Below are 71,016 nucleotides of genomic sequence, written 5' to 3'. Positions count from 1 at the left end.
TTGCTGTCACATAAAGAATCCCTCAGTGAACTTGTTGTACAAAGTAGTAACACTGGTCTTTCAAATTCTGAAAGTGTCACTCAACAACAGTGCCGACAACCCTGAGTAGGCCTGATTACAAATTAATTGGCTCTAACTCGTTGTAGTTATAGAAACCGCTTCAGATTTGTTCTTGTTACGAACTATCTTGAATATTTAGTAACTTTAGTAAGTATCAGTTAGTAAGTAGTGTAAGTACCTAAGTTGGCAAAGATGTTATTTATTTAGTAAATCTTATACGGTTATAGATTAAAATTCAGCTTTGAAGTTGTATTCGAGGAATTAACTTTTCCTCTTTTATTTTGTAATCTTTAGGTACTTACCTAGAAAGCTACGTAAATTTCCACATCCGCTTTATATCTTGATTTAATTGCCGATCTAGATATCTTAGTTTAATAAAAAAAATGCAAATAAATATTGATTTTCAATTCATATTTATTTTCAATGATACATTTGAAAGTTATTAATAATATATGTATGATAAACTATTTCGTAAAAAGGAACCTTATTTATCAGAAAGACTATAATAAGGCAGAAAGTTTCACGAGCGGACACACAAAGAGCAGCGGTACATCTGGTTACAGTGGAGATCCTTGGGAGAGACATTTGACCAGTACGAGTGCCACCGCGTAGTAGGCATTTATACCTAAATACGACCTTATTTTGTATGTATTTTGATGTCTTTTGATGTCTATAGAAAAATTTATATTACAATAAATTTAAGGTTCGCGCAAAACTTTCTAGCTTTCTACATAATTTTATGTAGAATGTTTGGTTGCGACCGTGACCATGGATGTCTCTTGTTTTTCATTTCCCTTTACCTTGATAAAAAAAACTCGTTCACTTATAATATGACCATACCGGGATTATTCATATATTCCCTCTACCCTTGTCAGAGTCTGGTTTACATAATAATGCGAGGGCTGCACACAATACCGAAATTAGGACAGAAGCTCTTATATATCGTTGGAATAAGGACTAAAATCCCTGAGGACGGTGGGGCTTTGTGCGGCTAACGACGTTCCAATGTACCCAAGGAACCCAAAGGTTTTAGCGGTGACCTGATCAAATTTCTAGGCTCAAATGTCATACAAACATCATTGGGACTTACAAGTTTGAAAGATAGGTATTGTAATTTTTGTCAAGCACATTTTTTTAAAACACAGTTATTTACGATTATGTGGTATTTGTATAATAAAATTCCTATTTGGGAGCTTTTCTGACATGCGTATTTTCCGGCACAGCCTTACATTAATCTAAACGCACCTCTGAAATCTACAAATATACTCAATCACTGGCCTGAAATGTACTAATACCTGTTAATTATTTAGCAACAGGCCATCTCCCGACCGGGTTCTGGGATATCTTACAGCGAATTTAATACAGGCTTTCGTCCAGGAGATCTTCGATAAAGAGTGTATAGATTTTTTCCCCAAAAACGTTAATTCCGCGTAGCAAATTTTCCATTCGCATATTTTTCTACCCGAATTTCTACCCATACCCTTTTTTGTTATTCGCTTATATCTCTATTATCAAATATGACCTACTGACATTTATCACAACATTTTTATTTCTTAGGTTAATATTTTCTCATAATTAATACTTTCCAAGTCGTCTTATTCGCACTCTTTTTATTTCTTAGGCGATAATATTACAATGGTCCCACCGCACTGTTTCTTTTAAAAAAAACATTTAGTTAATAACTTAGCTAGATGGAGCCCCGCTAAGCGGGGCTCCTATTTCTGGGCGGTTTGCCCTTCGGGCATCTGAAGCTACCTTTTTTCCCCAAAGTGTAATGTTTTCATGGACGTCACACTAAATTAATAGGTTAGGTAAGCTAAGTTGTAACTAAATATTTATTGAAAAGAAACAGTGCGGTGGGACCACATGGTAATATTATTGCCTAAAAAATAAAAATAATGCAAAAAAAACGACTTGGAAAGTATTAATTATAAGAAAATGATATCGTAAGAAATAAAAATGTTGCGATAATTTGAGAATAGAGAAACAAGCGAATGACAAAAAAACGGTATGGGTAGAAATTCGGGTGGGAAAAAATGCGAATGGATAATTTGCTACGCGGAATTAACGATTTTGGGGAAAAGATCTATACACTCCAATTGACTCAAAAAACATCTCTCAATGCAGTCTTTCATCACTACACCTTATAAAACAAAGTCCCCCGCCGCGTCTGTCTATTTGAGTGTTTGTATGTTTGTTTGCGATAAACTCAAAAACTACTGAACGGATTTTAATGCGGTTTTCACCTATCAATAGAGTGATTCTGAAGGTTTAGGTGTATAATTTGTTAACACGTGCGATGCCGGGGCGGGTCGCTAGTTCGATATAAAGTCAAAAGGAAAATCATAACCTAAAATCCACATCACCATAAGCTGTATCTCTTTCAGCCAATGGTGCGTACATATTCGCGTTATCTTCGCACTCGAAAAATTATCTAATGGCGCGAAAAGGATGGACAGATTTCGCTTTGTTGCGGTTTTGACGATGTTTTGAATCTTTTGTGTTGTTGTTTGAAAAATTTTTTTATCAAAATTATTAAATCTAAATATTGTATTCGGTTACCGCGGCCCATATATGTTTCTAGTTGATAATAGATAGGTATGTTATCCATATGGTAGTTTTTATCTTCATCTCACCGCGACGAAGTCGCGAGCAATAGCTAATATAAGTAGGGTAATTGCCTCAGTTTACCGTCCGGTGTCAGTTTCCGTCCACTTAACGGATTAGCAAATAATACATTTCATTTATAATTTGCTACTTGTGAAATATAATTTTTATGTAGATAGATAAATTGTTTATATATTAAGGATTGCAACAAGTCCAAATTTGTGTAGCAATGAAGGTTTATATTCAAATTTCGTCAAGTGGACGAAAACTAGAGCCGGACGAAAACTAGCGCAATGACCCTATAACTTTAAAATGTCTTCTTCTCTTAGACTAAAACATTGCAAAAGTCCACAAAGCACCACAACCTCCTGCCATCTTCGCAAATATTGCCCAACTCATTACCCACTTCACGGGTTAAGTAGTGCAATAAATTGTGCCTGTCGCCCGAAAATTCTAAATTTAGCTACATCTGGCCCAGATGATATTAGTTAGGTCCTTTCATTAATTTCTAGAGATGAGCAGAACCCTGGAAACTACTTTGTATTTATGGCATTGTAGGTACTATTAGTTTTATTTTTTATATTAAAGGAAAAAATTATAGAATTATCGCTTTAGGCAAGATTCGAACTGCGACCTTTCGGAACATTTTTATTCATCTATGATTACTGAACTACCCTACAGTGATATAATTTTTAGGGTTCCGTATCAAAAGGGTAAAAACGGGTCCGTCTGTCTGTCTGTCCGTCTGTCTATCACCAGGCTGTATCTCAGGAACCGTGATAGCTAGGCAGTTGAAATTTTCACAGATGATATATTTCTGTTACCGCTATGACAACAAATATACTAAAAACAGAATATGATAAATATTTAAGTGTAATTTCATACAACAAAGGTTTTTTTTTTTGCCGTTTTTTGCGGAATGGTACGGAACCCTTCGTGCGCGAGTCCGACTCGAACTTCGCCGGTTTTATTATATTGGCAACTATTCTTATTATATTACAAACTAACCAGGCCCATATTTCACAAACGTGACAGGTCCGACAATTGTCGACATCACTGTTACTGACGTCACAGGCCTCCATAGGCTACGGTAACCGCCGCTTACCATCAGACGGGTGGTGTGGTTGTTTGCCACCAACATGTTAATTAAAAAAAAACTCCACTAATATCGCCAGTTATCTTATCTTATCTTATTGTTTTCGGGGGCCCTTGCGGATACACTTCGACCCATAGGTATCTTTTGTGCAGTTACCCCCTAGAAGAGATCCGTCAACTACTCAAGAGCTTTTCCCACCATATCCATGTGTCGGATGATGGAGCTCATGGGTAGCGTTTTAAAGTCCTTTGGTTCCAGGTATCCTGCTCCAAAGTCCTTCATTCTTTGTCTGGCGAGGGCGTGACATTCACACATTAAGTGTCTTACTGTCTCTTCCTCTTCGCCACACATACGACAATCGGTGTTGTCAGAGTGTCCCATCTTGGCCAGAAATCCTTTGACCCCGTAATGGCCAGTAAACACCCCCGTTATGATTTGGAGTTGTCTTTTGCTAAGACAACAATATCGCCAGTTAATAAGTACTTATTTTGCGAAGCTATTAATGACAATTGTCACAAGAAATACGACAATTGTCACGAAATTTCGACACAGAACTCATTTGCTGTCAAGAATTACCGAAAGTTCTTTAAAATCTTGTGACAATTGTCATCATTATCATCATAAACATCGCAAGAGAAATACCTGTTTTTTGCCGATATAATAAAGTTTTTTTAAATAATACAATGATGGTGACAAACAGGAATACGGCCCGCCCGATGGTAAGCGATAACCGTAGCCCATGGATGCCTGTGACGTCAGCAACAATGAGACTTATCGAATTGTCGCACCTGTCACGTTGGTGAAATAGGGGCCAGGGAATGATCTTAGTCTCGTTGGATTTAATTTAAATTATTAATGAACGTTTTTAGAAAGTACTAAAATCTGACCTTTCCTACTGACAAGTGACAATGACAATAGCCGCCATTGATAAATACCAACATGCATGTACGAACGCGCACACTATACTTAAACAAAGGAATTTCGCAATCCTAGTACAAAGCTACCTTCACTTCAAACTTCAATATCCAATATCCGATATTGCAGTAAAATTTCCCCGAATCCAAATAAACAACTTTTCGTGCGACATATTCGATTTTATAATTCAAATTCGATGTCAAACTTCCAACGCGCAATTGCCAGTGTGCTCCGAACTTTTAAAAAACGTTTAACATTCGACGTTTAAAATTCGAGAGTTAAATAAAACGCTCCTCCCTAGTTCGAACTTGTACATAGACAATTCAGAGGGAGACGTCAGGACTTTTGTTTTAATTAAAATTAATAAGTCAGTCGTCCGAGGACTCAACATAATTTGGAAAGATGGCGCTCGGAAAGGGCGGCCTATATTTTGCGTTCTACCTCTTTTCATTACAATGCTTTATTAACTGCTGTTGCTACAGCTTTGCAAAAAAGAGTAAAAATTAAAAAGTGGCAACACTGTAGTGTCGTCCCTTTCAAACCAATTAAAGGCCGTAACACACTATCGCACCGCACCTCGGCCTTGGTGCGTCGCACCCATAAGTGAGAGCGAGAAAGAGATATCTCTTCCTCGCTCTTACTTATGGGTGCGACGCATCAAGGTCGCGGTGCGGTGTGATAGTGTGTTACCACTATTATATAAGAAAACGGGACGACACTAAAGTGTTGCCACTTTTTAATTTCTACTCTTTTTAGCGAAGCTGTAAGTTTTCGGCGATTGCTGGTATTTTAATATAATATTTTAAAAAAGGTTCACGATATCATTCACCTTTTTAGATATGGCATAGATATTTTTCTTTGACCTGTCTGTCATGACATGTGTCAATGTTATTAAAATGTGAAAATGTATATAGATTGCAATGCCGTATTAAAATAATTAGTTATTAATTTGTTATTGGAAAAGAAGTGAGTGAAGAAGAAATAAACTTTAAATGACGCCGTGTCTTTGTTTAGGTACAGAGCAACACATGAAGTTATTCGTTTATTCTAATTTATATCAACAAAAGTTAAATCATATTATTTACAAAGAAAAATATGTAATATTTATACATCGTGCGTAGAGATTACAATTAAAGGTTGTAGCTCACAGTTGAAAACAAGGTCATAATTCCAAATATAATTTTTTTGTTTATGTGTAACCATAAACACCCATTTTTAGCGAAAACGCTTGTCCCTAATTAATACTAGTTTTCCGTATCGTCTCAATGAAAATGCGTTTACACTTTCACTAGTTAAAACTAGTTTACCGTAAGGCCTCGGTGATAACTAGTTGTAACTAGATTTTTTATGTCAAACTCAACTAGTTTTCACTAAATTGTTCACCAATTGCCCAGACATAATATATAATTTTGATTCGTTAATATAAATATTAAAAACATCTCTGGACAGCTAGATAGCGAATATAGTCTCAACAATGAGCAAAAATTATGGTAACTATCAAATACCGAAAATCGTTATCCTCCTGGCGGCTTAGCACGGTCGCGTTTTTATCCCTTGTCACCATGCCTGTCACGTTCTAACAAGTATGAAAGTGCGAAAGGGACGCGCATAGTGATAGTCGATAAAAATGGAACCGTGCTGAGCCCGCTGTACGGATATGATGGTCGTTTTCTACGTGACAGCGTGATAATACGGTGTCCGTCACTTTCAATCCCGCGGTGTTAAAAAGTGACAGTTATTTTATCACGTGGATAAAACCATCCGTAAGTATACGCGTAGGTATACGCCGGCTGATCGAATTTTCTATATTTATACGGAAATTGAAATATGTAATCAAAACAAAGTTCTTGGGGAACTAATTCTTCCGCTGTCAGACCCTACCTCGATCATCGAGCACGAACTCTTACATGCAAAGGTTTCTCTCGTAGATACCTACCACCCCTTACCTATATCACGTAACCACAGACATGAAAACCAATTTTCTATTGATATTCTATATATTCTTGAATTTATTGATTAAGTACAGGCTGTCCTAAAAATACGTTGACAACATTTTTACTGCGATGTAATTGTTGATAATTTTAACAAACGTTTGTGTCAGTCAAAACTCATTTATTATATAATAATATTAAGTGTTATAAAATGAATATAAAACTAAAATTATAAATATCCTATCAAAATTTTGCGCCCTTTGTTAGGGTGCCCATCACGCTCACGCTGGATTGCTATGGCCAATCTTTGCGCGAGAAAGCTGCCTGCGTGAGGGTCACCTGTGGCCTTCCTTAGTTTGCGTTTGCTAACTATCAAAGCTAAATGGGTATATAAACGTATTGTTGTGTCTGTGTCTGTCTGGTCGTCCGTCCAGGTCGGCTGTTTGTCGTGAACTGGTCGGATTTTGTCTTCTTGTTGTCATGTCTAATTTTGAATTTAAATGTCTGTAGTTCCAAAGTTTTAAATAAGGTCACTGTGGCGAAGTCCGGCATACTTTTTTTTTTGTATTTGGAGTGATCTAGTTCCGTTAATTATTCACCTATGTTACTGCTTGTAATCGCATACGATGAAGAGTTTAATAATTAATAGTTTAGCCTTAGTGACAGATCATTTCAAGCACAAATTAAGCAAAAACAATGGCATTTTTTAAAATTCGGCGAGTAGACGGACTTCCCGTGGAGTTTAAGGGAAGTCCGTCTAGTTATGATATCAGCCAATCTATGGGTGCGTATATGTTAGTAGTCAAATTCCTAAAAAGAACGGATCAAGACAATGAAAAGTGTATTTTAAACTTGTTAATATACGGTTCAGATTCGAAATAAACACCATTTTTCTAAAACAAGACTACCAAAATGGGGTGGTAAACCTTTTTTGGTAAATAGTTAAACATAATTATTTTTTTGATTTCCGAAATAAAAGATCAATAGTAATTTTCAAATGAATTTTAATCGTTTCTTTTAATTTACTGAGATCAAAATTTAATAAAGTAACATCATGCGCAAAGTTAGGAGGATTTTTTGATACCTTATCAAATCGTTATAATATTAAAGTCGCAAAAACAGTTGGTAATCTCTGATTTAACGAAAATCCGGCATATGACGGACTTGCCTTCAACATAATAGACGGACTTTCCAACTTAGTCAAATTTTAATATGATAAATTGTGGAACGTATAATTACAAAACTAAGCGAATTTCTGATATTTTAAAAAAAGAATAAAGACAACTGGTTCTTATGCTACCTACGTAGTTACTTTCTGATGCACAATCTTTTCAAAAACTATTTTTAACAATTTTTTTTCGAACGGCTGTCGCGGCGAGTTCAAAACACGAAATTACTTGTTGAGGTGGATTGCTCTGAAGTTGGTTGTCACAGCGCCATCTGTTTTACAGTGACGGAACTAGCGCGAAAAACTGGTTAATCGACTGGACTCCATACGCCTTCAAATTCAAAAGTTATAACGTGTTGACGGACTTGCCTTGTAGACGGACTTGCCCACAGTGACCTTAATTATGTCTGTCAGCCAGTCAGTCAGTCGGTCTGGCGACTTTGAGAATGACGTGACTAGTCGGCTGCACGTCAGTGTGAGTGACGACAGCGGCGGCTGATGAGAGCTTCGAATCGGGCATCGTAGACTTCGGTTCGGCGGGCTTCGACTCGGCGTGCAGCGTCGTGTGGCACTTATCGTGTCTATACCGTGGTTGTCTTCGCACATGACGCACTTCTTAGTTGACTTACTGTTCTGTTTGTTTACTGTGAATACGGCGGGTCGGCTGGTCGTAGGTTGCTTCGTCGTTAGCGCGAGCTTGTTGCGTGGTGATACGGCGTGGCGCGCCGCCGCGCCGCGGGCTCTATCGCACGGCTCGGCTCCTCTACGGGCTTCTTTCTTTTCTTCTATAGTCTAGTTTTTCAAGGTTGAAGGACCATGTTGTGTCTGTGTCTGTCTGGTCGTCCGTCCAGGTCGGCTGTCTGTCGTGAACTGGTCGGATTTTGTCTTCTTGTTGTCATGTCTAATTTTGAATTTAAATGTCTGTAGTTCCAAAGTTCCAAATAATTATGTCAGTCAGCCAGTCAGTCAGTCGGTCTATGTCAGGTCGCCACGCGGGTCGAAAGCCACGACACGTATTATCATCCAAATATACAAATATTATTTGAAGATAAAACGTTTTATTTTTGTTTAATCATTGTAATTTTAATTTTTAATTATATTTTGTATAAGGTGTGTAGTAACAAGAATATTCTTAAAATCTACGTAGATACATATGTCTGTGCATGTACATATATAAATGATGTCTATATATGTTGATTACCACGTTTACACGATCGTAAGTAGGCCGCCGATGTTCCGCCTAATTTGTCGTGTGTCGCTCAGTGACATACGGACAGACTGACTAATTGACAAGGGACGGGCTGCCATCTCAATATCACCGACATTGGTTAGGTTCTTAATTTAGTGACCTTACGGTCCGGTTTCCTCACGATGTATTCCTTCACTGAAAAGCTAATGATAAATATCGAATGATGTTTCGTACGTAAGTTATAAAACTTGTAGCTTTTAACTTGAACTGGTGTAGCATGGGTAGTGTAGCTATATTTGACGTTCATAAGCGCATTGTAATATGCCTACTTGAATAAACTATTTTTTAACTTTTATCTTTTAACACTTATTTTGATACGAGCCGGGGTTTGAACCCGCGACCTCCGGGTTGCAAGTCGCACGATCTTACCGCTAGGCCGCCAGAGCGCATACAGGTCACCAGCGCTAAAGAAACACAATTGAATAAAAACAATTAACTAGGTACCTATTTAAAATTAATCTTCATTTATCATCTCCATCAATAAGTCCAAATATCACGTCAAAAGCTTCTGACCTATTCGAGTACCTTCATCAGACCTATCCAGCCGTGTAGCGCGCCCTTTAATTGCTCGCTGTCATCTTGTGATTAAAGGATTAAGACGCGGAGCGTGAAAGATCGGGCCGGGGAATTTAATGCCAGGCGATATCGATTAATAATTCTTGTAACCGGTTCCGGTAATTTAAGATATCGTAACGCTGTAAATGTGATGCCGATGCTGATTGCACATATTTGTTACGGTTTTGATACCTTGTTGTTTCCCCAGGCAAGGGTCGGCAACGCGCATGTAATCTCTGGTGTTGCAGGCATCCGTAGGCTACGATTACTACTACCAACAGGCGGGTCGTATGCTTGTTTGCCACCGACGTGGTGTAAAAAAAGTAGGTATCTCACGCTTTCGCTGCATTTTTCGTGCATCAAGTCGAAGGGACCTAAGCCCTAGCAGGCGTGGCTCACTCCGCGATTTCGTCGCTTTGCAACAGGTAGCTACAAGTAAGTACATCCGTTCCACACCAATTTTGGTGGCTAGCCATAAGCCGCGCGTGGCGCTGTCGCCACCTAGCGGCGATATCTGTCCTGATCGTAACAGACGCGTTTTGTTAGAGAGTGAGTCTTCTGTACCTAGTACTATTATTTATTCTGTGGCCCTAGCTATTTAATATTAGGGTGTTCCCGCCTAAAGATGACAGCAATACTCCACAACGTATGTTACTTACGTAGCAACAAGTCGTCTATAAAATAACTAACCTATTTAAAAAGTTTTCTATATTAGCCATTGTGATCGGCGGTAAATCTGTGCTGGCATTTAAGTATATCTTTAAATTTATCAGGCAATCCTGGAACAAGATAAATTAGTAAATATACATTTTGTTAAATGGAATTAAATAGGTTTAAATTTGATTAAGTAAGTAATTTAATTTTTTTCACATCACCTATTCGAAAAAGGGCTTTTTCTTCCGCGCTAGGAGGGACCGAAGTGGCACTTTTCTTCCCTGCTAGGAGGGATCAAAGTTGTACTTTTCTGTTCTAGGACACGATTTTTCTTTCTCGCATACAATTTTGTTTTGGTCAAATAATACGTATTTTGGAACATATAAATTTCCTCATAGTTGATGTGAAAAGCAGTATGTGTCACACGGTATCAAAATTATTTCGTCTTGGGCGTTAACACTTGAATCCCTCATTACGCTCAGGATTCTACTTTAGAATACATCGCTTCATTCAGGATTCAATGTACGCCCTTGACGGAAATATATTATTTTGATCCCTTTTAACAAAAACTACTATTGTTCCTTTCCACCAAATCCTTCTTTTTTCCTTCCAAACTTGCACCACATTCGCGGAGCAGCTTTTTCAATTCTTCCACCTTTAAATGGTCGTAGGGCGCCATATTCACACAGTAAAAGTAATTTAATATGCTTATTACAATTTAATATGTTTTCACAAATTATTTGTTTATGACATGACAACATGACATGACATGAAAATCATGACATGATGTGTCTTTGATGATGTCAATGAGGTTTCTTTACTGTATATGGTGGCGCCACCTACGCTGAGATGTGCTTCCATACATTTTGGCACAAATGAAAATAACATCCTTTATGTACGGATAAACTCATTTATTATATAATATTAAACCAAAATTAACTACAATTAAAATAACTAAAGCTAAAAAATAAAGCTGTCAAAATTTTGCCCCCTTGGCCCATTACGCAGGTAGCGTTCCCGCGATTGCTATGGCCAATCTTTGCGCGAGAAAGCTGTCTGCACGAGGGGCACCTGTGGCGTCCCTTAGGCGTTTGCTGAGTGCCTTGTGAAGCCCCTGAGCCCCCCTACCCCACGGACCTAGTGACTCGACGCCACAGGTTATGAATTCGTAGTTAGCCGCCGCCCTGGCCTGTTTGCTGGTGGTGGTAGCTGAAATGTAGGACGCAGCCAACGTATCTGCGCAGGTGGCGTCCCACACCAGCGCGCGGCCCATCCGCCCAGGGATCAACGACATCCCGTCGGGGCGCTTGCCGTCATCCCTTGCGATCTGATCCTTTATGTTGGCTTTCTGGGAATATTTTTTGATTGCATTGATAGCTGCGATCTCAAAGTCCGCGATAATGAACGATGAAGAAAAGTTAATCCCATAGTTGGCTGCTTGTTGGATAACCAGCTGAATAATAACGTAATAATAAGATCTCCCAGTTTTGTGTGACAACAGTCCAAGAAGCCTAGCCTTTTTTTTACGGTGTGGGAATGCGTTTATGCACGGTGTGTGGGACTCGCCGCTCCTTATCCCTCTCCTGGGAGAATTTGACCCACTCCGGCGTTTCACCCTCTTTGCCGTTTGTGAGTGCGCACTGCGATCGATGACATTCCACTACGTTGCCTACCTGACCGTGAATAGAGTTAATTTGCTGGAAAGGTGTAGGACAACATTTATGTTCCGTCCATAATTACAAAAAGCAGATTCATTCAACAACATTATATTTTCTGCTGTCGAAAACAGTGTAACTCTTTCACCGTCTTCATATAGATCAGCCATCAAAAACGGCCAGTACTTGACCTTGCACATCTCTTCAGTAAGTACCTCTTTATCTATAGTTTTAGGATTTTAGGTTGGCTCTTGGTTCTGGTTCTTTGTATAATCTGTCTCATGGCTTCCTTGATTTGTTTCTTTATGTGTTATCTGTCGTAGCATCACCGAATGGGCCCTACGGCAGACCAGTGCTGGCTTTATAGCTAGCATTATGCTGAGGTGGGTCCATTTAGTGATGCACAATTGCACATTTATTGATTTCTTCTTTCCTTGTTGTTGTTGTCTGTACATGTTTGGTGATCGTCATGAATAAAAATCTTTTATCTTATCTTTTTTTATCTTTGAAGAAACGGGCCACTTGTAGCAGGAGAGAGGAAGAGAGCACGATTGTATAATTTGAACAGGTGCTTCCAACGAATCTTTTGCTCTATACTTGATTTAATGATTTAGTTTCAGGCGCGTCAATCTATATTGAATCGAAGCCGATGCGCGGCTGGTCGTTCGCCCTCGCGTAATGAGTGATATTTTAAGTAAGTTGATTTTTCAGAGTGATACGTAATGTCATATTACGCATTCGAGAGATATCTCATTTGTAATATTATTTACAGATGTTTTTTTTTTGAGATTGGCTTTTGCTCCCAAGGCACTTTGCCAACGTCAAGTTTTTTAAGGTTAAACTGAGGAGTGCACCTACGATTTAGCCCAGAATTTTGGATTTAGAGAATTATATACTTAATATAGCTTAAATAATATTACATTAACAATAAACAAATGTAGTTATATACATAAGGAATATTTATAGACTTATATTATTTTTATCTAGGAAATATGCCAACAGTTAATACATTGGGTTCAGTACTAGCCAGAAGAGATTTTACATTACCTACAGGGGAGGGAGATTTTGAATTTGACCAAGAGATCGTAGAAGCAAAGACGGTTCAACGGACATTCGAAAAAGATATGTTCAATGATTTTTCAGAGTGATACGTAATGCCATATTACGCGTTCGAGAGAAATCTCATTCGTGATATTACTTACACGTGTCTATAATACAGCTGCAGTTGACATCCGAACATCACCTTTATTGAAAGTTACTCTTATCCCTTCATAAAACCTCAGCAAGAAGTTTTATTCACAAGATAGGTACATAGATTAAGACCATAAAAATATAGTCGATTTTTTTTACAAAATTTTAGTTTTATTAGTTTTACAGTCCTAGTTTTTTAATATTCTATCACTAAACTATATCTAATACCTTTAAACGAGCAATTGTACTTTATTTATATATATATTTAGGGGATATCGGAAACGGCTCTAACGATTTCGATGAAATTTGCTATAAATGGGGGTTTTCGGGGGCGATAAATCGATCTAGCTAGGTCTTATCTCTGTTAGTTTTTATGTTTTCCGAGAAAAGCTCAGTCTCCCAGATATTATGTATACATATAGGTAAGTATTATAGAGGCACAAACTTCAGACATAAGTGCTAAGTTTTTCCACCTAACACTTCAACACCATTACGAAGCCCCTCGGGCTTGGGGATTGCTTCCGGTACGATAATTGAGTGGGGTACAATAACGGATATCAGGATGTACCCGGACATAGGTGGTGTCGTATATTTCGAGAACGTGGCTATATAGGTACCATGTTGCGAAGGTGTAGTGGAATCTTTCGGTAAAATACAACACTAATAGGACCGTTATTGTTGGCCAATTGTCATAATAAATACAAAGTTGACCAAAAAATACGTTGACAAAGAATTGTAAGGAATAGTTTCCTTACTTGCACGACTTTTACATGATCACGTGATGTCATTAATAATGAAAACTATAATCATTTAACCGAAACATAATTTTCTTTCAAAGAAACCCTTTTAGTTTTTATACACAAAGGATATGTATTATTTTTAGAACAACGCCCGAAATGGAATTGGAGGTAAATCAAAACATCGACCCCAACTTATGTGCTGAAGCCAAATAAAAAACAAATGCCTGTCAAAACTTTGTGCTAACGTTTAGATACAGGAAAAAACGGCAGCGTGCGCCAAGAAACTATGCCAATAAACTGAAGCATACAGTGAGATAAGGTTTGTGAGTTTACTATTGGTTTGACAGGAATTTGTGAACTTTAGTAGTATGGGCTTGGTTAATCACGATCAAGATAGGTTTCTTCAGGGGCAGCGGCAAAATAAGTAAAAGGTACGTTGGCTGGTATTAACCAGCACTAATATACAGTGGTGCTATCGTAATACTACATCATCAGTAAGGTGTAGTACCTTATAAAACAAAGTCCCTCGCCGCCTCTGTCTGTTTATGTGTTTGTACGTGAAAAACTCAAAAACTACTGAACGGATTTTCATGAGGTTTTCATCTATCAACAGACTGGTTCTTGAGGAAGGTTTAGGTGTATAATTTGTTAACCCGTGCGAAACCGGGGCGGGTCGCTAGGTTTTGTCCTCATGTTACGCATAAAACTCATTTCGCATAATTGTTATTGTGCTGAAACTATTATTAACATTTATGAAAAATTATCCCCAATCCGCATTGGGCTAGCGTGGGGACTATAGCCCAAGCCCTCTCGCGCATGAGAGGAGGCCTGTGCCCAGCAGTGGGACATATATAGGCTGAAATGATGATGATGATGATGATGAAAAATTATAAAACAAACCTAACCTAATCTACCCTATTCTAGACAACCTATGCAAAATAATTTCGAAAATTTTCTGTTTCAGCTGGAGATAAATTACCTATACGAAAAGAGTTTTATGCGTAACATTACATTAGGACAATCAATTATTACGCGACGAGATAGGCACCGATTCCATTCACATCGGAGTCTGGTATTTTAAGTCTGCTAACCAGCACAGTTTCTATAGGTTTTAGGGGCCCAATGATTAAGTAACAGTCCGCCGGACGGTATCGGCCTGTCAGTTGTTCGGAACTGACAAAATTTTGTTCTAACTGACAGGCCGATACCGTCCGGTGGACTGTTAATCAGTGGGCCCCTTTTAAGGGGTTTAATTTTGAACTGGGCCTTGTGTACTTAACACGCTTTATTCTTCAGAGAACAAATAACAAAACCAACCACTTCCAGAACTGGAACTTCCACGAACACAATGGTAGCGACCGAAAGTTCCCGACGGCCGTACTGTTTTAAGATAAGCAAAACTAAGTTCCTGGGTATTAACCCTTTTCTTGCTGTTGCTAGTCAACAAGTTCAGAGATTAGGAGATTACGTTACTGAGTAGAAAAAGATACAACCCAATGCGGAACTACATTTTGTAATCAACTACGATTCGTATCTTCGTACTTTGTAGTATACGGAGTACGAGTACTAGTTTAGTTCGTAAAAATATGTTGAGATTCATTTTTATTTTATTACCACTGGTTCTCAAAATGTGTGGTATTAAATAGTATCTAAAGATATTTAATAGAGTAATTTAAATTACTCTTATTTAACGTTTTATAAGCTACCTTTAGGTACTGTAGCAAATAAATATATCAAGATTGCCACATGAGATAAACGTATTATTTGAAAACTAGAATTAATGGACTTTATAATTTACAGTTTAAAAGGATAAGTAAACACCTTGCCCACACAAAATCATACATAGATCTTCCACCGAAATCAGCTAAGTAACAATCCAGGCAATTTTTAAGAAGCAACGTGCCACCGAAATCAGCTAAGTAACAATCCAGGTAATTCATTAAGAAGCAACGTGCCACCGAAATCAGCTAAGTAACAATCCAGGTAATTTTTAATAAGGAACGTGCCACCGAAATCAATCTTATGTATTAATAGGCTACCTAGCAGGCTAAGTGTTCCCTATTGGTACCAGTAAGGAACAGACAGGAATGGAGGCGGCGAGCAATAAAAATGTAACGATCATTTAATTAAATAAAAATACACAAAGGAAGTCGTTGAATGGTTTAGAGCTTTGCTTTAAATTGTTGATTTTGTTCAATTAATCAAAAGGATGGACACTTCCCTTGAGTTCTGGGATAGCGCTGCGTAGGGAACAGGCTCAGGCCTCTGGTGTACTGCCCACGCTCAGACTGATGTCGTGAATAGGCTTAGGCCTATGGTGCACTGCCCACAGGCTGATGTCGGAATCGTAGAACGAACTATGCCAGGTAACGTAGCATGCGCCGTGGTCCGCGTCCACAAATGCAATTGTAAAAATGTTCCCCGAATAAGAAAACCTCCACAAAAAGCGGTTTTCCCAATTTCTAAAGCGATGTTTAATGAACGTTTAAAACTTTCGCTATCGATATAGGCAGAATTAATTATATTTCGTGAAAAGCTTTGAAAATATGCATAAAATATCTTCTCACGTTGGTGTCATTTCTTTTATTTTTCTTTTTGTCAGTCGGGAATTATAGAAAAAAGGTTTCTGCCAAAGCGTAACACTGCAGTACCTAGTCGAATTTGGTATGTATAATAATAATATGTATTTGGCTTTGAAATCCAAATCAATTGTTTATAAATCGGTACACAAGAGTTCTTTTACAAGATTTTTATAAGTAAATATAAATTATGAAATATCACAACAATGTACAGCGACTGCAAAAGTGCATACGTGGGTATGCACTTTTGCTGTGTGTACAGTCAATTGTAAAAATATGGGTGTAGCCAATCTATTCAAAAATATGTCCCATAGTTCTTAATTCTCTGACATAAGAGCTATGGGACATGTAGCCGCCGTGCAGGTCAGGATCTCGACGACTCAAATAAAAAGCTTCGATTTGAAGTAAACTATTATAATTTCAATAGGTACTGGTTTTACAAGGGTTCCTTGACTAAACGGTTAAATGTAAAAGTGGTGTGGTAATCGTATGGAGGCTGATGAAAGAGTGATTTGCATAATTTGAATGTCCGAAAATAGTGGTTAAGATTTGGGTGCCTCTAATTGGCCGCGATACATAATATGTGGAGCGCTCCTATTGGTGCTTTAGAAAAAGCTTCCAAATACTAGCCGAGCCCGACGGCTGCGTTTAGTTACTGTATTATACAAATAAAGGTTGCGTTCGCAACAGGACATGTTTTTGAGATGATTTGCGCACCCATAATTTTACAGATGACTGGACTTACCAAATAAACATTAAATTTTATGTCAAAAATAGCCAAGTACTTAATTTAAGAATTCATTAATTAAACCAAGAAAAGAGAATGTCTCATAAACTATTCGTTTTTGTAACCGTTTTTTTACAACATAAAAACAGAAAGAAATGACTAAGTTGTAAGACTAGTAAAAAAGAAGTTTCGTTATAAAATAGCTCTCACTTCGGACACCTCTCGATTTCCCTTTGTAACTAACAACTGAGATTCTCTTACAACGTGCAAAAAGCATTTTTCGCGTAATTTCTCTTTTGTGAAGGTAACTAAATACGTTTAGGCTAAGAGTAGGCCCCGAAAAATGGTACATGATAATGAGAGCAACGAAACTTGACAGTTTGCTATTTAAGGTAAGTAATAATTGTGGCTACGGGATAAGTGTAGTTGGCCTTCAGTTTGGGGCCTTTTTACACATTCTTGACATTTCGGCTTTATTGAGCTTACTGTAGGGCTTAGTTATTATTATTGCCTCTTTAATTCCATAACTCTTACAAATTATTTAGTTTCAAATTTTTTTTTAGATTCGGTTAAAATATGTTTTTATGCTGTTGTTGTTTTTGTTGATTTTCCTCGTTTCTTGAGGTATGAATCCCGTTTGGGTAAAGGCCTAATCCCATTTCTTCCATAAATGTCTGTGTTTAGCATTGTACATCCAGTCTTTTCCTGCAACCTCTACTATGTCATCGGGCTTAGTTAATTTGTGTAATATATCCTGTACCTAATATTTATTTATCCTTCAAGAGGCCACCACCCCACTGAGAGGATACTCTGATCTCCACCGATTAACAGCTGTGAAGTTTCGTTGCTCTAATTTTCGTGTACAGCGAACTACAAAATTTAATGGATACTATGAATGAACACATTTATAATTTTGCTACTTTCACGGGGCTAGCTCTTCGTGTAGTCAGCCATTTCCTTTGAAGAGCTCTAAGTGTAGTCACTCCACTTAAGGCGTTGGCAATTAAGTTAATTATCTATATAAATGCTTTAAGCGCCATCAAATGCGAAATATTACGTAATTAATTAACTTAAAGACACCTTTGCATGAAAGGAGGATTTTTAGACGAGAATAGGCTTTAATAATTTTAAGAGGAGGTTGTTCAGTGTGAGGACTATTTATCGTGAACAAATGAATTAAATTGTGACTCAAACCCACGTACTTCCCCTAAACTTTATATCTTTATTCGTTTAGAAAAAGTGGTTTACAGATTTTTATAAGTAAATATAAATTATGAAATATCACAACAATGTACAGCGACTGCAAAAGTGCATACGTGGGTATGCACTTTTGCTGTGTGTACAGTCAATTGTAAAAATATGGGTGTAGCCAATCTATTCAAAAATATGTCCCATAGTTCTTAATTCTCTGACATAAGAGCTATGGGACATGTTTTTGAGATGATTTGCGCACCCATAATTTTACAGATGACTGGACTTACCAAATAAACATTAAATTTTATGTCAAAAATAGCCAAGTACTTAATTTAAGAAGGCTACAAATATAATGACCACCAAAAAATACTTTGGTACCCTAAATAAAAAAATCATGCTTACCAAAAAAAATTACTGAACACCAAAAAAATAAGGCCTAAAAATACAAAAGTACCACCATTTTAATTACGATTGCACTTCAAATTGTATTGAAATACCAAATATATTGAATGATCACCAAAAATCATTAATGATCACCAAATCTTGAAGACCAAATTAATGCGATATTTTCACCAAAATAAACCACTATGATTACCAAAAAATGTAGGTATCCATATTACCAAATAAAGTAAACTGATGCCAAAATTACTAGCCCCTCCCGCTCAATCCCCCGTACCCCGCACCGCATACCTACCTTACCTAATCTACTTTTCTAGTAGCATTTCGTTATGCTACTAGAAAAGTAAGTCAAACTGCTATCAGTTAAGTGCGTTAGGTTAGCACTGCGACCCTTACAGAAACGAAATGGTACTAGAAAAGTAGGTTAGGTTAGGTTTGAACTGCGACCTCTTCAGAAACGAAATGCTACTATAAAAGTGGGTTAGGTTAGGTTAGAACTGCGATCCTCACAGAACTGAAATGCTACTAAAAAGTGGGCTAGGTTAAGTTTCAACTGCTACCCATACAGATACGAAATGCTACTAGAAAAGTGGGTTACGTTAGGTTTGAACTGCGACCCATACAGAAACGAAATGCTACTAGAAAAGTGCGTTAGGTTTGCTATCCTATTAAAGCAAATGACTCCAAAATAATCATTCTTCTAGAAACGAAATGCTACTAAAAAAGTGGGTTAGGTTAGGTTTGAACTGCGCCCCATACATAACCTAACTGCTATCAGAAAAGTGGGTTAGGTTAGGTTTGAACTGCGACCCTTACAGGAACCAAATGCTACTAGAAAAATGGGTTAGGTTCGGTTTGAACTGCTACCCTTACAGAAAAGAAATGCTACTAAAAAAGTGGGTTAGGTTAGGTTTGAACTGCGCCCCATACAGAACCAAACTGCTATCAGAAAAGTGGGTTAGGTTAGGTTTGAACTGCGACCCTTACAGGAACCAAATGCTACTAGAAAAATGGGTTAGGTTCGGTTTGAACTGCTACCCTTACAGAAAAGAAATGCTACTAGAAAAGTGGGTTAGGTTAGGTTTGAACTGCGACCCTTACAGAAAAGAAATGCTACTAGAAAAGTGGGATAGGTTAGGTTTGAACTGCGACCCTTACAGAAAAGAAATGCTACTAGAAACGTGGGTTAGGTTAGGTTTGAACTGCGACCCTTGCAGAAAAGAAATGCTACTAGAAAAGTGGGTTAGGTTAGGTTTGAACTGCGACCCTTACAGAAAAGAAATGCTACTAGAAAAGTGGGTTAGGTTAGGTTTGAACTGCGACCCTTACAGAAAAAAATGCTACTAGAATAGTGGGTTAGGATAGGTTTGAACTGCGACCCATACAGAAACGAAATGCTACTAGAAAAGTGGGTTAGGTTAGGTTTGAACTGCGAACCTTGCAGAAAAGAAATGCTACTAGAAAAGTGGGTTAGGTTAGGTTAGGTTTGAACTGCGACCCTTACAGAAACGAAATGCTACTAGAAAAGTGGGTTAGGTTAGGCTAGAACTGCGACTGTTACAGAAATAAAATGCTACTAGAAAAAGGTGACAAAGTGGATTAATTAATTTAATAGGATAACGATAATTATATTAAATATTTGCACATTTTTAATCAAAATGTGGTTACAATTTTGGTGGTCATTTACTATTTTTGGGTTTACAATGATTATTTTGGAGTCATTTGCTTTAATATGATATCAAGATTTAAAAATTTGGTTATAATTTTACATTAAAATGGAGTTCTAATTTTGGTGGTCATTTACTATTTTTGGGTTGACAATGATTATTTTGGTGTCATTTTCTTTAATAGGATAGCAAGATGTAAAAATTTGGTTATCATTGCACATTAAAATGGGGTTTGAAATTTGGTAATCATTTACTATTTTTGGGTTAATAATGATTAGTTTGGTGTCATTTCCTTTAAAAGGATAGTAAAATGTAATAAAATTGGTAATCATTTCACATTAAAATGGTGTTATAATTTTGGTGATCATTCATTATTTTAGGGTGGTAAAATATATTTTTTTGGTATTATATTTTACTAAATCTGGTGATCAGTTAAATAGCAGCCATTTAAGAATTCATTAATTAAACCAAGAAAAGAGAATGTCTCATAAACTATTCGTTTTTGTAACCGTTTTTTTACAACATAAAAACAGAAAGAAATGACTAAGTTGTAAGACTAGTAAAAAAGAAGTTTCGTTATAAAATAGCTCTCACTTCGGACACCTCTCGATTTCCCTTTGTAACTAACAACTGAGATTCTCTTACAACGTGCAAAAAGCATTTTTCGCGTAATTTCTCTTTTGTGAAGGTAACTAAATACGTTTAGGCTAAGAGCTAGCCCCGAAAAATGGTACATGATAATGAGAGCAACGAAACTTGACAGTTTGCTATTTAAGGTAAGTAATAATTGTGGCTACGGGATAAGTGTACTTGGCCTTCAGTTTGGGGCCTTTTTACACATTCTTGACATTTCGGCTTTATTGAGCTTACTGTAGGGCTTAGTTATTATTATTGCCTCTTTAATTCCATAACTCTTACAAATTATTTAGTTTCAAATTTTTTTTTAGATTCGGTTAAAATATGTTTTTATGCTGTTGTTGTTTTTGTTGATTTTCCTCGTTTCTTGAGGTATGAATCCCGTTTGGGTAAAGGCCTAATCCCATTTCTTCCATAAATGTCTGTGTTTAGCATTGTACATCCAGTCCTTTCCTGCAACCTCTACTATGTCATCGGGCTTAGTTAATTTGTGTAATATATCCTGTACCTAATATTTATTTATCCTTCAAGAGGCCACCACCCCACTGAGAGGATACTCTGATCTCCACCGATTAACAGCTGTGAAGTTTCGTTGCTCTAATTTTCGTGTACAGCGAACTACAAAATTTAATGGATACTATGAATGAACACATTTATAATTTTGCTACTTTCACGGGGCTAGCTCTTCGTGTAGTCAGCCATTTCCTTTGAAGAGCTCTAAGTGTAGTCACTCCACTTAAGGCGTTGGCAATTAAGTTAATTATCTATATAAATGCTTTAAGCGCCATCAAATGCGAAATATTACGTAATTAATTAACTTAAAGACACCTTTGCATGAAAGGAGGATTTTTAGACGAGAATAGGCTTTAATAATTTTAAGAGGAGGTTGTTCAGTGTGAGGCCATAGGACTATTTATCGTGAACAAATGAATTAAATTGTGACTCAAACCCACGTACTTCCCCTAAACTTTATATCTTTATTCGTTTAGAAAAAGTGGTTTACAGATTTACATAGGTATATAAATGAAACCTAGGTATATAAACTTCACATTTTTCACATAAGCTGATGTTTTTTTTCGTTAGTTAATAAAAGAATATGTACTTACTCAGGTATTTACTGCCGTAGCGCAAAAAGACCCAAAGTGGACCGAGGCTTCCGACACCAAAGACCGCCATGCTACTCTGTCCAAAGCGGTTTCTGTCCAGTCGACGGCGCCGAGTTCGCTAAGGTCTTTTTGCACTTCGCGCGTCTCTAGCGGTACCTAGGGCGTCCAGGGAAAAAGGAATACATACTTACTTAATACTTATAGACTACGGCTTGGTTTACATCTACCAAGTAAAAATTGCAATTATATTTTGAGTTTCTACTAACGAATTATGTCAATCATAATAACAAATTTCATACCGTTGTTTTGCGAGTTCGCGATCCTATTCATGTATTACAGAAACGGCCTGGTAACTTAATATGGTTCATAAAACATTATTGCGCATACCTCAGACATATAAATAGACGCCGTGCGAATCCCATTTTTTACGAAAACCTAGCGATGTCGTATAAAAAGTTATTAGCCTGCCGTTATTGAAGGTTTAATTTTATGTGACATAATATGATCCTACATATTACTTGCACACCAGACGGAGTTTATTTTGTATCTTTTATTATTAAAAATATGTTTCATTTATAAACTTTTAGCAATAGTTTAACAATTTCGATTTTTATTAATTATAATTTTTTATTGTAATCTAGAGAGTCATACTGAACTTGTGGCCCGCCGGGTTTTTATAGCTGCCAGGTGATACTAGTATAGATACATGACCTTGCCATCTGAACGTCACCTTTAAGCACATTCATCTTGCGGCCCGGGCTACAAAGCAAAACCGTCTTTGTGGCCAAACGTTGAGTATGGCTGAGTCAGACGAATAACAAATTCCAAATAGTACAGTAATCAATCCATTTATTATCATATCAATGCAAATTTATGGTTGGAGAATTGTAACTAAATTGCGAACGCGACTAAACAAATATGACAGAACTCTTCTCTACTGGGAAAACTCCCCTAAATATTTGGCAGATGAATGAAAATATTAGCAGGAGAGGAAGAAGTTAGAGTTAGACCAAGATAAGTCTGCAACGTTTTTGATAGCTTACACAGTGCAATTGTTATTTATACGTTATAATTTCATATAAGCTTGACATTTAAAATAACACTTGCACTGAGTATGCTATCAAAATCGTTGCAGACTTATCTTGGTCTAACTTTAGTAATTTCTACGATGATGAAATTGCAGACGAATGAAACAATAAAAATATATATCTACGTCAAAGTTAGGCGTTGCGTGATCTACTCACATACATACATCTGTGGCTCTAACTCTCCTGTGACTGAGCTTAATGAATTTCTCTTTCATCTGACCGCACGCCAAGACATCTTACACGGAATACTAATTGCCAGTTTCGTCTGCCCCCCAGTTATTGAAGGTTATCTTTTATTTGACATACAGATCACACACACTAGACGGTGTGGATAAGTAGGTAGCATATTAAATAACGCGCCAAAAGTATCTGCCACGTATACTTTACTAAATAGAGATAATATTTCGACAGTTCGCGTTCTAAAGCATCTGCAACAGTTTACTCGTAATAAATTGTTTTAAGTAATATACATATACTTCTTATAAAAGTAAAAGTTTTAAGTATAGACATAACTATCTCTTTTTTCATTAAGATATTCTGAGAATGGTAGAGATATGTACTTTTGTGACATTGTCTGATACGCTGACTTTTGATGCGGACTGCACATGCAATACACAAAAACTGCGACTGTATAAGTTATACGATTTCAAGCTAAAATCGTCATTTACATTATAAGTACGACTAGGTCACGGTCGGAGTAGGTACTATTGTAATCTGAGGCTGTTGAAACTGGGGCAGGAAATTCGCCAAAATAAATATTGTTAATACGTACCCCGTTTTTAACAGTATTTATTCTTTTTTTTTAGAGAGATAGAGAGATAGAGATCTTTATTTTGCATCCAATGTACATATTTATATTACATACAAGTAAACTGCATAGTAACATACAGGCACATGGACCCTGGTAGGGTATCGCAAAAATATTTGTAACAAGTCAAATTATAAATTTTATGTGACAAGCATAACATGACTTAAAGTAAATTAAGAGTAGGTAACAATTAGGAGTACTTAATCAATTCTCGTAAGACCCAGTCCAATTTTTGCGCTTTAAACACGCTATGCGGCAACCAAAGGCGTTGTTTACAAAAACGACTGAATTAAATATATTTATTTCGGATCAATCATGCATTTGCCGAGAAGAGGTCGTAAAGTTAAATTACGTAATAAGCTTCATAATGCACAATCTGCTAATGGTAATCTGCGATCCCACACTATTTTAGGGTTATGATCTCTAGACATACTTAAACTTAATTATCTATTCACATGAGAATACAGACTTTGAAATAATACTACATATTTCAAACGTATAGGTACAAGTTTTCCACTAAAGGGCATAATTATGAAAAATACTTACAAACAAAGTTTTCAATAAACAATAATGGCAGCCTCTAAGGCTTGACTTTAAAACCGGAGGTCGCAGGTTCAAACCTCGACTCTTAACAATAAGCTTTACGGAGAAAAACTATTCAGTACCACGAGTGCAATGCCAAAATATGAACAAATAGGTACAAGTAAAAATCTTGAAAATTTAAATCAAAATATGGAAAACTCTATTATAAAAAAATAGGTACCAACAAAACCAGCACGTAAATATATAGTTATCCATGCCGTACCTACTCGGCAACGGCGACCCTAGCTAATTACCGACGATCGTGAGCTCTGATATGGCTGGCAAAGCCACTTACTTTTAAAAACTCTATCGCAGGTGGGGCAGTAAAGTTGACCAAAATTATCGTAAGTATAATTATAGGAGGGTTTCGGCCGGGATTTACGTATCTGACGTTACGCATCAAGGTCAACGAGACGAGCGTCTTCAAAGTTCTGTACGCTCATTGTAGGAAATTACATGAAATATAGCATGAATGAAAACAGGCACCTTAAACGTTTCGCCATTTATTTTAGAGTGACATTGATCTTAAAAAATCATAAAAAAATACAAATTTAAGTATTTGTCAAAAGTCAAAAGAGTTCGCAACTTCCTCCCACCTTATGGGCAAGAGGCCCAAAACTCTTCTCTAGATCTTGCTAAACTGTAATTCAAGCAGGTACAGGCATTGAACAGCTCGTATGAATCATCTGCTGTGCGCACCTTAGCCACTCTTACGCAATCATCCTTAAAAACCAGTTAATAATCTGTGTCTAATAAACTACATCACCTACCCTTAAATGCGAGTCCCTCTCCTTGCCTTTCTGGGTGAATATCCCCGTGTAGGTACTTGTTTCTGAACTTCTTTTATCTCCGTGGAAGTTAGTGCTGTTATCCGTGTAATTTGTGTCAACTTTTCCACGTCTTGTGATAAATGTTCGTACGGCCATAAGAAAGGCTTCGGTCGTCAGCGATTTAGTCAGTTTGGTCAGATACACAACTCGGTAAATTACATATGTGAATAAAATTATCCATACCATCCCTCCGAACCGCAGGAACAGAGGACCGGTTAGGTCCATAATGTATTTATAGAAGAAAATATGTAATATTATTAGCAGACTTCTCAACTTTCAACTTAGATTCTTTTTCCAATCATTAAGACACTGCATGCGTTCATGATATATATAATAATATATATCACGGTCGCCAGATGTAGGAAATTACATGAAATATAGCCTGAATGAAAACACGCACCTTAAACGTTTCGCCATTTATTTTAGTGACATTGATTGTAAAAAATAATAAAAAAATACAAATTTAAGTATTTGTCAAAAAAGAGTTCGCAACACTCATCTTAACGCGATTCTGGCCGCTGAGAAGAAAACTCCTCCCATTTGTCAGGTCACAGGTGGTATACCGCAGGCAGTTAGGTAGCGCTCAAGCACGTCCTTGTAACGTAGGTGCTGCCCACCTGCTTCCGTTTACCAGCTGGTAGCTGATGTGATGTGATGTAGTCTGCAATCATTCATACGCCAAACATGCCCACACCATCTTAGCTGACCCTTCATTAAGAGCGCCTCCATGCCAGGCATCTTGCAACGTCGAAGTACTTCAGTGTTGGGAACGCGATCTTGCGGCGGCTAGTAGTGAGTGTTGCGTGTTGGATTATTGACAATAATTAATTTAAAATATTTAGATCACAGCGGTTACACTCACTTATTTTTAGTCGCTATTGGCGACATGATTCGGGCCTATTGAGGGTCCTTCTTCTAGTTCGAGTACTCGCGGCGGCTGCTTGTCTCACGAAAGTTATAGTTATATTAGTTATAAAGTTTAATTACGATTAATATTTAATTTTATGTGAGGTGGTTTTAATTTGTCATGACTACCCCCAAAATTTTCAGGCAGTTACACAAATCTGTGTTGACATTTTTCTGGGACTGTTATCCGTAACCATGATCGATCGAACCTGCGCCAAAACGTCAGAATAAAGGTAACAAAATAAATTCGCGATAAATCCGATAAAATTTTGTTTTATGTATTCAAAACGCGAAAGCTTTAAATGTTATATAACAAATACCTACAAATTAAAACACTAGACAAAAAATATTTTACCGAAACGAAACCGCGACTCTTCAAATACTCAATCATAGAAAAAAGCCAGCTTTTAAAATTCGCATAACGAAGTGCTTTATTTCACAAAAAAATATTTAACTACAGAATTTAAATTCGCTGAATGGAATAGTTTTACACGACCATCTGTCTAAACCCACTCAGGCTTAATAAAAAATGTACTCTGGAAAACCGATACTGTGCGGTAAAAATGCTTTCTGCGCTGTCATGGCTTGGTCAGCTACTGCGGTCACAGGGGGAGAGGACAGCCTTGCATTTTTTTATTTGTTCTCCGATTGGAAATTTTCAACTTTCGGCCTGCTGCGCCAGAAGTCGCCGCTTCCCGGCCTCGCCTCGGCCGACAGCTAAAACATGTGGCGTACGGCCCGATTCAAACTTTAAGATACGTCAGTTAAAAGACTAGATCTTTATACGATATGGATTAGATAATGTCAAATGTGACGTTTCTTCAAACAAAAACTTTACTTTTGACACTGACACATCTACCTAATCCATATCGTTTCTAGATCTATTAATTGACGTATCTTGAAGTTCAAATCGGGCAGATATTATCCCTACCTTATCGTTATCATCGCTGCGGTGGAGCCACGTTATGGAGGAAGTCTCGAGTCACTAAAATTATCGTACCTAGTTCTTGAATTCATTGTATGAATAGCTTGTTCAGTGCGCATTTATAATCCAAGTAATTTTCCTCAGTTACATCGTATACTGTTTCTGTTCCATATACAGAATTTGCCACGTCTTGTGCTGCGTAGGCTTTAACCAATTCGTCTTGTCCTGTATAAAACTTCTTCCACAGTGATTCCAAATTTTCTAGTCGTGATTCTACATATGAAACTGTCACGCGCTCCTTGGGTGACTTCCAGAAGTTAGTATGTCCTTTCGCGATGCGTACAGAAACGTCAACAAGCAATTACAAGTTGAAGTGTTCCAAAAAAAATCCAAATCAAGAGATAGATGAACATAAAATGTTCAAAATCCGTTGAAATGTATAATTTAGTCGTAAATAATGTTTTGGAACAAAAGAGTATCATGTCTCCAATACTTTTATTGAAGATGTACTAAACTGCTCACGTTTCCCCTTTTTCATTCTTCTGGGGTTTCATTCTTGATAATTTGAAACTCGATGTGCGACACTAATAATTAACTTGGACGAACTCAGTTTATCTTCTTAGATTGAAACTTAAAAACACTGCACTTCCCTTTATATCTGGTTCGAAGGACCATCTATAAAATTGGTGTATTTCTTCGTGTAATGTTACTAATTTAAATAAATATCCGAAAATTTGCATAAAAGAGAGACGTATTTTATTTCCATGACAGATGTTAGTGATGTGTGACACAATTCTTTTATTAGGTATTTAAATTCAAAATTATGTCAACCATAACATTTTTATTTTTGTTTTGTTTTTGTCCGTTTTATGTAAACCTGTTTATGTGCAATAAAGTGACATACATACATACATTATCCAATATGTACATTAGAAACGTAAAAAGGTTGCAATCTGAACATATAGTTTCAATGATTTAAGTACCCTAGTATTCATAATACAAGCTTTGCTTAGTTTGGGACTAGATCGATTTGTGTAAGATGATGTAATATTTCTTATGAGACAAATAAAAATATCTTGATCCCGAAGATTGTCCTCAAATATTACAATGGGGGCGAATTCATAAATTTGCCACTAAATTACAGAATAAGTAATAGTACTACCGTACAGAAAGGACACTTTCTACAAAACCGAAGTTTGGCAGCGGTTCAGGGTCGAATCATAATATCCCTTTCTAACTTATGTCACTATCCCTTTCGATTCGACTATTTAGGGTTGTCAAAATTCAAGTAATTATTTATCTTATCTGTGGTCGTGCACGCAAAGGGACGTCAAGTTATGTCAACCCTAATAATTGCTCGGAGCAATGGTGAGTCGGACGGAGCCGAGATTGCCCGAAGTCAGGAGTGTCTCCCCCACAGACAAAACACCCTCCAGACTTAGTATAGTCGCGCTACCCCCTCTGCCACGCATACGGTAATTTTACTTCATGTCCGAGTCGAAAGTGTCTTTGTGTGACGTCCGTGTCTTTGAACGGACCAATCACGGCACGGGACTTCGCTCACCTCGTCCCGCGCACCCCCGCATTTTTGGCATCATCGGTTGCATGAAATAATTGCTCTAAACTCGGTCTAGAGGATTCCTAGTCTATGGTCTCCCCACTGACTAAACGCAAGGAGCCACTCAATGTGTAAACAGGCCCCAATATGAAGGCCAGCCACATCCATATTGAGTTTATTGTGTTTAATAATATCAGAGAGCCTACCGCGAACCACGTTCGACGTGTTGCCTCCCTGTCACACTTACGTACGAATCTACAAGTGCGACAAAGAGAAAACACTTCGAACATGGTTCGCGGTAGGCCTTTTAGTGAAATATCTATCCCGGTTAGGCTGTGCCCTCTCCCGCCGTAACGCCGGTGCTATATCGCGGCAACAGATGGCCAGTGGCTCCATCCTTACGTGCGGGAATTTCTACATTAAAGGTTGAAATAAAACAACTGCATTTGAAAACGAGTTTCAGATACACGTGCTCTTATACAACTGTATAAAATTTATTGAGAGTGCATGGCGGACTTTAAATAAATAAATAAATATTATAGGACATTCTTACACACATTGACCAAGTCCCCCAGTAAGCTCAAGAAGGCTTGTTTGTGTTGAGGGTACTCAGACAACGATACATGTATATAATATATAAATACTTAAATACATAGAAAACAACCATGACTCAGGAACAAATATCTGTGTCATCACACAAATAAATGCCCTTACTAGGATTCGAACCCAGGACCATCGGCTTCACAGGCAGGGTCACTACCCACTAGGCCAGACCGGTCGTCAAACTTTGTTTCGTAATATTATTTTTTTATATTAGCCTATAGGAGTGTCCCACTGCTGGGCAAAGGCCTCCCCTCTTTCCCGCCATTTGGTCCTATCCGACGCACACTCCCGCCACTCTTTACAAAATGTGTCAAGGTCGTCCCGCCATCTCCGTTTTGGTCTTTCTCTGTCCCGTCCTGTGGGACCCAGTCTGTAGCTATTAATTTAAAGTTAATTGCACGAATTTATAAAAGAAGAGTATCAAAATGGCGGATTTAACGCCTTAAGGCATTCTCTACCAGTCAACTATAGCGCTAAACAGAAACATTTTGATGCAGGATTGTAGGTACTTAGGGTGGGTATGATAACATAATAGCTTATGCCCCTTCGTTTGACATTTTTATATTTTATTTGCTATAAAAGTTAGACCATACAAATTTGTAAATGCACCTAACTCCTATAATTAAAAATACTTATACGTTAAATTGTTTCAAAATATTTTAAATAATATCCAGAGAGGAAAATAGGGACCACGTTTCGATGGAAAGGCGGTATTGGGGGGTGTCCACTTTCCCCTAAATGAAAAAATTGGGCTTTACTTCCCGTGCGAAGCTGGGGCGGGGCTAGTTGCTAAAAAGCTAACAAATAACGGTGTGATATATTTGCCAAAAATATATTAATAGAATTCTTTGAATAAAATATCTAAATTTAAAATGTTAAGCTTTTTCTCTGTGGTTCACCTTAATTGGTGACAGCCACGTATTTTATTTTACGCCGCAAACCATTGACGTATATCTAAGGACGAGCCTTACGGGCACTAAATATGGTAGTAGTTCAGCGGTGTCACTCACGAATTCGAGCAAATCGTACAGTCTAACGCAACTAGTTGCGCCGATCGCGCGCGTGATGCGAACTCATCAACCAATAGCGTTGTCGCGGTGTCACGCCGCTGGTTGTCTATTGTTTGTTGATGATGTAACACGGCTGTTTTGAAAGGGGGTAAAATAATAAATGAAAAGCTCCGGCTTGTGGAAAATGGAAACAGCCATGTTAACAAAATAAAATCAAATCAAAATTAAATTAAATGGACTAAACGGAAACCTTGCTGCAGGAAAGCCAGGAGGAGAAACAATTAAACAAATTTATATCTAACCAACTTTATTAATCTAATCATTTACTGTTAAATGCTCAGTGGTAAGCTGGGTCGCTTCACAGGTTCTAGTTATAAGGGATTACACCCATTAATTAAAAACTAAAAACTAAATTTCGAAGTACCTAAGTTTTATGCACCAGAACTTTCAAAACTTCAAACTGAATAAAATTAGATCATAATTAACCATTTTAAATTTGTAGTTGGTGGCGAATGCCACTCAAAAGTTATGCAACAGACCGACCTCAAAAACTGCTGCTGGAACTGCAGCAGCGGGGAGCGAACTCGCCTTTCCCCGGGACGGTGGCCGCTAACCTGGTTGGAGCCGGCCGCTGCAGAAGGCGTGGTACAGATCCCACAGCCTCATTTTACAACTTCTAAACATCTTCAAAAGAAATCGAAAGCTCTTCAAAAGAATTCGAAAGCTCTTCCAAAAAAAATTCACAAGCTCCCGGCTCCTGTAAACCGAGAAATGGATACATTAGCCGACGCCTTAATGGCCGCTAAAGAAAATATGAAACAATTGGAAATTTAGCTCACCGCACTGGAAGCTGTTAGGACTTCTGGCGGAGCACTCCCAACCCTCGAGCAGGAGTCAACTCTGTAAAGAACCAAAAACCTGGTTAAGGACGAACCCACAACGTTTCGCGCCATTGTGGAGTTGATCACACCTAAATTTTATTTGTACTTACTCAGTGGAGCACACCGAAGGACTCGAGCTGCTTCCAGCATTTCGACCAACATGGCGTATGTGTGGTCTCACCACAAATAGTACTCATGCGAGCGTGCGTCCCCGGAGGGGTCCACACATCAAAAGTGCATGTCATCTCAAAATGCCCTACTCATATGTTGAGTACAAAAGGCCAAAACAAAAGTAGGGTGCCAATCCCTTGAAGACACAAATCCTACGAAAATTCTGACTGATTTATTTAACAATTCACTCCTGAGCCTAAGAAATATATTTTATCAATAAATCTAATAAAATTTCATTTCAGAGCCCCCTTTTTGGAGTCTGTAATTCCTATGTTTTATTTAACATCTAAATTCTCTCTTACCTAAAAAAACATATCTAAATCATACAAAGTTTTCCTGGAGTGACAACCTAAATATCTCAAGTTTTAATTATTTTTACTCGTATGTCAACCCCGACAACAGATAAGCATAAAGAGGTGCATCTGAATGCAACAGATTATGCAAATAAGTGCAACCAATCGAGTTAGTTTGGGATATTGTTAAAATCATCGAAATAAGAAAAGGAATTCAACCCAAAAATATTAATTTAAAATTTAAGAAAATGTCTACGTAGACATTTTCTTAAATTTTAAATTAATATGTATATGTATTGTAACGTTACAATGAGGGTTGTCTATTGTTTGTCCGAAAATTATATAAAATAATACTCATATGCCCGAATTTTATTTGCCCGAATTTCATTTGCCCGAATTGTTTGTTTACCATAAAAATGATGTGACATACTCTTTGTTTACCCGATTATTAGATTCCAGAACGTACGAGTGCCATACGTGTTGTTGTCCATATTATTAATTGTAATAATATTATTTAATAGAATATTTAACCTCGCCTAACCCACTTTTCCAGTAGTATTTATTTTCTGTAAGGGTCGCAGTTCAAACCTAACCTAACCCATTTTTCTAGTAGCATTGGTTTCTGTAAGGGTCGCAATTCAAACCTAACCTTACCCACTTTTCTGATAGCATTTCTTTTCTGTAAGGGTCACAGTTCAAACCTAACCTTACCTACTTTTCTAGTAGCATTTATTTTCTGTATGGGTCGCAGTTCAAACCTAACCTAACCCACTTTTCCAGTAGCATTTCTTTTCTGTAAGGGTCGCAGTTCAAACCTAACCTAACCCACTTTTCCAGTAGCATTTCTTTTCTGTAAGGGTCGCAGTTCAAACCTAACCTAACCCATTTTTCTAGTAGCTAGCATTTGGTTTCTGTAAAAAAATTATATTATGGCTAGTGATAATTATGGCTTACATTGATGATGACAAATGATATTATTGAAATTGATTTTATGGGAAACAAAATTTCTGGCACGTGACTAATATAGTAAACAATAAGTATTGCATATGTAATTATGGGAAACAATATAATGGCTGTTGACTATTATGGCAAATGATATTATGGCAAATGAAATTCTGGCAAGTGGGTGTATACCCACGCCGCTGTACTGGCCCCATTCATGCCCCATTCTTATTGCCCGTAAGGCCAGTCCTGAGATATACGTCAATGCCGCGAACTATCAACCGCGTGTCAATATTTAATTACACGATGCGGGTCAAATTCAAATGGATTTAAATAAAATATTTCGCCCTCTGTTTCATAAATGAGAGTCTTTTTCTGTCATCGTTTTAATTTATATGTTTGTGTTCGGTTTTCACTGATTCTATGAGTATAACAATGTTAAATCCTGAGTATTTTATCAGTTTTCAGCATTTTGATCAGATTGGATTTTGTATAAAACTAAGTACCTAAGTAAATTACTTGTATTGACGTGGACTAATAAATAGGTTTTATATTATTTATACTTTTTTATACCTTTTGTTTATTTGTCACTTTACTATATTGTTTTATATTTTGTTTCTATTTGACAGTAAAATCTTGCTCTGGAAGCCAGCTTTTTTGGTTTGCTCTCCTCGTAGCTATCGTATATATTTTCGCTCTCAATGATGTGGGACGGGCCAGGGTGTCCACACACGTTGCGTCCCAAATAAGAGACCGTCATACACTCCAGGGAACCAGGGTCATTCCGTGGCCCTTCGTGCCACGTGGTCGTGGTGGGGCCTCTTGCCGTCGTCACGCGCGGGGCCAGGTGGTTCAAGAATGACTGGATCGTTGGCGCTGACGAAGGTCCGACGGAGGATGTCATTGAGGCAGGCATGGCATGATATGCGGCCGGCATTCTTAGAACACGATAAACAGTGGTGTCCAAGGCTGTCATGGAATTTAATTTCATATCCAATCAATTTAAGCGATTACTTACGTTCTTAAATTATTATGAATTTCGTTGAACATTTACAATAATATTTTATATAATTGCGTTCTCGAATACAACCCAATGCCTATTCGAGCGTTCTCGTAGCAAATTTATATTTAAAGAGGAATAATACTTGGATTACTAAATTTCCTTAAAGTAATCATCTCATGTTCGAGAAAACAGATTTTATCCTTAGTATTTCTCAGAGCGCAGAAAATAATAATAATACTGACGAATTACTTCTTTTCCTTATCGTTTTATCTTTGTGAGATAATTAAATATTTATCATTAAAGGAGAATTTTACATTATTAAATCTAGTTATACAGTAAGCTCAATAAAGCTTACGTTGCCGTTCTGGGAACTGCACTTTAACGGTACTTTAATACATAAAAACATTCATATCTTAGGAACAAACTTAGGACCTTTGTACAGTAGGTAAGAAGCAACACCGAATAAGCTAGGAGACCAATAAAGTTTAAGGTGCCTTAGGTCAGAGAACTGAGTTTTTGAAAAGTCGTAGCGCTTTTTTGGATCACAATACGGTTGCAAAAAAATAAATTAGCAATCTTAAGGCCTTTCTCTAGGGGCTTCAGCGATTCGAATCCTGAGTTTTTGCTTCAATCCTGAGAAAAAATAACGAATGTAAGTCTAAAATGCACTAAAAAATTTGGTAAATTTTGCATAAAAACTAAAAATATGAAAATGATTTATAAAAATGAGCAATATTATGCTTGAGCGAACTCAGCGATTATACTTTCAAGTTCAACCTGTATATATGTATTAGTAGAGGTGTAGTAGTAGTAGTAAAACACTTTATTGTACAAAAATCAAAACAAAACAGGAAAAATAACATTCGTCATTAGTACAAAGGCCAAGGTGTACGCGAGTTAAGCTGATTGCGGCTCTATAATGACGTCTGATAGATAATTGGAAAACACCCTTTAAGTAAACTCGGCTTTTGGAGCTTAATGTGGTATCAAACTTATTTACTTACAGTGTTAACTAAAATCTAACAACAATCATTTTTGGCAACTATGGCAAAATCCATGAATAAAAAATGAAGACGCCAGTTGGCGGGCCAATAAAAAAGTTAATCTCGAAAACACATGACTGGACGTGTGGAGATCCTTGAGGGGGAAATTACCATAAATAAATTTCACACAAGTAGTTAGTATCTAAACAAACAACAACAACCCCTCTGGTGTTACGGGTGTCCATGGACGACGATAATCGCTTACCATCAGGCGATTCCTCTGCTCATTTGTCTCCTATTTCCTATATCATAAAAAAAAACCGGGCAAGTGCGAGTCGGACTCGCGCACGAAGGGTTCCGTACCATAATGAAAAAAAAAACGGGAAAAAAAATGCAAAAAAAAAACGGTCACCCATCCAAGTACTGACCACGCCCGACGTTGCTTAACTTTGGTCAAAAATCACGTTTGTTGTATGGGAGCTATCACGGTTCGTGAGATACAGCCTGGTGACAGACAGACGGACGGACGGACGGATGGACGGACGGACAGCGAAGTCTTAGTAATAGGGTCCCGTTTTACCTTTTGGGTACGGAACCCTAAAAACTAGCTATCCCAGCCAAAAACGAAAATATTTTCCTTAGCATTACATAACGGTAAATACAACTTCTGTTTTCCTCTATAACAACCACCAATAAGTAATCTTTTTCCCTAAGAGTTAATATCATTTAATTGGCACATTTCCTTCCCCACTGCTTAAACTCCCCTAACACAAACCCCCGATCTCCTTTCTAAAGGCTGCCACAAACAATCTCAAATAGAAAATATTTCCGCCATTCCACTAAACAAAAGACGTCAACAAAAAAATCTGCATCCGTCTTCTTTGGACCGTAAAAGATCTACAACATACAGTCAGAAAATTTTTTTACAAAATAAACAACTTAAGGCGCCACCGGCTATTTATTACAGCAAATTGGGGGGAAAGCGAAGGTCTCAAGGCATCTCGTTAAGGCGCCTGAGAATTATATGGCGCATATATTTCCATTTTATTTCGCACTGGACCGGCTTATTGATAGAAAGTTTATACAGTGAATTAAGTTGGCTATGGATTTTGGAAATTGACACGTGTGAAATGGAAAATGTATGGCTTTGGGTGGGAATGTGCAGACAATGGAAGAATACTGATCAAATAAGTACTTAACTAGCAATAGAATCTTTAGGGAATGGATATATACAATAACTTGCTTTATTTAATTAAACAACAATATCTAACTAATTTACAAAATATCGTTAAACCAGTAAAGTTTGTGTCTTGATAAAATGAATCAATAGATATTGATGGATGGATATATTATGACATGATCCCACTTGAGGTCACTTGATAGACGTATATTTGATTAAATTGTATGTTTTTTATTTGTTTAATTTAATGTTGCTACCTACAGGAAGAATAACGTTACGTTCGTTACGTTACTTTCCTTCGATGTTAGAATAATATTGGAATAAGAATACCTGCAAATGCAAGCAAAAGCCAAGCCAAGCAAACCAGAAAACAGTAGCTGTAAAAAAGTTTCCATAATATCGTTCCATTTGACTCCCATCATAGCAACTTTCAAATTAAAACACAAAATGACACGGGACGTAGCTAAGCGTCCTCATAAACTTAGCTTCATCACAGTAGGAACGAATTATTTCCTAATTTTAATTCACGAACTTCGCCAAGTGTCCTCTTTGATGCAAATCGCCTTAACTTTTAGAGTTTTCATTAAGAATTATGAATTAACGGCTGTACTCTCCAGGTGGGTTTGCGCTTGATTAAAACCTGGTACTGTTTATAACGGCCTTCACAATTTAAAAAATGGAAATCTTTGGATCACTTTTCAATAAACAAACTGACAAAATTATTAAATGAGTTTTTTTTTTTAAAGTGTATCATTAACTTTTTTCCAACAACCATCAACCTTTGGCTTCTTTTCCACTCAGACTTACGAAGACTATCGATTTAAAAAGAAAAAAAAATGGCCGAAATAAATTTACAGTTTTGTGATACATTTTTACATACATTTGGTATGGATCGTCACAAAACTGACGTCCATGAAAATCCATGGACACTGGTTTTCTTTATTCGTCTATAGCAGACGATTTATGGTGTAACACCGGAGAAACACCGTTTTTGGTGGCTGAATAGACCGATGCGAGACCGACATGGTCTACCACAGGTCTGACAAGAGAAGTTTGCGGAAACCGGTACTGAGACACCTTGATTTAATCAATAGTCTTCTTGATTCTAGGCAAGATCCTTTTGTTAACGATGTCGTGATCCAGGCGTCAACATTACTTTTACAGATGTTATGCAGAACTGTGATCTTGTGCATCCTCTAGCACCAAGAGTTACAGGTAAATGCTGAGTTAGAGATTCAGTAGTGCTGAACAGCATTACTATTGCGCATCCTCTAGCTAACGCCACAAATACTTTAGGTTCCCTTGAATGGGAATTAAAAAAAATATACAAAAAATAGAATACAAAATATTTATTTCATAACTAAAATAACACATAATCTAAACATAAAACTTATTAAAAACTCAACTTAAATATAAATATAAACTAAGTATGTATAAAATAAACTACCTACTAAAGCCCATCCCGGGCTGCCCCCGACGCAAAGGTGCCCATCACGCTCACTGCGTTGGATTACAATGTACAACCTTTGCATCAGGATAATCCCGGAGCAGGGGTCAAGGCCTCTTTGAAGCAGGCGATGACCCAGCTCCTGGAGGAAGGACTATACCCTCAGCGCACCAGCATCCCGAAGTTTCGACAGCGAGGGGAGTGAATAAATACCCGCTCAGCGCCGAGTATTTGTTTCTTTTAAGGGACGCCGCGTGCTCAGCAGCTGCTCCTGCCGACCGCATTGTGCGGCTAAGATGCGAGGCGGCAAAAGTACTGACGCACGTGGCGTCCCATAGTAAGCACTTACCTCTTTCCCACGGCACCAGGGTCAAGCCGTCAGGCCTTTTGCCGTCCGACCGGTTGAGGCCTGGCAGCTCAAACATACACGGGACTAAGCTGACACTAAGGCGCTCCTAATGATGTCATTAAGAACATGGTGCCGTGGGAACCTCCCAGCGCAACGGCAGCAGCTCAACTTAATAGAAAAACGTTTATTGCAGAAACCATATACATACAGCACCATACATAAAAGTTTTTTGAAAAAAGAAAGATCTTATTATACACTAAACAGTTAAATCTACTTGTATATTATACTAACAGTTTTGAATAATAGTTCGAATCTTTTTTCATTACTTCTTCTTCATTCATGTCTAGGTTAAACAGTAGATGTCCAGAAAGCAGCGGTGTTAACAGCCCTGACCGTCGCGTCCATCAAGTCAGATTCCGATATTTCAGTTTGTGCAGTATCACTGTTGCCTGTATTGTGATCAACAGTCATAAAAAATGATAACGCTTCTTAAATGCAAGAACATCAAGCACTTCAACTGTTGGATTCATTATTCCAGTAATTCAATCTATATCAAAGTCAAGTTCATAAGAGATATTGGTGATGACACGTTCCCGAAGCAATTCGTCAGTACTTAAGTAATCTTTCTGTATCGGCAGACTCTTAAACTCTTAAGACATTGAGAATAATAAGTATTATCTCCAAATATTAGCACTCTATCAATGTGTGATCCGGATCCAAGTGTTAATTCTTTATTAGCTATGACATCGGCAGCGTTGGCAGTGCATTGTTTGCCTTGACTACAAGCTGAAAAAAATGACACATCCTTAATTAAAATTTCCTTTCAGAATATTACATTTAGAATTAATGACTCTAAAATGCTTATGTGGCTTCTAATTGTGCCCAGACATGACCAGGAACTTTCACTCCTACTTGGCGACTCCTACGTTCGCAACTGAGAAATGTAGTTTTTCGCATTTTGTAAACGTCTAGAATTCTTTTGAGAATTTTCACATAAAAGAATTGTCTCAGCTCGTTTTTTGCAATCATGCGATTTTCCAATTTTAATTGCGTGTACTGTGGTCTTGTTCAGTTTTCCCTGCACCCTGACTCTGCACCACTAGACGCTCCTAGGAGTCATTGTTTCTATTATTTTGGAGAATATCAGGTCAAAATAATACCACAACAGCATTCATAATTTATTTATTGCATCTATGGTTGTTACATTGGTGTTACACAGTAATAGTGAGTTTCACATGGACCCTGGTAGGGCACAGCAATAGTCTTAAATCTAAATTATGCTAGGTATTCGACAGTATTCAGGATTCAGGATCTATTTACTGACTGACATATATTATTTGAAGTCGTGTAAGTCCAAAACGTTATTCTAAATAGTTCTGCGGCCTCCACGGCTTGCACCGCGCTCGCCGCCGCTGCTGCGTCTTTTCCTGTCGCCTTTAGAGAACACGCCAATTTCACCGCTGCAGAGGATGGTGTCATCTTCGAGTATTATTCTTTATTTACTCGTCAGGGGAAGATCAGCTCGAATATGTAATACAACAGCATTCAGGATGGCCTATTTATTGATGGACATATATTATTTGAATTGACGTAAGTCCTAGACGTTATTCTTCTACGTATAATATTTATATTTGTATTATTTGAATATTCTTCTTTGCTCATCAATAACAATTGAAACAGTAGATACATAGGTATAACTAAACCAAACAGCGAAAAAAAAACTTTACAACGAATAATATTAAGATTTATTTATGCAAGCCTCTGCTCGCAATTTCATAATTTATTTCAGTGATAAAAACTATCCTAAGATGTCTTCCCCCTGGACTCAAACTTTATCCATACCAAATATCATCTAAATTGGTACAGCGATTTAAGCGTAAAGGAGGTAACAGACAGATGGTCAGAATTGCTTTCGCAATTATTAGAAGGGGTTATAAGAAACTTTAAGATAAAATATCTTGTAACACTTTGTCACTATTTCAGGTATAAAAATTTTATCTTCCAACAAATAATAAACAAAAGTTTGCAACGATAAAAGTCTTAAACTTGTTTTAATGAAAAGTGTTGCAAGTGAAGTTTTAATTTGAGACGCAATAAAGAAGTTGAGTCGTCAAAAACTTACAGCGTTTAATTCTACGTGCCATTTTATTACCAAAGATTTCCGCTAGTTTGGTGTTATCGTTCTTTCTTCTGTTAAAGTAAGTTTAATAGGTAGGTATTATTTGGTTATTGACAGAAATAAAATTGTTTTTTGCTAGATATTAATTATACCTAGTTTAGGTTTAGGAAGAGTTTATTTCATAAAGAAATAACAAGTACCTACTATAAAAAAAAATTAAAAACTACATCTAACTACAAAAAGATAAATCATTTTACGAATACAAATCATATCATATATTACATTTATCAATGAAAAATAGAGCGATCCCTGAATAAGTAATAATGCTACAAAATTGCTACAAAATTTGAGACCAAACGCTAAATTGCTAAAAAATTTAAGACCAAACGCTAAATTGCTACAAAATTTCAACCAAAAGATATTGTAGACCAAACTGCATAGGCACCAGTCTTGCAAGTTCATTCCAGAAATTTGTCCAATGTTGAGAACTTCTCATGAAAATATTCCTCAGCACTGCAAACCTAAACGAATACGATATGCAGGTAGCTACGAATAAAATACCAAACACCCAGCCATTTGAGCTGAATGGATCAGTAATCGCCATACATTTATCAATGAGAAATAGACCGATCCCCAATAAGTAACACTCCTACAAAATTGCTACAAAATTTAAAATCAAACGCTAAATTGCTACAAAATTTAAGACCAAACGCTAAATTCCTACAATATTTAAACCAAAAGATATTGTAGACCAAACTGCATAGGCACCAGTCTTGCAAGTTAATTCCCGAAATTAGTACAATGATGAAACCTAACAAACGAATACGTATGATGATATTCTATTCTATATGCAGGTAGCTACGAATAAAATACAAAACACCCAGCCATTTAAGCTGAATGGATCAGTAATCGCCACGTTCCATTCTTATTCAGATCCAAACGATTTCCAATCCAGGTCAATTCTACTTTACAGCGGTTTCTATTGAAACTTATAACCGCATCTAAACAGCGTATCATCATCCCAATCTAAAAGCACTTACTTCGTTTTACTTTGAGGGTTGGTATAACGTTTTGAAAGGCTCTATGATGTGGAGATTTGAGGGTAGTTAAGCCACTTTTAGATGGAAGCTGTGTGTATCCATGTCCCGTTTATGATTTACCTGAGCATTGAATTTTTATAACACCAGTGAGGCGAAGCCGTGGGTGTGGCTGGAAAATTAAATTTGCATAGCTACAGGTTGGGGTGATACTGATAGTGTTACTTCGTGAAGTTTCATCATATAGACTTCCGTGCGATTTTTTTATGTAGACCATACGAGTGAGAGTTATATTATAGTAATTAATTTAAGATTATTATAATATAATGTTAACCCTAGGGTATTGGCTCTTGTATTTAAAAATGTTTAGTGTTTTTGTTTATGTAACTATATTATGATGTCACTGTAAATGTTGTATTGACTTGTAAAAATGCCCTTAACGCTCTCAGGTACAGAATAAATTACAGAACTCGAATTTGTATTCAGTTTCTTATGCCTTTGATCTTGGATATCTAGTAAATCGCGGCTCTCACTTCTCAATTTAAATGCACTAAAATGATAAAGAAAGATAACTAGGTACTTAATACAAAATATTTTTAAATCTTGTTCTTCCCCACTCTACCCCCAACCTTTATAAAAGGAATCCACCGTCCAATTCACGAAGGCATAAATCCCTAACGCCCAAGCCTCGTCGCTGAAACTTATCACTTTATATTTTGGCTTGCCAATTTCTTGTCCGAATCTTAGAGCCTTTCCACACGATCCGATATTTGGCTATCGCACCCAATAAACTGGTGGCTTTGTCAGCTGTAGACCTTGCGAGCATAGCTTATTCCACGACGACAGCGCCACACAGCGGTTTGATCAATCAGCAATAAGCGAATTTTTTAATTTATTCATAATACAAAAATAAAATAAAAAAAACAATACGTAAGTGTAAAAAAATACAAAAAGTTATGTCCTAGCACACAATTACTGGGCATCGAACCGGGGATCTTCCGTGTGCAAACAAAAAAGCGAATGCTTTCAAAATGCGCCATGATAGTTCTTAGCTAAGCTGAAGAAATTCGACTACTTATTCTCGAGTAAAAACTATATTTGCCATTTTCTCTGTAAACATGTCTCAAAAAGAAAAAACTCTTATGATATCGATACGGCTATTTGTTTAGGCGCGAGGTATCACAACTCCGCCATTTTTTAAAATTTCCATAAACCGAATCGACAAAAAAAATTACTTAATCTTAGAATCTGGTCCCAAAATTTTACGAGAATCGGTTGAGAACTGTGACCTGTAGAGAACAACATTCGGACATACAAAAGCAAAATGACCGAGTCAAAACCGAGAGTCAAAACGTAGACCTCCGCTACGCTTCGGTCAATAATATTTACTATGCTATCACATATATGATATTTGCCTCCGCTCGCGATTTTGTCCTCGTAGAAGTCGTTAAAAGTTTTCATCCTCTATGGGTTGTTTTCAAGAAATCATTTTTTAGTGGAGCTTAACAATGTTTGAAGAACATGTTCCCAAATTCAAGGCCTTGAACGAATTAATCTGTTGGTTGTCTATCAATATCTATACAAAGGATGACTCAAAAACGGTCCGGGTCCGTGCCGAGACGTCCGACACTTAATTTAAAAAATGATTCAATGATGTAATCCGCAGGGCTCTGGTGTCGGCCAACGTCCCTTGCGTTTTGGAGCCTCCAGGGTTGTGCCGCACAGATGGCAAGAGGCCTGACGGTCTGACATTGGTTCCATGGCAGAAGGGACGGTGCCTCCTGTGGAATGCAACGTGCGTCAGTACGTTTGCGCCGTCCCACTTGAATCTCACGGTGAGGTCTGCTGGCTCAGCCGCGGAGTATGCGACTAAAATGAAGCATGTTAAGTACTCTGCCCTGGAGCCAATGTACGACTTTGTGCCAGTTGCAGTCGAGACTGCGGGACCTTGGGCTTTGGAGGCCAAGGAATTCGTATGGGGTTTGGGCCGGCGGCTGAGGGACAGGGGGTGTGACCCTCGGTCCGGATCGTACCTGGTTCAACAAATCTCATTGGCCATTCAACGTGGTAACGCTGCCAGTGTGATGGGGACTTTTGAATCAGGTACGATTCGTGACAATTGTTTTGTTTAAAAATGACGAAGCCTGGTGCGGACATCATCATTGGTTTGTTTTAGACGAAGCATGTTGCGGATTTGCATTTGTGGCCACCTGACGAAGCCTGCGTTGTGGATATAAAAAAATATTGTCCTGTAATCATATATGTTGTGAAATAAATAAATCTAAATTTAAAAAAAAGCATCACGTTATCACCGATGTTTTCTACATAAACCGTCCTACCGTGAATTCAGATTCAGATTCAGATTCAGATGTTTTATTGGTAAAAGGCAATCATTTTACAAGTCAATAAATATATGTACAATATCCAACTGTTATTTTACATTTCAGGTATTTGCTGATTAATTATTATTACATATTGATATTAATATTATCTGAATATTATATATTTACATTAATTTTTGCATTTAATTGTCTCATTTCAAACATTGTCAGAGATAATCATATTATCTTTGTCTTACACTAGTACTAGCACCCAAAAGAAAAGGATGAGTGTAGTTTTTTGTTCTTATTTACTGACAAATTTTACCTATATTTTTTGGATTAGTGATGATATTCTATGATTCGAAAAAATCATCAATGCTATAAAAGGCCATGCCTAGAAGATATTCTTTTAATTTTTTAAGAAAGATTGCATCGTTTGGTGAATTTTTAATATCTGCTGGAAGAGCATTATAGATTTTAACGCCAAACACAGCGAGCGACTTGCGAGTTTTGGCTAGGCGGGCGCGCGGCACGAGCAGCAGGTGCGGGCGGCGGCGCGCGTCGCAGCCGAGACGCTGCGCGGTGGTCATGTATGAGCTTAGATTCAGTCTGACGTATTTGCAAGCCTCAAGGATGTAAATGCTATGCAAAGTTAAGATTTTGTGTTTTTTAAATAGTTCTTGTGCCGGGTATTCAACAGGTTTTTTAGCAATAACCCGGATGGCACGTTTTTGGATTTTGAATATCCTGTCACGATCGGCTGCGGTACACCACAAATCAATTCCGTAGGTTAGAATGGAATTAAAGTATCCATAGTATGCTTTTTTTAAATTATCTATAGACAGACTGGGAGCCAACCTGGATAATGCATAGGACGCTGAAGACAGCTTATTACAAGTTTCATCTATGTGTGATGCCCACGATAGCCCCTCGTCAATTACAAATCCTAGGTATTTTACGCTATCAACTTGCGGCACAAGTACATCATTCAAACTTATATCGAGCATACTGTTGTTAGTTTTGCGCAGCTGAAAATGAATTATATTGGTTTTGTCTACGTTTAGACACATACCATTGACTGTGAACCATCGAGATATTAGTTTCATAACTTCTCTCAGTTTGAGGAAATAAAATGCTATTCCCTTCCCTTCAGAGCCCAAAACCTCCATAACTCGAAATATTTAACCTCATTAAGACGAAGTAACCAACGATACCTTTATAGTTCACCTACATTTTTTACCTCAATAACTCGAAAAATTAAATTTGACCTCTACAACTCGTAAAAATAGTCGTTTTGCTTTACCACCTCTATAACCCGAAGTTATTTAGGTACTAACAAAACTGGAAAAAGACAATAACACGCATTTTTCATGCGTTTTACCTGTGTAACTCGGAACCTCTTTAAGACGAACAAAAACCTACAAGTATAATACCTCCTTAGGTTGATGCCCTCAATAAGACGACACCTCGTTAACACGAAGTTTTTGGCGTTTCCCTTGAGATTCGTGCTATCGAGGTTCCACTGTACTAATATCGACGGTCATTATCGTCCAATACAGCTGGCCACTATGTGTAAAAGGGCTCTTACGCATTATAGCACTGGCTTTACCCCATGAGCAATTGCGTAGCATCAATCCGTCGTCCAATATCGAAAACGATACTGTTAATATCGTCCGATATGACCAATATTATGTGTAAAGGGGCTCTTACCCGTTATGACACTGGCTTTACTCCATGAGCAATAGTATGAACGGATGAATAGGACCTTGGCTTTGGAGCCAAAAAGGTCAAGAATATTGCGTAGGATTTACTTATTTCGTGTACATGTTTATAGCGGCGACAGTTTTGCTCTAAGCTTTTGGGAAGTTTACAATACAGTTGGCTGTGATTTTATTTATGGCGGTGATGTTTTAAAGTATGGACTTAGTAAGTAATATAGGTATATTATTGCGGAGCCCGGGAAATGGAACCTCCAAAAACCTGTCTTAGAAAACAAATTCAAAAGCTTTTGGAAAAAAAATCATTTTTGGTACAAGCTTTTGTCCCTGACTGTACTTTTATTTCCACAGGCAATTCTAAAAACCCCAAACACAGTTAGGTTGCGTTGTTTTATCACAGAGTTCCCATGGCCACCTTCCAGCTCCATCATCAGATCAGCTCTGTGTCATAATAATATTGCATTGTCATCCGATTTATACATGCATACAAAATTTCAGCTCAATCGGAAACCGGGAAGTGGATCAAATTTAACTTGCAAGATTTGATTACAGACCGACAGACAGACAACGGGACAGGTGAAAGTAAATAAAAGCTTGTAAAAACAGATACAAACACAAATACCTAAGTAGTATTGTTCCTCAAAATATTACATCGAACGTACGTGCAATTCAGCAAAGCGGGTCGCTGGGGAAAATAAAGTAGCCGATAATATACATGGACAGTAATGCTCTGCGACATTTGACTACGGATGTTATTACTCCTATCCATTTTCTTGGTCCAATGTGTATTTGCGTCTCACATTTAGCTTAATGAGAGAGCGAGAGGCAATGCACATTGGACCAAGAAAATGGACAAGTGGAATACCATCCTACGCCAGTGCAGTAATGTTAACATTGGAGTGAATTTAAGTCGACTTATGCTGAAATAAGGTTACACTTGAAATGTTTTCTTTAGAATTCGATTTAAAAATAAGCCGTTGTTGGCCGGGCCTATATTTTTGAGGGAATGATCATCGCAGACGAAAAACCAAGCTGGCAGTGTCCACGCAAAAAAAAATTGTCTCAAAACTTATTTGTTGAAGAAGGGCTTCTATTCTGTGGATGAGTTTTTGTCAGCTCAGAGTACAACATAGTATTATTAAGTAGTATTTTTTTTTTATTTCTGACTGAAGTGGATTATGTATTATGTATGTTGAATTAAACACATATTTCGCACTGGTTCTTTATTTATATAAAATACGTGTTTTTGGTACAAATCTAAATCGAAAAGTCTTCTTATTTTTATATGTCATTGTTTAAATGTAGAAAATCAATAAAACTAAATCAAATAAGGTTTTAATACCGAACATTCTCTGCCCTTTTAACAGAAAATTAACTTAAATTATACTAGCTATTCTAGCTAATTAATAGGTAACAAAATAATTTTGTTTATTGGCCTAATGGAAACACCTTTCTGGGTTCTGACTTGGACAGACCGTACTAAATTGTCCGATGTATTTTTATTAATAGATATTATTTTACCCAGCGGCCAACAAGCAGGTGGAGTAGCTTCATCTTTTAACAAAACAATTTGTCCAATATCTAAATTGGTCCTTCTCTGCAGCCACTTGCTTCTTGGTTGCAGCTCACTCAAGTAATTATTATAAAACTGTACCCAAAACTTTTGTTTTATTTGAGTAATTTTTTGATACATATTTAATCTATTTTCCGCTTTATGAACAATACTAGGCTCAGGAATATCTGAAATTGGAGATCCAATTAAAAAATGAGCCGGTGTTAGGCAAACAATATTGTCGTTATCAGGAATGTCAAAAACTGAGCATAAAGGCCTTGAATTCAGAATACCCTCAATCTGAACAAGAACCGTGTAAAAAAATTCATAAGTCAATCTGACATTACCTAAATATCTTTTCAATAAACTTTTAACAGACTTAATTCCAGCCTCGTAAATTCCACCCATGTGGCTGGCAAGAGGAATTGTGAATTTCCACTCTATGCAACTGACATTACAATAGTCTATTACTTGACTATATGAAGTATCATTTTTAAATAACTGATACAATTCATGAAGCTCGTTATTTGCTCCTTTAAAATTTGTAGCATTATCCGAGTACAAATGTGTACAGTAACCTCTGCGACTAATAAATCGTTTCAAGGCGCAAATAAAGGCTTGTGAGGACAATTCTGTAACTAGCTCTAGGTGTATTGCCTTAGTTGACAGACATATAAACAAGCATATATATCCTTTAGTGTACTTACAATTTCGAAGCATAGAATTTCGAATATATACTGGTCCGCTAAAATCAACACCAACATGTAAGAAAGCTCGTGTTAAAGTGACTCTTGGAGCGGGTAAGCTAGCCATCTGCTGCTCACAGGCTTCAGCATTGTATCTGACACAGCGAACGCATCTATGTATGACTTTTCTGACTTCCATACGACCGTTAATTGGCCAATATTTTAACCTTAGTCCGAAAAGCGTGCCTTGTATGCCTATGTGCAACAAACGAAGGTGAAACTGTTCTATTAACAGAGTTGTCACGTGTTCTTTACCTGGTAATACTATCGGGTGTGCTTGACTGTAAGGTATGTTAGAATTTTGAATACGACCACCCGTACGAATAATATTATCGTCATCAAGAAAAGGGTTGAGCTTACGTAGAGGGCTTGACTTGTAAGTGTGTAAGCTACGAACGTCAGTGTGTTTATTCTCACTAGTAGTACTATTCGAGTTTATGTTATTTGTGGACTGTATAATATGTGATTTCAATGTGTGTAACTCTTGGTACTCCTTAGAGAAATGTACGCGCTGAATCGTTTGAATTATGAAGTTGTGTGCACTTTTCAGTTCCTGTGTTGTGAGAAAAGACACAACTTTAGTCAAATTACGTAAGTTATTTATAAACCTAAACATGTAAGCTAATACTCTAGTCAGTTTGTTAAAGTTAGAATGTTTCTGAAAGTATGTATAGAAATCATCCTGTATATTTTGTTGAGTACACACAGTATGAGCGGTGCGTGGCTCGATCACTTCAATCTTCTGCTCATCGTCAGTAATCACAGGTGATGATGTCATTGGCCATGTACTAGGATCTCGAAGCAGCCAATCTGGACCGTTCCACCAGAGTGAGTTGCTCTGTAAGTTCTGTGGGTAAACTCCTCGTGTGAGTAAATCAGCAGCGTTCTCTTTGGTATTGACGTAATTCCACATTTCAGACTTAGTCAATTCTATAATCTCCATTAGTCTATGAGACACAAATGTGTGTAGTTTTTTGTATGGCGACTTAATCCAGTGTAATACAATCTGTGAATCTGTGAATAATACAATGTCATGTATTTTAAATTTGTCTTTGAATGCTCTTCTCAGCTTGTCAACTAGGTGTGCTAACAATAAGCATCCAGATAGTTCAAGTCTTGGCAATGATTGAACACGAATTGGACTGACTCTTGTCTTCGCCATAACAAGACTGCAGGTGGGTTCTTTGTTAGGATATGTAGCTCTGAAATAAACAACAGCACCGAAGGTTTTCGCAGAAGCATCACTGAACCCTATCAAGGTTATCCACGTTGGTATATCAGAGAAATAGTATCTAGGGACATTAATGTTTTTGAGCTCGGGCAGATTAGCTTGAAACTCTAGCCAAGTTCTTTGTAGATCTTCTGGAATGACCATGTCCCAATCAATCTTGGCTTTCCAAATGTCTTGCATAAGGATCTTGGCTATAATGACCGTTGGCGCTAGTATGCCAATAGGATCATATATTTTTGCTATTGCAGACAGTATATTGCGTTTAGTAAGCTCGAACTGTTGTAGCTCTGGAATAGCTGTAGTAAGCGCGTCGCTTTGTGGTAACCACTTCACTCCCAACGTCTTGACAGCTGCGCTAGGGGTAAAATCATATACTGTGTCATCATTTGTAGATACAGCATTTGTAAGTAGTTGAGGCTCATTCGTAGTCCATTTATGAAGAACGAAGTTTCCCTTTTGTAAAACTTCTATGAGTTGACTACAAACTTGTTGCGCCTGGTCAAGAGTGTCTGCTCCAGATAGGAAGTCGTCCATGTAACATTCAGACTCGATAATGTCAGCGGCTTCTGGATATTCTTCTTTATGTTGTCCAGCTAACATGCGCAGAGTCCGGCATGCTAGATAAGGCGCGCATTTTGTACCGTATGTTACAGTTTTTAACTGAATGCATTTTAAAGGCTCGGACTTCGAATCTCGCCATAATATTCTTTGTAGCGGCCTTTGCTCTTCTTTGACCAAAATAGTCCTAAACATCTTGACTATGTCGCAAGTGAACGCATATTTGTACATTCGAAATCTGAGTATTATGTCAAGTACGTCATTGTATATGTTCGGTCCGTCTAACATTATGTCATTGAGAGACAATCCCGACGACGTCTTGCTACTCGCATTGAAAACCGTCCTTAATTTTGTAGATCGACTTTCTGGCCTTAAAATACCTAAATGTGGCAAAAAGCACTGTGGCACTTGTGTGTGTTGAAAGTCATCAATATACTCAGCATGACCTAGCTCAATGTATTCATAAATGAACGCCTTGTATAATGTGTAGAGCGTGGGGTCTTTTTGAAACTTAGACTCAAGACTTAATAAACATCGATAGGCTTTTTGAAACGAATTACCTAAATCTTGAACCTTTTCGTTTTGTATAGGCATTTCGACTACGAAATGTCCAGTCTCAGCTTGCACTGTTGTGTCAAGAAATAACTGTTCGCAATATTTTTGCTCAGGTGTAAACACGACCTTAGGACTTACCTCTTCCTGCTGCCAAAACCTAACTAATAAATCATCAGTCGTAGGAGAGTCAACAATGTGTAAAGCAATATGAGCGCTATGTGTCTTATGTGTGCCCGATATGCATTCTTTGAGAGGACCTCCAACGACCCAACCAAAAACCGTTTCGATCAGTAAAGGTTTGTTATGTCCAAGGCTAATCTTATTGTTTAGCAACAACGAATAGAAATATTCAGCTCCTATAAGAAGGTCTATCTCGTCAGGTTCGTAAAATGTAGGGTCTGCAAGCAATTTGTTAATTTTTGCAGGAATGTTCCATGTAATTGTGTTTATGTGTACATGAGGTAGAGGAAGGGTTATTTTATCCATGACAATAAATTCAAGACTCGTTGTAAAGTCAGAATGTCTAGAGGCTATGTTCGCTTTCATACATAATTGCGTTTGCTTACCTGTCACGCCAACGCCGTATATATGGTGGCTATCGTGATATAGCTTACTGTTCATCCTCTTGAGTGCTACGGGTAGGCGGTGAGAATAAATAAAACTGTAGTTTTTTTTAAATAACGAACTAAATTTATTCTCCCTTAACTTCCGCCGCAAGCACACGAATACGTCGTAGGGTAGGGTACGTTCTAGGCCGGTACTGATTTTGCTCCGAGGACAGTTCCACCACGCAAGTACTCCCCTGAAGCTGCCGGAGCCACTGCGGGTTGGGAGACGGACGAGCTGAGGGACGTCAGCTGGGGCCGCTCAGGAACTGCCGGCTGGTCTTCACGGCTACGGTCTTAGCCGTAACTAGGCTCCCTGGAATTTATTTCCATTGTGTAAAGGAAAGTTCTTAATATGTCTCCGCTGACTGTACCCGGCACGGCAAGAAGCAAAGCAGGAAGCAGTACTGCGTGATGATGATGGTGAAAGTTTGGTGATGTGCGGAATGATACAGTCAGACGGAGTTTACACTTTGCACTGATGTTATGTTTAAAAGAACAAGTTATAAAACAAAACTGAGTATAGGGTCTAACGGTCAAATTTTGAATTTAAAAAATTACTGGAAATTAAATTATCTCATAGACTTTAAATAAACACAATTTAGCAATTAAAACGAGATGAAATAAGAGTGGACTGATTGCAAGAGTACCTAAATTAAGTGGCAAGCAAAATCACACAAAGAAATAGCATAGCGAAATAGCCGTTAGAAATAACATTCAAATCTACCTGCTTAGAATAAGCGTAAGAAATGTTCAACACTTACCCAAAGGGAATTTTAAACACTAAAAAATAATTCCATTTGCACTAAATGAGTGCAGGAACGGAATGAATAAATACAATCGAACAAATTAATTCTCGCCGGGCACGACAGACGTCGCTGCGCGAAGGCAAGCGAGCGTGCGCCGGCGACGAAAGCTAGATCTGTCCTGACTCTGATCGACTCGCGCGCGGGCCCGCGCGGAGAGAGGGTCCGCGGGACGGGGACGCCGCTAGCCGGTTTACTTCGAACAAAAGAGTGTTGCACGAAGTACAGTGAGTCGCAATAAGAAGGAACAGTTTTGTAAACATAATATTAAAGTGTTATAAGTTATTTATCAATCTAATTTAATTTTATAAATGTAACCTAGGTTACGTAACGTATCTACGTTACAATACCCCGGCGCGTGGTCAAGGATTTTATGTCATCTAAATGAAATAAAATCCGCAGAACTAAGCACTTGTTAATACACTTCCATAAATCTTCATTCATACTTCACGCTTGCATAAAGAACATTAGTAATTACTCGAAAATACGTTCAAGATTAAAATTACTAACGCACAATTACAAAATAATAATGAGGCATCTCGTTACACGAACTAGAAACCCTACAAGTACACTTGTTAAATAGGAGGTATCACACACTATTATAAAATTAAATGATTATCTCCAGAAGGAAAAGGAGGCCACACTTCGCAATTGATTACGCAATTTCCGCACTGTGTGTACAGTATTTGGAAGTGACAATATTTAATTGTAAAAGCCATTGGTTTTTTAAATACGTCAAGAAAAATTGGGTAAATGTTGAACAGATTTAAAAAAAACAACAAAAAAATACTCCGTCTGTTACAATAGTAATTAATAAGTTACGAACGTTTTTGGTTGTCTTTCTTTAAAAGCAAGAAACAAAATTGTAAGAAGGAAAAGCAGAAAGAAAGAGAAAAAAAACAACACAAAAATAAAAAAAGCGTTTAAATGCAACTAATGCGTACGGAGCGTAAATGTACAAAAAAAACAGATTTAGTTAAAATTAAAAAACACACTCTAATATGGCCGACTGTACTAATGAAAAGACTACTGATAACGGTTACAATTAAAAAATTGCCAAAGAAGTAACAAAAAAAATAATTCAACAAATGCGGCTGACTATACAGTGCGTACGATACAAAGAGATTGCAAACAAATTTACAACAATACACTACTCCGTACACTGTAGCTGCTGGCAACCAAAAAATAAAAAGAGGAAAAAAAAACGTTTCACAAAAAATAAAAAAACCAAAACACCACACAAACACACAAACCACAGATACCCACTCAGAGCAAAATCAGACCCTATTTAAAAAAAAACACGGTGAGGCGCCAGTGCTACGGGTAGGCGGTGAGAATAAATAAAACTGTAGTTTTTTTTAAATAACGAACTAAATTTATTCTCCCTTAACTTCCGCCGCAAGCACACGAATACGTCGTAGGGTAGGGTACGTTCTAGGCCGGTACTGATTTTGCTCCGAGGACAGTTCCACCACGCAAGTACTCCCCTGAAGCTGCCGGAGCCACTGCGGGTTGGGAGACGGACGAGCTGAGGGACGTCAGCTGGGGCCGCTCAGGAACTGCCGGCTGGTCTTCACGGCTACGGTCTTAGCCGTAACTAGGCTCCCTGGAATTTATTTCCATTGTGTAAAGGAAAGTTCTTAATATGTCTCCGCTGACTGTACCCGGCACGGCAAGAAGCAAAGCAGGAAGCAGTACTGCGTGATGATGATGGTGAAAGTTTGGTGATGTGCGGAATGATACAGTCAGACGGAGTTTACACTTTGCACTGATGTTATGTTTAAAAGAACAAGTTATAAAACAAAACTGAGTATAGGGTCTAACGGTCAAATTTTGAATTTAAAAAATTACTGGAAATTAAATTATCTCATAGACTTTAAATAAACACAATTTAGCAATTAAAACGAGATGAAATAAGAGTGGACTGATTGCAAGAGTACCTAAATTAAGTGGCAAGCAAAATCACACAAAGAAATAGCATAGCGAAATAGCCGTTAGAAATAACATTCAAATCTACCTGCTTAGAATAAGCGTAAGAAATGTTCAACACTTACCCAAAGGGAATTTTAAACACTAAAAAATAATTCCATTTGCACTAAATGAGTGCAGGAACGGAATGAATAAATACAATCGAACAAATTAATTCTCGCCGGGCACGACAGACGTCGCTGCGCGAAGGCAAGCGAGCGTGCGCCGGCGACGAAAGCTAGATCTGTCCTGACTCTGATCGACTCGCGCGCGGGCCCGCGCGGAGAGAGGGTCCGCGGGACGGGGACGCCGCTAGCCGGTTTACTTCGAACAAAAGAGTGTTGCACGAAGTACAGTGAGTCGCAATAAGAAGGAACAGTTTTGTAAACATAATATTAAAGTGTTATAAGTTATTTATCAATCTAATTTAATTTTATAAATGTAACCTAGGTTACGTAACGTATCTACGTTACATGAGAAGCCTGTGAGCAACCATATGGATTTCGCTTCCATTGTCCAACATGGCACGCGCAGGATGCCATGATCCTGTCTCATCTTGTATATTTATTATCGCTGTAGACAAAAGAATCTGTTTATTAGTGTTTACCACATGCATTGCAGTAGGCGTCACTATATTTTTTGACATTGTGTATGTGTAACGTCATTGACAGTTGTCGGTTTCGTTAATGTATGTGTATTGTGTGTCAGCTGTTGCTGTGGTAGCTGTTGCTGTGGCAGTAGTTGCTGTGACAGCTGTTGCTGTGACAACTGTTGCTGAGTCTGCTGTTGCAGGGGATGCTGTTGCATTGAAGTCGTAGCTGACTGTTGCTGCTGTTGAGCTGTAGATTCTGTAGCGATAGCAATGTTCGCACGTTTAGGGGGAGGGTTAGTCAGGTGAATCAAACTATGATGCTTACCGTGGCATGTAGAGCACGACTTTTTGGAGCATTTATGTTTGGCAGTGTAAGGCTGTAAACAATTGTAGCACAAAAACTTGGATTTTATGTAGTTTATACGTTTGTCAACTGACATTTCCAAAAATTGTACACATTTGGCTATATTATGTTGCCCTTGACAAAGAGTACATATTTCATTACAGTCATCTTGGGGGTTGATTTGGATTGAGGAAACTTGTCAGATTTATTGTCATTCATAAGCTCGAATGCTGTTGCACGCAGCTTAATTTGCTGTATTTTGGGGCAACTCAACAAATTGGCACCAAGTATTTCTTATGCAAAAGAGGTGCATACGTGCCATTGTCGGAATACGGACCTGGGAAAGCTGCGAACCCTTTTTTAACCCTTAAATTGGCAAGATTTAAAATTAATGAAAAACGTTTATATATATGATTTATTTACTTTATTATGATGTCTAACACCTTACAAAAATAATGAAAAAAATCTAGGCTTTTCCGTTTTCGTGAAAAGCTATGTACACTACAATGCACGTTGCCAATTTAGCATAGAAACGGCCTAATTTTAAAGTGTACACTGTGGTTAACGTCGCCAAAAAAATAGAAATGTATTAGTAGTAAAAAAATATCATTTAATTATATTTAGACATTATTTTGTATGAAATTGTCTAAAGCAGTTCCTTTTTTTACGCTCTCCTGCCACAATACAAAGAGGCATATTACATTTTATGCAGTATATAGTTGTTCTGCCGTCCTTGCAAAACCGACAGCGCATTGTTTTTTCGCCGATTTCAGGAAAATGGCCGACATTATCGTACCGAATGCAGTCCGTCGGGCGTTCTATCACTGGTTTTTGTATGATATGCTTTTTCGATATATTTTCACCGTTTTCGTCAATAACCGTTCTATTAAATTTGCATAATCCCTCATAGATTTCGAGCCGAAAGTCCAGCTTTTGTACCTTTATAAGGAATCATCATTTCGTCTATTGAATACTCTCCTTCTTCTTCAAGTTTCAGAAAATTTAGTCGGATTTTTTCCATGACGGGCCTTATTTTAAAATATCTGTCTGTATTTTGAAATGAGTTATCGACAAAATGAATATTGCGTCGTATTTGTTGATACCGTTTAAGAGGCATTTCGTCAGCTATCAGAGGATACCGGGTTTTCCTGGCCCAGTAATCGGTATATGCGGGCATTTTTATGATGCCCATTAAAATTTCAATGCCCAAAAACTTTTTTAATTCGCCATTTGAAAATTGTATAGACTTGCCAGTTTGCTGGACCGAATACAAGTTGGTATTATGCACAATATCTTTTATAATGTCCGGCGTTAAGAAAAGATACAAATAGTTTAAAGCTGTTTCTAATCGAACATTAGGAGCTTTGTACAAATTTTCATCAATAAAACCTCTATTTTTTAGCGTAGTTTTTAACCACTTCAAATTAAGAACCAACCGAGTTTTCTTAACTTTTTTTGCTGTAACTTTAGGTAGGCTCTTCTTGCGTTTGTTGCGGTTATTTATTGCTGTAATTTTAGGTACGCTTTTCTTGCGTCTGTTGCGGTTATTTGTTGCCCTTGGCAATGGTGTTGGATGCGGGGAATACTCCGGGGCTGGTGGCGTCGGCATAGATTGGACAGAATCTATAGATGGCAAAATGTCGTAATTGGTTTTGGAAGTAGACGGAAACACTTCATTGAATATCGGCGTAAGAGGTATATTTTCAGTTGTGGCTGTATTATTTTCCAAAGTAATTGTTTCAAAAGAATCGTCAGAATCATTAGAAGTACTGCTACTACTATCTAGTAAATTTAGCCTTTCAAATGATGAATCTAGTGAAGGTGCATCAGAACTTAAATCGGAATCGGATAAAGCAGGCTCTTGCAAAAAATTAGGCTCATCTTCGGAAGCAGACCCATCGTCTGAATATGCATTTATTGTTGGTACCAAAGCTAAAATCTTGTGTGAACGCGTTAGATTTACGCTCTGCAGAAAAAAAACAATAAAATAGGTTAAAACTATAGACAGTTTTTAAAAAGAAACCTCAAAATTACCAAAAAAACAGAAAAGTGAACGATACTATGAAGCTGGCAATGTACACTGTGGATACCAACACTTTTAGAAAGAAGTTTTCTACATATTTGGCAATGTACACTGTGGTTACCGTCAGCTGATTAAGGTTGTTTACAGTGTTATTGGCAACGGTAGCCACAGTGTACATAGAAAGTAATGAGTCTTTAAATGTTTGGTTTTGAAATCTACACGGTATTGAAATATATCATTTGATTACTAAGGCCTTGGCGATAAATAAACACAAACAACATGCGTGGTCTTAGTATAAAAATCTTTAAAAAAAATTTAAAAACTTACCCGGGGTAACGACAAGTGTTTCCGAGTCGACTTCATTTTAACACTGACATGCTTACAAACGCGTTATTTGTGTCAATATATTTTCCTACCCTACATTACAAAATTTGTTTTGACATGTTGATAAAAGTTATTAAAATAATGTCTTTAATTGTTGCCAGTATTTTTTTAAAGATTAGTGTACACCGTAGTGTACGTTGCCAATTTAAGGGTTAAAGACCTTGGCATATTGACTGTTCCCTCTTTATACATATTGGAATGCCTAATGTTTGTTAAAAAATATGACAGTCGTTTTCCAAAAAAACCGCATAACCCAGCACGTAACTTCCGACAAAGAGACACACTTTTACATCCACGTGCACACTGCGCACTTTTTAGAAAAAGCATTTTTAGTATGGCTGTAAAGTTTTTTAATAAACTACCAGAATCGGTACAAACTTTACCGATTAACAGATTCCGCAATACGTTGAAAACTTTATTGAAAACCAAGTGCTACTATGACATAAACGAATATTTAAATGACAGCGAACTTTTTTGATGCATGTAAGTAATTTATTATGTATAGAATATAGGCCTTAATTTGACATTTAACAATTAGTATTTTGACAATATTTGATGAGCACGCAGTATGTAAATAGTTGACTTTTATTATTATTTAAGGATGATGACAATTAATTTGTAACTCACGAGCTACACCGCCACTCACGTTAAATATTTGTATGCCTCATACGGCCAAAAGTGGAGCACTTAATTATATGTATGTAACACCTGTTTGTAACATTACCTGCTTTTCGACAAATAAATGAATTGATTGATTGATTGATTGATTAAGGAAATCTAAAAGCTCCTTTATTGTAGGAATTGAAGTCTCTTTCCTTGTCAACTCCCATGCCGCCCTCAGAGAATTGTCTAATTTCTGAGTAATTATATAAACTAAAAGTACATCCCATTGTTGCACTGGCAGGTTTAAAGCACTTAGAGAATCTAGACTTTGTTGTAATACATTTAAGAACTCTTTTATGTTAGATCTGTTAAGTATAGGAAAACTCATAAAGCTCTTTAAGTGAAAGTTTACAATAATAGTTTGGTTTTCATACCTGTTTTCTAGTATACTCATAGCTTTACCGAAATTTCCGTCGAGAATCAGAAGAGAGTTAATCAAACCCGCAGCTTCGCCCTTCAAGCAGGTCTTCAGATACTGCATGCGTTGCAGCTCCGGCACGTTTCCTCCGTCCATGGCACACTGGAACAGGTTTTTAAACGCAGGCCACTCGCGTATGTCACCGCTGTATGTCGGAAGCTCTAATTTTGTGAGTTTGTACACCGGTTGACTTTTTGCTTTGATGTCCTCTTCTTTTTTCTCCAACAGTTTGTTAATGAGCGCTCTAGTTTGGTAATATCTGGACTCCATGATCGATCGTTCCTCGTCGGCTTTCTTCTCGTCTTGTTCTAAGAGCTCAATTGCCTGTTGAACTTGATCGAATTTCTCCATTTGTGTAGATAAGTCGGCACATCGCAACTTTATCTCATCTATGTTCAAACTATCTTTGTCGGATGAATTCAATCCAGTAACGTAGTTTACGATTCTGGTCACCTTACCTTTTATTATACTTCTTGTACTTTTTAACGTTTTATATTCTTCCGTGTCCGTCATTATGTGTGTAACTGTTGTTACGTATTTCGGCACGAAATATTCTTATTTATGCACTGTTGGCTCAAGTAGGACCAAAAATGAAGTGGATTATGTATTATGTATGTTGAATTAAACACATATTTCGCACTGGTTCTTTATTTATATAAAATACGTGTTTTTGGTACAAATCTAAATCGAAAAGTCATCTTATTTTTATATGTCATTGTTTAAATGTAGAAAATCAATAAAACTAAATCAAATAAGGTTTTAATACCGAACACTGACATAATAGTTATTAATTAATTTAGACCAATTGACATATACTTTTTATTTATTTTTCGTCTTAAGTTAGGTTTGTTATAATATGAATATAAAAGTAAAATATAAAAACACTTACAAAACAATAAAAAATACATATAAACACATTATAAAAAACCTAACCTAGGGTGCCGCCGGCAGCGGGGCTTGGCCCAAGCTGCCGGTGGTCAGGGCCGCAGAGTGAGGAACCGACGTACTATACGCGCCGTGTCCAATATTACCGCCTTCTGCATCTGACCCTTGATCCAACCACCCAGCGAGAGTCTCTCTAGGTGTTGGTCGAGACTCTTCGCTATGAGACCGTTCGCTGACACAACTATCGGAACAATGATCGTCGAGTCAACATCCCACATGGCGGTAATCTCGTGAGCTAAGTCTAGGTACTTGCTGGACTTGCCCTTCTCGGCCTTCACGAGATTCTCATCATGGGGGATGGTGACGTCGGCGAGCACGGCCCGGCGCTGCGATCGGTCTATCAGCACGATGTCAGGCTTATTGGCGACAATAGTCCTGTCAGTGATGATAGATCGATCCCAATAGAGCGTGGCACGACCATTCTCGAGAACAGGCGCAGGTAAGTACTTGTAGTACGGTACTTCGCGGTCCACAAGGCCGTATAGAAGAGCAAGTTGCTGGTGAATAATCCTGGCTACGAGATTATGTCTGTGCAAGTACTCACCGTTAGCAAGATGAGAACAACCGGAAATGATATGCCTGAGTGACTCTCCTGGACGGCGGCATGCCCGACAAATGTCGACCGTACTGTCCTTCAGGATATATTTCCGATAGTTGTTCGTCATCATCACTTCGTCCGCAATTGCACAGGCAAAACCCTCGGTTTCTCCGAAGAGGTCCCCGAATCGTAACCAGTTCACCGACGCGAGCAGGTCCACATCGGGTCCCGTGAGGGCCTTGTAGAACCGCCCGTGTAGCGCCTTACTCTCCCATGCCGCCTTGCGATCCGCAGTAAGTACTTAGTACCACAGGTTTGCGCCAGTTCTTGTTTGCCAAGGAGAGCGGCGTGAGGTTCCTGTCTACTGCCACCACATCACGATGCATCCCACACTCGTTGTTAAGGAAATAATTCCTGAGATTGTACACCTCGCGGTTGTGGAGATCCTTGGCGTTTAGGAAGCCTCGGCCTCCACACTTCCGTGGGATGTACAATCTCATAACTGACGAGCGTGGGTGTAGCATGCGATGTGTGGTGAGCAGTGACCGGACCCTCCGATCCAGGGCGTCCAGCTCGGTCTGAGTCCACCTTAGTATGCCAAAGGAGTATGTGAGAAGAGGCATTACCCAGGCGTTGAAGGCGCGCACTTTGTTGCCTCCTGACAAAAGACTGTTAAGGACTTTTGTGAGCCGACTGAAAAAGCGCTCCTTCACCGACCGTCTAATACCCTCGTCCTCTATTGAGGACGACTGTGACATACCAAGGTATTTATAGGTCTCTGATTCAGAGATAGACCTGAAAGACATTGTCTCAGAAAGTTGTAAATTTGTTGAATTTACAACCTTCCCCCGCTGTACATGCATAACCGCACATTTATCGACACCAAACTCCATGTTGATGGCACTACTGAAGACTTCGGTGGTTTTCAGTAGCTCCAACAAGCCTTGGGTATTTGGTGCAAATAATTTGAGGTCATCCATGTACAGAAGGTGAGAAATAACTTCACCCTCTCTCCGAAGCCGGCAACCTAGTCCCAAATCCTTCAGCAAGGTGCTGAGGGGATTCAGAGCTAGGCAGAACCATAGCGGACTCAGACTGTCGCCCTGAAATATTCCTCGCTCAATCCTTATAAAATCCTGTGGGCCAGGTCGGTCATCCCCGCCTCCTGGTTGACGAAGGACTGTGGTCCACTGCCCCATACACGCGCTTAGGAAGGCTCTCAAAGCTGCATCAACTTTGTACAGCTCTAAGACCCTCCCCAGCCATGAATGAGGCACCGAATCATAGGCCTTCTTGTAGTCAATCCAAGCGGCTGAGAGGGCCCCCTACACATATACTTTATTATTATTATTAATTATATTTTATTATAAGCCAATTATTGTTCAATTTGTTATTATGATAGATAATTTGTAATACTTTAATTTCTAATTGTTATTTATAAAATTGTAATTGTGATATAATGTAAAATTCAAACGCAATGTATTGTTTTATGAATAAATGACTATGACTATGACGCACTGTCTACGCAGCGCGATGCCGTATTAGGCTTGCTTAGGGCCACTTGCACCATCCCACTAACCCGGGTGAACCGGTTACTCCTGGAGTTACCATGGTTACCAGTACAATTTGACACTGGGTTAACGGGTTAACCGGTTAACCCTGGGTTAATGGGATGGTGCAAGTGGGGCTACTCCGTATGCATTTAGTCAAGAGGATGGGGAAGAACATTTAAGAATGTAAACTTACCTTAACGTTAATAATTTTTCCTCGGCATTGATTGCTTTCTGGTATTTAGGTTGAATTTCGTCAATTATTTGGCCCAACACACAGTTAAATTGTTGTTTATTGAGCCGGCAATATTCCCGATATAAATTATCGTCGCTTGACAGCTGATTCTTTATCAATATTGTGTACGTTCCCTCTACGGGACGGCTCCTTTTTTATCTACATTTTTAAAAGAAGCCTTTATCAATGAGACATGTCGGCTCCGTTAGGCCTCTGCATTACAGAGTTTCAATTTCAATTCATTCAGGTGTTACTCGATATAAAATAAACTATACACGAATTTCGCAGTTTCAGACAGGGGTTCCGCCAATATCGAGTGAAAAACCCCAATATCAGTTACTGTATAACCCCTAGCTTCAAATAATTGTGCCCTCTTGTCTCGAGTCCAAACGCATTCCATTAGGAAGTGCTGTACATCCTCGACAGAGTCGCCCCTGCTTTCCTCATCAGATGAGCAAACATATTTAATGGAATGTGACGGCTCCTGGTTTTCTTTTGCATCTCGCACGAAGCACTAATAAATCATCATGCGCTTCTTCATTTAAAAGATACAACAACAAATAATTATTATTGTATACATCGGACATGATGATTTCGCATTGACAAGCAACTGACGAAAATTGGTTTTGTCAATTGCACGCCGCAACAGCAGCACTCGCCGTCGCCGCTGCAGTAATGTCGCACCAGTAACTTCGCAACGGTAGTGCTGCTGTCATTGGAAATGTACTGTCATCTTTATAATAAACGTCATATTTTCATAGTAATTTGACATTGATAATGTTATTGCCACACTTTGCCACGTCAGAATTTCATCAGAAATAATTTTGATTTTAGTTTTAGTTATCATTTGTTTTAAGTTTTCGTAGAGGCACCTTTTACAAGAATAGGTTTTAATCCTAATCGAGTTTCGGATTTCGACGTTTAATCTCATAGTTAATCCTTATTCCAAATTGATGAAATCGAGGTTTAACTATTTTGTGGCTCAGGGACTTTAAAGGTCAAATTTGATTGACGTACGTAGGAAGTAAATGTAGGTAACAAATTTGGCTGCTAAGATGGAAAACTAAGCTGGCTTAAAATTAGAAATTTAATTATTTTTTGCTAAGCCAACTTGAACCTACTTAGTAGTTTTGGTTGGCGTCTGCCATTGTAAATATGATCTAGTTTCCGTGCGTTATTTTGACATTTGCTCTTTGATTGAAACGTTTAACAATTCAATATCACTACACCTTATAAAACAAAGTCCCCCGCCGCGTCTGTCTGTTTGTGTGTTTGTATTATGTTCGCGATAAACTCAACAACTACTGAACGGATTTTCATGCGGTTTTCACCTATCAATAGAGTGATTCTTGAGGAAGGTTGAGGTGTATAATTTGCTAACCCATGCAAAGCCGGGGCAGGTTGCTAGTAAAAACTATAATTGAATGCAGCGAGCGGGATACGTGCATATCACTATCTCACACACTGAGCGGATCCTTCAGTGTAATAACCACGAAAATGTCAGAAAATACAGATCTTTTAATAAATTGTGCGTCGGTTACAGTAATCTGCATCTTTCAGCCCTTGTTTACGACGTACATAACCCCGTCTATATACCTTATTTACCAGGAGTTAGTTCTATATACCTTATTTACCTGGAGTTCTATATACCTTATTTACCTGGAGTTCTAAATCATCACGTTTCTCTAAATTACATCCTTCCCTCTACTGGCAAACTTATGCTAATCGTAAACACAGTTGATGAAATAAAAACAGTAGGTAAATTACTATATATACTGACGTTTTGCCTGGGATTGAAATTAAGCTTTAGGTAAACGCAGTGGCAAAATCATTAAAAATAATAAATTATAGATACAACTACTACCTACATAATATACGTAGTAGGTAGGTAATTAATTCATAATTAAAATTGTATCTACAAGTATCTATTTAATATGTAATAATATACACCCAAATCTTAATTCTTTTCACCAATAACCAGGAAATAAAAAAGATAGGTATTGATAATAAAAAGTGTGCAAGAAAATAAAATCTGAAGGCCTCCCGCCAACATCGAAAACTCGTTATCTCCCCTTTATCGCTTGAATAGGTATGCAAGAGCGATAGAAAGGTAAATAACAATTTAAATATTTTCAAATTTTATATTAAAGGAAAAAATGTTTTTTTTTTTTTTAAATCTTCTTTCGGTAGATGTCGCTATACGCCACCCCAAAGGCATGTACACATAAGGGAAGTAATGGAAAGATTCGCAAGATTCTGGTAGGCTTCCGTAGCTCAATTGGTTAGAACTAACGCACGGATTGCGGAGGTTGCTTGTTCAAGTCCTGCCGGAAGCGTAACTTATTCCATTCTTCCCTTTAATATAAAATTTGGAATATCGCTCGCAGACGTATCTGCATGTTTAAAAAATTGATTTAAATATTTTAATTGTTGGCGGTGGCCACTCAGCAGTCTGTGTACTGCGACAGACAGACGGTTCACACGATAACGCCGCACCTGTCTCCTGCACCGCATTTACGTAAATATTGCCCTTCCGGCCCTATTGCGTCGCCATTTTGCTAGTTTTTTTTTTAAACTCGAAATGTTGGCTCACAAATTGCGGGCAAAAGTTCGAAGCTAGATGGCCTCATATCACTACGCTCTCTATCTCAATTTTTATCTCAGTAAATGTAAGTATAATAATAAAATACATATATACAGACCGTAAGTACCTAATAATAGGGAGACATCTTGATGTCACCCACCCTATGTGTGTTGAGTTATCTAATTACAGTAATTACCCTTAAGTTTCCTTTGGTCAGTCAGATGAAAATATATTGAAACAACTATAAATAGGTAGATATACCGAAAAATTGGTATTAACTGATACTTATTTGCACAATATCGAGTAATTTTTAATATAAGGAATATAGTAACGCGTTGGTTCTAGAAATCAGTCAAAATTCGAAGCTACTAGGTACCTTAAAAAGGCTCAAACCGAACTATACTTACTTAAAAAAATAGAATTATTTTACATCCATGTTTATATATCTTTAAAAAAATACAAAACATGATTTGTGACATTTTACATAGGTAGTTTACATAAATAATAAAAATTGAATAATATAACATAGGATAAGCTATCTTTTAAGTTTTGTAGGCGTAACAATTTATAATTTAATATAAATAATATACCTGTATGCAAATCATGTCGAATGAAACAATGTTCAATCCTCTCCATGCAATTTAACGATTTAATGCAATTGGGAACCCCAATTTATTGCAGCGCGTGTCACCGGGAGCCAATCCGATCCGCAAACTAACTGATTCGTATCCACTAATTTAATTAACACAATTAAACTGCCTGATGAGGACGCTTTCCGAGCATTTAATGACAAATTGTGATATTAATGTGGATAAACGTGTTGAGTGCTACGAAGCAGGAGGTCCCGGGTTCGAATCCTGGTAAGGACGTTTATTTGTGTGTTTGTCTCGGATATCAATTTGCTCCTGAGTTATGTATGTTTTCTACGTATTTAAGTATTTATCTTATAAATTGCACACATAGTTATGTTCAGATAATTTTATTTTAAACACCGGGCGCCTATTTCACCAACTTGACAATCGACATCTGAGTCATCTGACAATCCTTACACTGACAATTTTTTCTTGTTGCTTGGTATTGGTTAGTAAAGTCGGTATGTACATAGTGTAATTGTACACTTATTGGACCAGCAATGTACGGTGAGTTGTCAATGTCATGTGACAATTTTATTGTCAGAGTGGTGAAATAAGAGACTGGCTCACTAAGCAACTTCTGCTGTTGAGTAGACTAAGAATAAAACCATCTATTTAGAGATTATAACATAAAACTTTATTTTTTCATGACTTCTCATAATTGCGTCAAAGTCACGGGCATCCATCAAAGCAAGCGGAATAGACCTTTTGGTTATAAATCCCAAAACACATGCAATTTGAATAAACCAGATACAATTCTGGCTTCAGTTAATACGATTGTTTTATTTAAATGGCATCATTAAAAGGTATGTTCGGGATTAAAACTACGGATATTTGTCAGTGAATAACATCGGATAGTGGGTATTGAGGATTGAGCTAATTTCTACCCCATTGTATAACAACCGTGAGTGACTTTCCAAAATTCATTTGATTGTCTATCGCTCAACTGTGCGTTTCTCCAGAAACTTTCTGCCTCGTATAAGGTAAACGTAGGTACTATAGTGCTCGACATGCTAATGCCCAATAGATGACACCTTGCTGTCACCTCTATTGACAATGACTTAAGTTTCAAGATGACATGTACCGCGTCGAGTACCAGTACGTTTACCTTAGCTAAACTGTGGAAATAACAAGATTTTCGGAACAAATAAAATATGCCTAATAACAACTTTACTCTTAAATTGAACCATAAAACGCTAAAATTTAAATCATAATTAAATTCAAGAAGGCGCGGGAAAAGGTAGGCAAACTCTCATTATTCTCAAAAGAGTTAAGTGATAAGGAAGTTAAATTAACTACCAGCGGTTATAAATTGGTGCTCTTTTCTGCAAACAAAAATGTCTCTAAATGATTTGCTCAGGTACAAGGTCAAAGGGTTCCGCGACAATTCATATTGACATTTAATGTAACTCTTTAAACTCTCGCGTTTCGTAATACACATAGGTATTTAATTACTTATATTTAATTAATTTCGGGTAGTTCAGTGTTATTTTATCCATATCTCCGTTGACATTTGCTGGGACGTCAGTCTTTCCGTGACCACAGCTGGTGCAACTCAACTGAAACGTCGGAATTTAAGGTAAAAACAATGAAATTATATCGCGGTAGCCCCGTTTGTGTAATTAAATATGACATTTAATTTGACCTACAAGTGTTTTGTGTCTGCCTGCTGTAAAATTTTCACTATTAATAATTAAACCGCTACAACAGGTCCATAAACTGCAAGGCAATTTTATCCTATGCAATCGAATATTATACGAAACTGACTGCAAGTTGTCAATTGTTTTTACCGAAACGCGACTTAAGGCTTTAAGGCCTCAGTCCTAATGGCAATCGCTTATCGAGAAACGAATCGAAAAGTAGAAATGTATCGGATGAGAGACAAGACAAGACGAAAAGCCAGGCTCCTGATTCACAGCTGTGACAATTGTCATCTGACAGTGACAATTCGCCGTGGTTCATGAAGTTATTGTGTATTGACACTACGTAGTTCTTAATTATCGACCCGGAAATGTGCAGGAATTATATCTAAATGATATTAATCGCGCGTGCATTTCGCGAGTGCTTGTTTGTTCAGTAGGTTTACCTATTGGGGCGAGTGAATATGACATTATTCGTAATACTTTCAAGGATACTGGTCTAAAGTCTCTTCTCTGTCGTATCGATCTTGACAGAGCGATCGTGGTCACGTTGAGGCGTCCGCATCGGTAGTAGAGGCGGACATAGCTCTTCGCACGATCTCCCGCCATCTCTCCCTGTTGGCAGACTGTCTGAAAGTAGGTCGGGATATTCTCTCCCCCTTTGTAAGTATCTAATATCCGCGATAACATGTCAACTCGAATAAGTATACGTACTGTAGAATATTTAATAAACGTGTTGCGTTACACCCACATGGCTAAAGCCAATAATTTCTCCATGCGAGCATACATCATACCGCACATATGATACTCTTGTGAACTTTTAAGTGCTTTTTACGGACACCTGAGTTCTTTGAAAAGAACTTCCTCATCTTATTATAAAATGATCGATTGTTTAACATAATGTTCAGTTTAAATTCTAAATGGTAACTTGTTTATTAGACTAACTTTCTCCCGCGGTTTCCTATGCATGAAAACATGTTTTAACCGTATTATTTGTGTAATTTCTTCTTAGCAACTCAACGAAGTTTAAGTGAAATTCAATTTAAAGGTTGTGTTTCTATAATTTCGTGTTATCATAAACCTATGCTACAAAATTAGAAAAAATACTAAAAGATACGTATATAAACTGTATGCCTAAAAAATACTTAACTGCAGAAATGCTGTAATAATCCGTTTAGACGACAACGGTTTCACTCACTTGAATTTTTCGGACCCGTCGGGGTTCCTTCCTCACGTCACGGGTCACGTGTAAAATATGTCTCACGAAAGTTTAATTTCGACTGTAATAATCCGAAGTAAATATGCTGTTTTCTGATTTCATTATGCAGGTACACATTTCATTAGGACGACCCTTCAGCGGGTCTCCTCTACCTACTTTCTGACAAAAAACTCGAAAAAGACTTTATGAAAACCGTATTTTTTACAGTTCACATATTTCATATTATACAAACAGCATATATTCATAATCACAAAAATGGACTAGGTACATTTTGAATTGAATGTTTTCAGCAGCAAAGCGAAATCCAGAATCCCTGTTCTGAATAAATAACAAGATCATCTCATTTTAAATTCACGCAAACCCCATTGATTCCAAATAAAGCCTCGGCCAGGCGGAAAACATCAAAAAGATTAGAATTGTTATTAATGTTGACTTAGAGATCCCTAAAAAACGTGCTGCCCATAATTTAGGCTGTAAATCAGTGGGGGTAATTCTTAATTACAAGACTTAAGAGGGCACTTAAAGAGAATCCCGAAATTTAATTTTTGCTCTCATGCCTTGAGTCTCGCTTTTGAAATTTGAGTAAGTACGGCTGAAGGATAATGTAAAGATGGACCCATTTTTTGTAAAGGGTATGATTGGATGAGATCGACGTGAAGTGTTGGAGTATTGGATGGAATATTTATAATCATCTTAGATATAAATTACAATCGTCTTGGGAAATTTGTTAGGATCTTGTAATGTCATAACAATGTACCTACCTATTTCTTCAAAGCAGTACCGGTGGTAGGTACAAACTTATTCTAAAGTAAAATCTAACATGCCGTTGATAACAGGTACAGTCCCTATCCATCATTAGGACATTTGCGTTTGTTAGAAACAGACAAAATTTAACAGTGATTTTATAAGTTTTATGAATAAGGGGGTTATATATAAAATTATATTATAAAAAAGCTTACTGACGTTGCGGTGGTGTTTTGTTCACTGTGTCATGCTTATTCTACTGCAATAATTACTTATAATCAAATTTGAGGTAAAACAAATATAAGTACTATAGGTACTATAATAAAGTTTAAAATTAAAAACAAAAGTAGTTAGAAGTAACTTAGGACTTATACACAGCAGAAAAAAACCATTGTCGGTAAAAAGAATCCCGGCCCAAATTGCATTAGCCTCCAATACCGGTCATCGAGTTAGCTACAGGTGCACGAACGAGGAATATTCTCCTATTGTCTTTCAGAGGAAATCTAGTTCTACAATAGACAAGGCTTTTGTAATGAATAACTGACATACAAGAAAAACGGAGACGCTATAAGGCAAGGCATAATAATCGGTATCTAATAATCTAACTAGAGTTATAAGGCGTGTGCCACGAAAACGAAAGACGCTGGTTCCGGTGTCGGGCACCGGAGGATTACTTCACTTTTTCTTAAAATAATATATGACGTTTGTTTTAATTTATGCTTATAGCGTTACATATATCCTGTTTATTTAGAAACGTTTCGATATAACTTTAATTGTAACAAATACAAAAATGTAAAATTGACACACGCGGATCCTCATATAATAAAATATTTGACTTAACTCTTTAGTTAACGCTCCAGCCATTTACTTATTAAAACTGCAAGTACTTACAGAGTTTCGTCCCAATTCGAGTGGCCTACCAGTTAAGAAGTAAAATAATCGCAACAAAAATCTGTGGTAAATTCACTACCTATACATACGTCGTTAAAAACTTCTAAAGATTCCGGTGAAAAAATATAATAATAAAAATAATTGAGAGAACCGTAAAAATCCATTATCCCAACGCAACGGCCATTGTAAAGGACACCATTTTGAACACGCATTAAACAAGATGGTCGCTAGATACATCATAGCTTCGTTTTTCAATTTAACACAAAAAATAAATAGTTACAAACAGTGTGGAATATCTAACCACCCCGGTACATAAACATAATAGGCGACAAAATCATTTCTAAGTAAAATTAATTACAAAAACCAGAATTAATTCATCATCCCAACGGCCATTGTAAGGGCCGCCATTTTGAACACGCATTAAACAAGATGGCCGCTCGATGCGTCATGGCGGGTAATAAATTACACCGCTTTGTCATAAGGAACACGGCGCGCATTACCGCACGTGGGCATAATAGTCCGATTGTTATACGCATACCTTGCATATAGGATAGCTGTGATTGTGATGGCAGTTTAGTCGAACGTGTTGATGTGGGTGTTAATGTCTTCGTACAAGCAGCTTGCTAGTAGATATACCTACAATACCTACATCTACACATCTTATACACCAGGTTTTGAAAATGGGAGTAACATATTTTAGCTGCGCGGATGATCCAAAAATAACAGAAGCCATTTTTGTCATTTAAACTTTTTTGCTAAGTGCCTATTTGAAAAGTACTATTTTAGGGAAGGTAGTTTTATATTATGTTTTCAAACAAATATTGTTGTTATGACAATAAAATCGTGTCGTGTAGGTACAGATAATTTCGAAACCTGCCTTTTTTTACAAGCTTTTATTTAGTTTCACCTGACCGTTGTCTGTCTGTAATCAAATCTTGCAAGTTAAATTTGATCCACTTCCCGGTTTCCGATTGAGCTGAAATTTTGCATGCATGTATAAATCGGATGACAATGCAATATTTTGGTACCATCGAGCTGATCTGATGATGGAGACAGGAAGTGGCCATAGGAACTCTGTGATGAAACAACGTAACCTAATTGTGTTAGGGGTTTTTAGAATTGTCTCGATGAGTATTAGTTGTCTGTCGTAAGAAAAGTACAGTCAGCGATAAAAGCTTGTACCAAAAATGAAATTTTTGGCAAAATCTTATTGCTAGTTCTGCTACTGATTGTTTTGGTAGAAAAATAATTTGATTAGAAAAATACGTCAGTGTTTCCTAAAAAGGCCTTTTGAGTATATTATCCCTGTCTTACATTGTCTTAGGTTTGCATAAACATAAACGTTGCGATCTTTTACATAATTTAGTACACAAGATGTATATTTCAAATGTTCTTAGTTCAAGACAAATTTAAACGGGTAATACCTAAAACAAGCACTGTGAGAATGTAGAAGAATTTCAAGAATTCTCTCCAGTCAGTTTCGCTTCTTCACTTCCTTTGGCGAGTTTGGAAGAGAAAATAACAGCAGATTTGCCACAAATGTAAAAACAAGCTCGTGTGCCACCAAACTTGTATCAGAAAGTGTACCTTAGTTAACAGATATTAATTCATGGAGTGAAGTCACATTCATATTGTAAACTGTCACTGTTCTTTTAAATTTAGAATTCTTATCTTTATAATATTTTTACTTTATGTCTGATTCCATTCATTCATCATTCGTTCCATTCTGTTCTCTCTTAACTCCTAGACATATAGGTTCGAACACCTGTTGACTCATTTCTACGTAACGTACGATGTCGTCTTTCAAGATACAGATATCTCTACTATTAGAAGTATTAGAACAAAAGATTAAAGTTTCTTAGTATATGACATTTATTTCAGTTAACAGAGATATCTCTTTTAGTAAAGCTTATAGAGATTGGTAAATCCTTTTATACACGTAGCTTCATCAGCTACTATTAATGCTGAGTCTACCTCACTGGTTTACCAGTGTTACGAATAGTAAAAGTTTAATTATTTTATTCAAGGCCGTCTTCTGTTTTCCTGTCCATTTTGCCGTGGCGGCATAAATTACGTTTGCATTTTTCATTCCTCGGTCCCCCGGCGCGTTTCAAGATATTTTGACGTAGCGTCGATGGAATGTATATTTTCTGAGATAAACATAAGCTGGCGTAGGTATATGGGTCGATCAACTATTTCTTGTTGTTATTCTGTCTCATCAGCCAGGAGACAATAGTAGCATAGTTTCTTAGAAGAGCTGCTGTACCATGTTCTACAAACGTGCTTAAATAGTAGATGTACGATTATGGAAAGGCCTTATAACTACCAAAAAATTCAAGTTTGGTTCATTTAAATACGAAATAACTAGTATTTTAAAAGTGACCCAGGAGACCGTAACCATGGCAACTAGTGACAAGAAAAAGTTGATTCACCCATTGATTCCACCCATTGATGTTGATTACCTCCTTCTTCCTCGGTCCCTCATTGCTGAGGATGGCGACCATGTGTGTTCCGACTCCGCAGTGTGCGATCATAAGCCATATGGGTCACTGTATGTTGCCGCCAACCACTCTCATACCACCCGATTTTTGTTTGACCTTGAAAATATTACATTACAATTAATTTACTGAGCATGGTCCGCTATGGTCTTGGCCGGTTTTAAATTTATAATAGAGGCATGCATCAATGCTTATTGTAGTTTGGCATTGTTT

At 37.5% G+C, this 71,016-nt stretch overlaps 2 protein-coding genes across 2 annotated transcripts; both read right to left on the bottom strand.

The window, feature by feature from the left end:
- Nucleotides 1-10,292: 10,292 nt before the first annotated feature.
- Nucleotides 10,293-49,165, bottom strand: LOC134795195 (uncharacterized). Its single transcript, XM_063767025.1, has 3 exons — nt 48,329-49,165; nt 11,373-11,583; nt 10,293-10,360 (listed from the first exon to the last, which is right to left on the bottom strand). The coding sequence occupies exons 1-3, from the start codon at nt 49,163-49,165 to the stop codon at nt 10,293-10,295; spliced, it is 1,116 nt and encodes a 371-aa protein (XP_063623095.1).
- Nucleotides 49,166-55,383: 6,218 nt separating this feature from the next.
- Nucleotides 55,384-57,678, bottom strand: LOC134795194 (uncharacterized). Its single transcript, XM_063767024.1, has 2 exons — nt 57,284-57,678; nt 55,384-55,462 (listed from the first exon to the last, which is right to left on the bottom strand). Exons 1-2 carry the CDS (start codon nt 57,676-57,678, stop codon nt 55,384-55,386), a joined length of 474 nt encoding a protein of 157 aa, XP_063623094.1.
- Between the last annotated feature and the right edge of the window lie 13,338 nt (nt 57,679-71,016).

The sequence above is a fragment of the Cydia splendana genome, chromosome 11 (genome assembly GCF_910591565.1).
Source record: "Cydia splendana chromosome 11, ilCydSple1.2, whole genome shotgun sequence".
Classification (NCBI taxonomy): Eukaryota; Metazoa; Arthropoda; class Insecta; order Lepidoptera; family Tortricidae; genus Cydia; species Cydia splendana.
This window is presented reverse-complemented; position numbering and strand designations above follow the sequence as displayed.

Coding starts and splice junctions, on each gene's coding strand:
- LOC134795195 (XM_063767025.1), bottom strand. CDS start 49,165: ATGTTTAGGACTATTTTGGTCAAAGAAGAGCAAAGGCCGCTACAAAGA. Junction 11,584..48,328: donor TTGTTATGGCGAAGACAAGA/GTCAGTCCAATT, acceptor AAATATTCCCAG/AAAGCCAACATAAAGGATCA. Junction 10,361..11,372: donor CTGTGGCGTCGAGTCACTAG/GTCCGTGGGGTA, acceptor ATCTTGTTCCAG/GATTGCCTGATAAATTTAAA.
- LOC134795194 (XM_063767024.1), bottom strand. CDS start 57,678: ATGGAGAAATTCGATCAAGTTCAACAGGCAATTGAGCTCTTAGAACAA. Junction 55,463..57,283: donor ATGAGTATACTAGAAAACAG/GTATGAAAACCA, acceptor TGCCATCTATAG/ATTCTGTCCAATCTATGCCG.